Raw genomic sequence first — 72,089 nt, 5'->3', positions numbered from 1 at the left:
TAAAATGAATATATGTATGTGTATAATTATAATACATGCATACATATACAATGGAATTTACAAAACGAATTTATATTGAACATATATAGGATATTGCCAAATTAAAGGATAAAATAAAAAATAAAACCAACAAAATGAAATGTTATACATTTGTACACAATATGCATATAATATTTTTGTAAGAATGTGAAAAATCCTTATATATGAGTTCATACAAAAACAGTACGAGTAGCATAATAGTAGCTAAATTGTACATACATACATGATATTCATATGCATGTATGTACAGTAACTACTTTATAATTTAATGTACGTAAGTATGTACTAAAGAAAAAAAAAAAACAAGAAAAATCCTTTTATACGGAATTCGTTTTAATTTTATGTATGTGTATGTATTTAGGTCAAACTCATATATTTTTTGTAGTTAAGGATATTGTTTCGGTTTATTTTCGTTGTTACCTTTTTTATACAAATTTTTTTCTTCTTTCTCCTTGTTTGTTTTTTATTACACTTTAAATTGTATAGTACTTGTTTTTTTATTTTATTTTTTTTTTTCATATACTATTTTTTAATTTTAATTTCACTTTAAGAACAAGATTTTAAGGTTTTTATTTCTAACATACTACTCGTATATGGTATTATAATTTCAGAAGAAAAAAAAGAATTAAAAAATAAACGTTTTATTTTAGAATTTCAAAGCTATAAACAAAATTTTTAATGTTGAATACTTTTTTTCAATTGCTATAACAAAAAAAGAATCCTTAAATTTTTATGCACTATAAGTTTTTGACCCTTCAGACAAGGTCTTTTTCATTTAAGTTTCAAGAAAATGAGTAAAACTTAAAATTAATGTTCGCTTTTTGATTGTATACCAAAAGGAAAAAATTGTTAAATTAAAATATACCAATTAGTAAAATTTGTTTTTATATTTTGTTTTAAATTTAATTTTCAGTTTAAATTTTCAAATCAAATTTGAACGCACAGGCGTACACACTTTCGATATATTGACGCATGTATACATAAAGGTCAGGTTTGAAAATAATCAATATGCTTCAACTGAGCAAATATTATAAATTATGATGTCAATATTGGATGCAAATCTATAATCAGATGTTACAAATAAATTTTCTTCAAAAATTTATTATAATGGCAGCAAAAATAACGAAGCTCTATCACTTAAACTAATAAAATAATAATATTGCATTAAGTGATACGTGAATAAAGCTATTAATTTGAATATACGATAATTAATTTGTCAAATTAAGAAAAGAAATTATTTTAAAATTGTTTCACATTTTCATAATAGCTATTAGCTAAATACTCTTTAATAATATTGTTTCAAGATTATTGCTAACTAATTTAGCATTTATTATCATTATTATTGTATTAAGTGGAATGACAGATATTTTAATTGTAATAATAGTTCCAACTATTTTTATGACAGCAGCTTTTTACTCATAAATGCACGCGAAGTGTTAAAATACGATTTATACCCGTTCGAACTTATCTGTCTGTTCGTCCGTCTGTACCAAAGATAACTCAAAAAATAATTGAGATAAATTTTCCAAATTTTTACAAATAATTTATTGCAGTAAATGTCACAACCCTATTCTGATATTCTGGTAGCAGCCATACAATTTCAAAATTTATTTGATCACATCTCAGAAATTATAAAAAGGAATATGATTGTATGGGCTTACATTGTAATTAACAAGAAAGCAATGGCACTAGACACCAAAAGCAAGAGGTTATATAAAACTGTATATCAATTATGTAAAACATTTAAAATTATTGATTCTTACGAGTATTACAGAGTTGACACGATGAATTATGTCCCTTCTCGTTTTTTTTTCTGCACTAAGATCAATAGACGCAATTTAATTTTGAAATAAGAATAATTAAATAATTTAAAGTAATTCTAGATTGTGAACTTTTCAAAAAGACTTAAAATAAAATGTAAAATATAGGAAATTTCCTAACTTTTTATGTAATACGAAACTACGAGTATAGACAATATACATACGTTATATGTAAATATTATAATTTTAAGGAATTAAATAAATTTTACAGTATCTATACGTTCATAGTAAATGTATAGCAATGTCCTAATTCTTTAATTTTATTCATTTTATACACACAATATGTTTAATATTACAATATACCCTATATATACAATCTAAAATATTTAAATTAAAAAATTAAAGCCAATGTGTTGTATAGCGTGCAAGAAAATCTTCTTTTAAAATAAATGTTTATTTTATTTAATTTTTTTTTTATATTTTTTTTTTTGTCAACTAAGCGATTTCACTGCACATATAACTGTATTTATGGTGCAATAAACAAAACATGTATATATAAATGAACAGAGATAAATAAATTAACCTTTTTGTATCGTTTCCTTACAATGATCCAGTTTTCTCCTGTTGCCTGCACTACCACAAACTCTAATATTTTTTAAAAAATAATTTTTGTGTTTTTTTTTATTTGAATGCAGAAAAACGTTTGTTCTTTGTGTTTATTTTTTTTTTTTCTTGTTTTATTTTCCAAAAAGAAAAATGAAACAAGATCTTTCTTCTTTCATTCTTGTTTTTTCCATTTTCTTTTTTTTATTTTGATATTTTTATTCGTTTTGTGGTTTCGTAACAAATATTCAAAACAAGAGGAGTAAAAAATAAAAGTGAGAAAATTTTATAAAATTTGACTTGGAAAAATTTTCGAAAAACTTTTTTCCTTCTTCTGTGAAATTTAACAATTTAAGCAGTTAACATTTTATTTTCCTCCACATACAAAGAAAAAAGGATTTTTTTTTAATAAATTTATTTTTGATTCAACACAAACACATCTATTTCGAATTCAGGTCGGATGGCAAACAAAAAATACGAAAACAGAAACAGAAAGTTTTCATTTTTATAGAAATTTTCAAATTCTTGTTTTAAAAAGTGGACAAATATTTTAATGGTATTATGTATATATGTATATAGAATATTTTCTAAAAGACAACTATCATGGATAAAACAACAATTGAATATAGAATAATAGAACTTCAAAAATAAATATATACACATAAGAATAGCTAAGATAGATAAAAAATCATAACTTTAAGCCTAAAGGATTTCTTGGTTATCCTTTATAACAAAAAAATCTACTAAAATAAACATTTAAAGGAGTACTATACAAAAAAAAAATCATTTCAAAGTATTCATACTATAAACGTAGTACACAATAATATGAAACATTATGATTAAATCCAACAAATAAAAAATAAGAAAAAAAAAAACATAAAAAGAGAAAGCAACTATAGAAGTTTTATCCCATCTGCTTTTTTTCTATATGAAATAAAGGAAATAAGTTTGGAATCCTTTTAAGTTCAAAATATTGTGACAATAAATTGTAGTTATACTGCTGCTTGTATTTAAATCTTGTTTTAAAAAAGGAAAAACTGTTGAAATAATGTTGAAAAAGAAAAATTTCATTTACTTAATATTTTTTTTTTCTAATAAACTAAAGTAGATTTAAATTACGAGAAGTATTCAAGTAAGAATATATTTTCCATCAGATTTTAAAGTAATAAGATTTTCGATTAAAATTCAATCACTTCTGAGGATTGAATGGAAATTTTAAATAAATTTTCATGATTTTTTTCTATGATTTTAAAGAAAATGTTGAAAAGAAATGTTTTTAGTAAATTAAAATCAAAGATTGGATTTGAATACAAACAACAAAAATTAGCTCTTTCATCATATTGATTTGGATTTGGTATGACAATGCACCGCGACTAAAACAAATTCATTTTCCCACCTCCCATATAACTATTAATTTAGAAAAAAATGAAGCATATTTTTAATTTTAATATTAAATAACTCAGAACTGATTGCAATATTATGAATCAGAAACAATCTTTTAATTTCTTCACATAATTCACTTGCGTTTTCAACAAAATTCCACTTAAACGGTTTCACTATGTATTATGATATCCTTATGATAACTTTAAAAAACCTTTAAATTCACAAAAAATTTTCAAAAAAAATCTCTTTAATATGATTTTAAAATCCAATATGTATGCAATGAATGCAAGTCTACGATTGCATACGTTCCTTTTTTTCTTATTTATACTGATATTTTAAATTTTAAAGCTGTTTAAATTTATAGAACACGACTCCAGAGTGTTATTCCAAAATTAAACAAAAAAAGTAAAAAAAAAAAAAGTGTGGAATTATAATGTGTATGTTTGTCTAGATAGAACAAATTTCTATAATATTTTTTCTTTATACAATTTCGATGTTGTTGGTAAATCATAAAGAATATTTTTAAATTGACGAGAACGAGAGAAGTTCATTTAAAGTTTATAAAATCTTTACAAACACAAAAAAATTCTAATCACTAAAAATATTTTTTCTTCCTTGGATTTTGTAGTTGGTATTTTTTTTCTGTTTGTGCGAAAAAAAGCAGGAAATGAATTCGTTTTTTATTTTTTTTTTTCACATTTTGTAATATTTAAAAAAGTGGAGACAAAATGTTCTTTAGTTTCTTCTATCTTTTCTCTTCTTTTTTCGTATTTACAAAGTAAAATATAACAGTATCGTTTCCGTAATTTTCTATCTAAAAATATTAGAGATACGTTCGTATATTTCGCAAAGGCAAAATAATTTGTGATGTGGTCAGCGTACAAACGATGGCATTGCTAGAAAAATATTTAACTAATTTATAGCTTAAAATGTTTTAAAAACATTTCTGAAAAAAAAACAATTAATTGCATCCCGTTTTCACTAGAAAACTAAAAAGGTATTCCGTTTCATGAATTAAAGTTTAACATTGCAATTAATATATTTAATTTTAGTAATTATAAAATAAATTATGAGATTTCAACAAAATTGGAGTAAATTATAAATGGGGACGCTTAATTTCTGGGAATCGAATTTCCTTAAATTCAAAATCAAATATTGACAAATTAAACTAAGTTCTGAATATATAATTTTAAACAAACCTCCATTTAAAAATAATGCAATTGGGTTTTTGAAATTAAATATGTGTACCTTAATAATTATTTTATTAATTATAGAAACTTAGATAATTCAAATTCAGATGAAAATTAGTTCAGCTCGCCCAAAATTGAATTTTTCCAAATCTTTCTAAAAAAACAGAATAGCATTTTTAATTTCTCTCATATGAAATTGATTCCTTTTGAAAGCTTGAATTACAAAAGTTGATAGAAAAACAGGACCCCCCCTTTTTCCATAAGATTCGAACGATCATACAATATTGTTGGAATATTTAATAAAATGCAAGCGCCTGCACATGAAAGTTTTCTGTGATAAGAAATTTATTTTTAACTTTAATAGTAAGTTTAGTATTGGTTTGATATATGTGTGCATGTGTTTGTGTATAAAAATTAAATTTTGTATTAGAGTCACTATTTCTTAATCTTTTCTTAATAAGATCGTCTAATACTGATAAAAAAAAAAAGTTTGAAAAAGATTTAAGAACATGTTATCCTCTTAACATAAAATCTCCTTTATACTTCCTTTTATAATCTCTCTTATATTAATTTAATCCTTCCAAAAACAAACAGAAAAAATTATAAAAACTACGCACCTCTGAATGTTTTGAATAAAGTTTTTTTTTTAAGTGAGGGAAATATTTTGCTGCCCTTTAAAAGTAAAAAAAAATTTTTTAAATTTTACATTTTCTCAGAAGGTTTGGAATATAAATTCTGGCAAGACCCACACACGGTTTGAATTTTTTTAAATTTTACTTACATGTATAAGAGAAAACTATTTGATTCTTTAAAGAGAATATTATCCTTACCTGAAAATAGACAAAAAAAATATATATTTTATTAAAATGAATGCACTACTTTATGAAATTAAATTATTTAATTTACTGTTAAAAATTTATTTATGCTCAAACACTCTGATTCTTATAAAAATTAAATAAAAGCTCCTATAAATACTAACTGACATGAATTTGTTTCTTAATAGTTCGGGGTATTTTGAAAAGGCTGTTATTTGTTTTGCCGTCGCTGATTCAAAAATCTAATTTTTGAAAAAAAAAGGCTCCACTTTTACTGTAATTCTTGTAAATGTGATTAAAAGAATTCCCCATAAAATAAAAAAAACTGCAGCTTTTTAACATAAATTTCAAATATTTATGATTTTTACCATTCCATAATTTGACAATTGGATCTTAAATATTATTAGCTCTAGTAAATAATTCTTGAGCTATGACACCTTCACATGCCTTTATTTTACTTACAAGCATATAAATTTAAATTCCCTCACCGGAGCTCTATTGCCGCCGCGAATTATTTTAATCATATTAATTTTACCGTTATCAATTTATAGTCAATCTGATTAAATTAACTATTTTTATTCACATATTATATCAATAGCAGAATGTGTAATAAATTTCTAAACCCAAACCAAAAAATTCACATACATACCTTTTAAATTATCTGGTTTATTAATGTTATGAATTCACGTATATCAATTTTTTGATTTAACAAACATCACACATTTTTCAACAAGATTAAAATATTTATTTCAAAAATTTACTATTTTATATTCCATTAAATATACGCAATTTTTTTTGGCATACCTTCAAAAATAAATGTAATAATGACCTGATATGACCGAATACCTTTTAAACCTTTTATAATTCCATATGCCTTCGACACATTTTTTTCCAATTTTTTCAAAATATTTCAATTTCTTTGAATTATTTTTGATTTTCTTCATTTCTTATTTTTATGAACTCAAAGACATATGATACCAACAGAATTTATCAAAAATTATTCAAAAATCATAAAAACTAAAAATATCCTTTTTTTTACTATTTGAATACTTAATATTCAAAACATAAATATTTTCTTTCGAAAAAAGAAAACAAACACAAAAAGAAAAACAGAATAATAACAAAAACATAACAATAATATTGACAGAGAAGGAATAAAAAAAATAAAAGAGAAATAAAATAAAAATAAAATACAAGTCAAGGATTCCAATATTTTTTTTATGAATATCAAATAAAAAATATGTTACATATTTGTTATACACACACATACATACATCAAGGACATTATACAAGATATGAATGAAAATTTTTTAAATATTAATTTGGGATCATATAACTAAAAAGAAAAAAAAATGAACACAATATATCAATAACAGACATACTTACAGACAAGTTACATAACGTGTAAAAAATCTAAATTTAATTTAATGCTGTAACTTAATAGCGTTTATTTTTTTGTGTTAGAAAATTTACATATTATTCTACTTGAAAATTTAAAACACAGTGATACAAAAATATTCGTAGAGCACTACAAAGTTTGAAGCTTTCATGTTTATAAGCAAATTTCTTCTTTTTATATTTTAATGCCCACTAGGATTCTTATACTACACAAAGCAAAACTGATAGCGATAAATTAATTCGGAAGAAAATATGAATAGGCTTTTCAGAACCTATTTAATTGGGTAACATGTTACTAGGCAGGTATAATTTTAGGGTAACATGTTACATGCAGGTCTTATTTTTCACGACAAAAGCCTTATTGTTTTAAATGTAACTTTCCTTTTTTTAAAAATAAAAATTTTGTTATTAGAACTTGAATAGAGTGCTGTCAAATTTTCATATTCTAGATAAAATTTAATTTGCATTTAGTATTTAATATGTAATTTTAAATGGAATTAATGATATTAAGTATCCGCCCCAAAAAGTACGCAATTTTTTTCCTTTTTCTTTTAGATTGAAATTAATAAGTAATATGAAAAAAAAATTTTAAAACATACATTAATTAATGAGGTTCTTATCACTCATATTAAGCAACAATATTATTATGAATTACCAAAGCAAATTAGATCGAATTTTCAGGGGATCGAAAGTATTTTTAGATTGACTAAAGTCACGACTTTTGTAAACAATACATTCAAAAGACTTTATTTCAAATAATCAAAAAATAAATAGCTATACAATAAAATACAACAGAACGTATTTTTGCGGATCACTGTCCCTTGTAATTTATTTTAAAATAATTTTTGAACTATGTAAACCTTTTTCTTTTTAACCTACTTATATGAATTAAATTTTTACATAATATTTTTACTAAAAACATAAAAATATAAATAATAAGGAGCTGAACGCAAAAAAATTTACGAACTACAATAGAATTAAATTTGATATATTACATAAAAGTAAAAAAAAAGAATAAAAATCTTCTGAAATATAAACAATATGTTCAAAACAGATATGAGAAGAAATTCATGTAATTTATCACGAGATATAGAAACTTTCAGGGAATCAAAATGAAATATAGAAAATTATATTTTATTTCAGTTGAAAAATAATACTTAAATATTATAATATTATGAAATCTCGCGCGTAACGCGTATAAATCGTGACTAACATAAATTCTATATTGACATAAAACATCATTATAGATTATATATAAATATTATTATTTTGAAGTATTTTCATATTTTTCAACTTAATGCCCTTTTATTATGTAAAAACATAAGAATTATTGATAAGAATGCGCCACGATACCGCAAATTTTTACACTGTCAAAAAAAAAAAAAGAATAAAATATCATTTAAATTTCGTTATGAATCACCAAACAGTTTAACCCCATTATTCAATTCTAATATTTTATTAATACACTATATGGATATATTGTACATTATACATATATAGAAGATTAATATGAAAAAATAAATTCGATTATAAGTAAGAAATCAATGATTACCAAGTTAATGGCAATAAAAAAAAACAATATAACGTAAAACATTAACATTTAAGATTAACATAATTTCATAATTAATATTCGCAAAATGTTGTTTTCGGTAATATTAATTTCGGCTTGTGTATATAATAAATATCGTAGATTAACCTAGAATACATAGACTTGCACAACAATGTTTTATGATACCAAACGTGAAATATTTTATTACCTCTATGGTTTCAAAAATAAATTATAAAAAAATGAACATCAGAAAAATTTTATAGAATTAATTGAACAAGCTTACATATCTTCAAAGAAATGGTTTTCCGAAAATTGAAATTTTGCTAATTTTGAGAAGAAATTGCTTTAGAATGATAGAGGAGGGGCATGGGTAATTATTTTTCATTAAAATTTTTTTGAAATTTTCTTAAATTTCATACTATTGTACAAATTTACAGCGCGAGAGAAAAATTATGTTAAAAATTAGAAAATGAAAAAGGGTTTAAAATAACAAAAAAATTAACGTCCATTTTTTTCGTCTCAATATTATGGAGAAACTCAATGTTTTCTTGCACTATTTTGTGAAACTTTAGAGGTATTTCGATACAAGAAATAAACTTGTATTTTTAGCACTTTTCCAAAAAAATTTTTGAAAAACGTGCTTATTAGTTTCACTCTGTCCGTCCGTCCGTCCGTCCGTCCGTCCGTCTGTCCGTGTGTCTGTTTACAAAACTTCTACACCTTTGAAGATAGAAAGCTGAAATTTAATACGTACATAGATCTTCACTAGAAACTTATTTCCGTAGAACAAAATTTTTACCTATCTCCCCCCCTCTAGAAGTTATACCCCCCCAAAACCCTAAAAATGGCCTTTTTTAAATATTTGTTGCAATTAAACCATAAGCATTTTTGAAATTTTGCAAACGCAGAAAGGCAGTGGCTCACTTCCCCTTGCGCGGTATACTATATTTCAACTTAAGAAAAACAAAATGGCCGCTCAAATTTACCGTTATTTAAAGTCCTTTTTTTCCAAATTTTGATGTCGTTTTTCTTCTAGACCCCAGACTGTAGAAGCTTGAAATTTTAGGAACTTTTAGATATTAATAAATAGTTCATTTTGTTAGAAGAAAATTTTTTTCCATCTCCACCCCCTCTCAAGTTATCACCTCTTGAAATTCGTAAAATTTGAATTTTTGACACCTTATATTTCCGAAACCGCAAGCTTTTCCAATATTTAGAAATAGTTTTGTATATGAATGAAAATAATTTTAATAGTGTGATAGCTATACATAGACTGTATTTAAAAGCAGAATTTTCACTTGTTGAAGGGAAAAGTGCTACAATACAAACCATTGGTTTGACCCAACTTTATTATAGATTGTAAAGAGGGCTGTTATATATGGCAAAGCATTACATGGAAATTTTCCTCTAAACCCAAGGTTTCTCGCTAAAATTTATTTCCATACGAAATAGCGGTTTTTTATCATGAAAGGTATGAAGAAATTTTGTGAACAGATGGACTGATTTTGGCAAAAATTAAGATAAACAACCAAATATACTCGCGTCTTTACTAAAGTTAATTTTTGATTTTTTTAATAATTTTAAATAGACAAATGACTTTAAACAATTGTATTTAAGTAGTATCCAAAACTACTCAAATATTACTCAAACCCTCTGTCGAAAAACCCTAATATTTCTTACAAATCTCAAGTCAAAAATTTTAATATTTTTTTCACTTACTCAAATTTTCTCGCAAATCGTATGCGTATTGAATTTACACTTTTAAAATTTACATTTCGTGTTTAAAAGTTAACGAAATCACTCCAATATTACTTTTTTTTTAAAGAATTTTTAAATTTGTTTAAAAAATAGAACGGAACGGATTATTATACCTATAATTATTTGTAAATATATATACATACATGTATTCCATATTACTCTTAATTAACTAATGATTTTCATACATATAAAAACAAATTAAAGTTAAGGTAATTGAACCTTTTGTTCTTTGCTCTAAATATTTTTTTTTCAATATTCTATAAACATTTCAATTCAAAAACACATAAAAAGAAAATTTTTCATATACATATAATATACTTATTCACACATGTATGTATGTATGTATACCTATTTCATGTTACAATAGTATTTTTCATTTTATTTTTGATTCATTTAACACTTAATTTCCTATACTATTCAAATCACGAATTAAATAAAAATTCAACTCCCTGCCTATATATTAAAGTCATTATTATTATTATATGTGCTAATAAATGAGAAATTAAATCTTATATAAAATACTTCATCGATTATACTTTATATATTTACCCCACCTTTGAATACATAATATTATTTTAATTTTTGATACAATTGAATTATTTCACCTCCACAAAATATTGAAAAAAAAAAAACAAAGTTGTAATATTAAATAATTTGTTACAACAGAACAAAAATAACAGTGGTTATAACAGTGATTCTCAACAAAAATATTCATAATTAAAATTAATAAAATGATTCATGAAACAATTTCATACTGACTGAACTTTAATGGCCACACTGGAATTTAAAACTATTAAAGAACTCTTTCCATTTATTTAGTGAAACTCATTTATTAAATGAAACTCTTACCAACTTCAGAAACGAAAATCAAATTTTCTGTCTAACAGTTTGCATTAATCTAAATGATCAACTATAGAATTAGATTTTGTTCCCATGAAAAAAATCTTGAATATTTTCTAAGCATTATTTTATTTCAATTCTTGTTGATGCAAAAAAACATTTTCAAAATTTATTTTAAATAGTCAAATCAAGGAACTTACTAATTTTTTTTCAGTATGCATATCATTCAGTATTTTTTTCAGTATATTCAGTATAAGAATATGGCTCAAACTCTTGAAACGATTTAAAAAGTAGTTGTTCAATGTGACCGAAATGAATAATGTTGGAAAACTAATGAAAAAAAACGGGTTAAAACGACACAATTGAATTGAGTTTGACATCGTTATGGCATTTCCGATCACCCCTATAAACTTTATCATTGAATTGTTCTCTGTTTTAAATAGGTTAACAGCATTAAAACTTGCACAGTATTGTTAGAGTCGGAAACACTGTTAATATAATCGTTTTGTAAAAGTGCGATGATTTTGCTAGCAAAAAACTTCACTATGTCATCATCATAAAGTATAATAATCACAATATTAAAAAGTTTTTAATTTCTTATTGTCATGATTTTCTTTCTATTCTTTTTAGCACTTTTCCAAAAAAAATTTTGAAAAAAGTGCTTATTAGTTTCACTCTGTCCGTCCGTCCGTCCGTCCGTCCGTCCGTCCGTCCGTCTGTCCGTCCGTCCGTCCGTCCGTCCGTCCGTCCGTCCGTCCGTCCGTGTGTCTGTTTACAAAACTTCTACACCTTTGAAGATAGAAAGCTGAAATTTAATACGTACATAGATCTTCACTAGAAACTTATTTCCGTAGAACAAAATTTTTACCTATCTCTCCCCCTCTAGAAGTTATACCCCCCCAAAACCCTAGAAATGGCCTTTTTTAAATATTTGTTGCAATGAAACCATAAGCATTTTTGAAATTTTGCAAACGCGGAAAGGCAGTGGCTTGCTTCCCCTTGCGCGGTATACTATAGTTCAACTTAAGAAAAACAAAATGGCCGTTCAAATTTACCGTTATTTAAAGTCCTTTTTTTCCAAATTTTTGATGTCGTTTTTCTTCTAGACCCCAGACTGTAGAAGCTTGAAATTTTAGGAGCTTTTAGATATTAATAAATAGTTCATTTTGTTAGAAGAAAATTTTTTTCCATCTCCACCCCCTCTCAAGTTATCACCTCTTGAAATTCGTAAAATTTGAATTTTTGACACCTTATATTTCCGAAACCGCAAGCTTTTCCAAATTTTTATAAACGCAAAAAGCTAACGGTAAATTCCATGAAATTAAAAAATATAATTACTTTTCTTAACTCACACAATTAACCCTTAAAATCGAGCATTATGTTAACCCCTTTTTATATTAATTTTTGCTTTATTTCAAAGACTGCATATATGCGTCATCCTAAATATATGCAATCCTAGAAATAGTTTTGTATATGAATGAAAATAATTTAAATAGTGTGATAGCTACACATAGACTGTATTTAAAAGCAGAATTTTCACTTGTTGAAGGGAAAAGTGCTACAAATATACAAACCATTGGTTTGACCCAACTTTATTTCTTTCTGTTTTCCGATTATTGATTCAAATCGTTACTATTTTTAGATTTTTTTTTTGTTTTATGTTAAAATCATAGTAAATGTCATTATTAAGTAATCAATAGAGACATTATTATTCTGTTGGATTTATTAAAAAATTAGTAAAAAAAAGTCAGACAAATAAGAGTATATGAAGGCAATATACAATGTATAACAAAAAATCTATTCCCTATACTTGTATTGAGTATAACTTTTGATAATTTTGCTTTTTTTTTTTTACAGAAGTTTTATGACCTTATTAAGTTAACAATAAATAATAATAAAAACAAAAATTAAAATATACCATTTATGTATAACAGAAAATACGTATAACAAAATCTATATAGTAACAAAATAGACAAAAAAACTTTGTATATCTATATAAAAATTCCTATGGGGTTCTTAAAATTTTCCGTCTCATTTTCCGCGTCACTTATTGTATTATGACAACATAATAGGTGTAAAGTATTAATAAATTGATGTTATTCGATATTAAAGTCTGCTATTTAAGTAAATATAATGTATATATATACAAAATATAATATTTTTATATAGTATACAAAATTATTTATGTAAACATCATAATTTATGATTGTTTCAGGCAATAAAAATAATATACACATGAATATACCTACTTCAAAATCTCTGCATTATTCTGCATTAAGAGCTATATTAAAATGTATTGTTATACCCATAATATATACATATATGGTATATAATTTATTTTTTGAAGAGAACCAGTATGTTGTTCTAATGGTGTATAACAAACTATTCATATGACTGAAATGAATGATATAACATTAAATTATTTTTTTAAAGAATTTGAAAAATTGAAGTTTTTGATTAAAAAATTTAAATTTTATTAAATATTTTTTTTGTTTTATTAAAGATGCAAAATTTCATGAGTTTACAGAGTGAATATAAAACGAGTGATTATTTACTACCCCATAATATATGCAATTTTCAATTGATTTGTAACTATATTTTTTGAAACATTTGTTCTACTTTATTTCAGGAATGAAATTAGCTCAGGTTGAATTCAAACAAATTAGTTTGAGATTATAGCAATTTTAGTTTAAAATTATGTTAAAATTGAATTATACTAAATTATTCGATTGCATTTTTGTATATACATAAATTTAATAAATTTCACTCTGTTTATTTCAAATTGAATATGACCAAATTAATATTCTATCATTCAAAAATACTTTAATATCCTTATTGGATAGTCATAATTTAAAATATTTATACATAATAAACTAATCAATAAATTCGTTAAAAATAAAATATGAAAAATTGTACCATATAATACCACAAATACCTATATGTATAACATATTATATATATGTATACATTAATACCAGCTATAATTATTATGATCTCACCAGTTTGATTTTTATAATGCTTAAACATAATTTATAATCGCACACTTTATAATAAGTCTATAATATTTATTAGCAATTTATTGTACGTACATTTTATATATACAACTATACATTTGAATTAAAATTAATTTATTTTCAAAATATAATTTATGTACATATAAAAAAAAAGAATGGCATCAAATGTGCATAACCTATTACGGATATGTAAATTTTTGTTTTTAAATGGAACATTCAAAAAATGAAAAAAAAAGGATGACAAAAAGAAAAAAAACAAAATAAAATTATAATATAGGTGAGTGAATCTTTTTAATGATTTTTATAAAACCATGGATTAATACATATCATAATATATATATATATATATGTATATACTTATATACATATAGATATATGAGTAGTACATGCATGGTATCATAAACTTATAAAATAACTAAGTTTTTCTGCTGTTTGTTATTTCTTTTTTAATACTTTTTATGTCAATTCACACTTAAACCTCTTTTACTGCAGTTACATAAAATAAAAGTGTATAAAAAAAACGCAAATGAAGCAACCGCCAAGAACTCCGACATAAATTTAATTTAACATATACTAAAAAATTTATAATTCGGAAAATATAATAAAATAAATTTTAACTTTAGTATATCACAACTTTAGGATACTCATACTAGGCATTACAAAGTGGCGGAACAAGAAAAATATTCTATAAATTGATTTGTACGAGTATACACCAGAAGCAAAAGTGAACATTTAACATGGCATAATCTCACGGGAACAGACAGAGAGATGGTACAATTTTATGAAGAAAATCGTTCCGAAGGGTAAGCGCGCAAATTAATTGATCCCCAAATCGTAGTCCCCACAATTCTTTAATTAGTATTTAATCCCCAAAATTCTAGTTGAAAATTTTTGGTTTCGACAAAACTATTATAATTTAATTGACCAATTTAAAAAAATTAATTCCCAATGAAAAGCTGAAAAATAGCTTTTTTCTCTCATATAATTAAAGATCAAATCAAAGACCAAATCTTATAGAGAAAATTAACTGGAGTTTGAAATTCGGAATCAATTTATTTTTTAATTCTTCTAATAGTCTTGTAAATTTCTTAACCAAAATCTATTTAACAGGATCTTTATTAAAACCCTCTTAATATGGTTATTAATTTAATTTTTCATAATTCACTCATTTTTCTGGTCAATATTTAATTTTCATTCAATTTTATCATGATTTTGTAATGTTTTCAATAAAATAGAGTTTATAACAGTTCCGCTTCCGAATTAAATGAAGGCAATAAAATTGTTAATATTTTAAAGTTTATAATGTAAAATATTTTATCTAATAACACTAAAAAAAAAATTCCATAGTCTTTTACACATGCAAACCGTATAACAAATCTTATTATACCTCATCACTTTAAATATTTTATATATACACTATTGTATAATGGATATAAACCGGGAAGAAAAAAAAGCGATGTGAATGAATGAATAGAAAAAAGGATATAACACTTATGTCACTTTTCAATAGTGCATATATAAACCTTTTTTTCTCTTTTTATTTTTTTATTCTTCAAAAAATATAGAAGAACTTAGGTACCGGTTACTTTAAAATATTATTATATAACTAAGTATATATATATATTATCAAATATTGTATATATATATATATATATATTTATGTAAAATATATTATAAAATCATGTCCCTGCAGAAATGAGCAATTGCAATAGCGTTCTATTTAATGTTTTTACACGAAATCATTATGATATTCTGACAACCATATGAAATTCATGTTTCTTTTCCACTTTTTAATATTTTGCTTCCCTTATGAGCAGATCAAACTAGTTAGGTTAAACATATTTCAGTTATTTTTTTTTTTTTTGGAAAAATTAGGTCACCAAAAAATGGCAATTATTTTCTCATTTTTTTTTTTCAAATTATGAATTATGAACACTACACGTATGTATGTATATGATTACATGATGAATATTTCAAACAAAAAAGTGATATTTTAAGGATATTATAAATTATTCAAAAAAAAAGGCTAACAAGCTCATTCTTTGTACTGCAGCACAAAAAAAAAAGAAAGGGAAACATATTAATAAATAAATTAAAACTTTAGCTAATTAAATTAATTACCAACTTTTATTTAGGTTTATTAAAAGACCATTTTGCAATTATGTCAAATATTTTTAGGTTATTATATAGAAAAGGAAATCTGTTTAATTTAAAGTTAACTAACCTTAAATAATATAGTAATATAGAAAATTTTTGCAAGTATGACAATAAAATAGGCGCGAAATGATTAATAAATGTCACAAGGATAGCAGAGTAAATCTTGAATAGGTCGGAACTGAACTGCTATTTTGTTAATTAATTTTCACAGCACCTACATCTAGAAAACTAACATGCTTCTGTTGAGTATACCAAAAGTAAGATTAGTTAATGACACACTCATCCGTTTGAGCTAATATAATAATTGTTATTGCTTAGAATTGATTTTATAATTTTTCCACCTAATACGCTTATTCTAATGTTATACTTATAATATGCATTTTATTTTCTTAAACACCACTTCCAATAGTTTTGTTCAGGATATTCAACTTCATTACAAATTTTACATCACATTTCATTATTTTAAATTAAGCTAATTACTAAAATTCTACTAATTTAAATTTAATGATTTTCACTAGAACAAACTTTAACAAGCTTTATATTTGTCTGTCTGTGTGTGTGTTATTAAAATATGTAGTTCATTTATTCATAACCATTATGATATAAAATAATATTCTACTCAAAGAACCAGCCAGACTATAAGAGACATTTTTAAAAATATCGAAGAATATAAAGAGAATGGAGAAAAGAGAAGAAGGTGACAATTGACTCATCTCATTTCTCTTTTTTTCTATACCATAATTTTTTTTTGTTGCATCTATTTATTATGGATTTTTCAGTAGACTTTATTGTTCTTATTTAGGTTGGTATGTATGTATATATACATCTACATCGAATAGAATGATTTTATTATTCCAATAAATCTTATTACAAAATAATATACCTATATATATAAAAGGATAATATATAACTATATTCCCATGTATGTATGTATGTATATACGAAAGGATATTTTAATATGATAACAAAAATCACTTTATATTTTTTGAATTATTATTCAAAATATGGAAAAAAAAGTGAAGTGTAAAATTTTTATTGAATATTTTATTTAATTAAATCAATTAATATTTTTAGAAATATTTCACTATCACTTGACACACTGTTTAAAACGTATAACAAATTAAATCAATAATTGAATTGAACTATTAAGAGTGAACAAAAAAATTTTATCATTTTATTTAGTTAGAGGAAATTGAAAAATATTTTGTTAATCTTCTTAATCATTGGCTGTTTGGAATATTTTACATTCACATTCGTAACTAAAACAACATATAAAATTTAAGTATTTTAATATTATGGTATAGTCGTACTAGTTATTTTTTATTATTTCACGAATTTTTATTGTTTTATGAACTCTAAATGTTATTAACAATTACGTTTCCAAGTGAGAACTTCATAGTTCGAACAACATATAACAGTATATTATACGCATATTACATTCCCCGCAATAGTTATTGTTGCTAAAAAAATATAGCTAGAGTGCTATATAGCCTAAAAGGAAAGAAAAACAACGTAAACATATTAATAGACCGCTATATGAATATGTTAAAAAAATTTATGTCTTTTAAATAACAATCTTCTTCTGCTGCCTATCCAATTTGTGGATGTTAGCGTTCAAATTATTCTGGTGACTACGTTTTAATACACATTTCTATATCAGCTGCTGTGTGTATTATAGGTCTCCGATATTTGTAAATTTCCTGTCCATTGCTTTACATGACAATTGTTTACGTCCCTATCCTCTTTTGCCTTCAGTTTTACCTTGGACAATTCGGTGAAGTAACTCGTATTTGCTTGCATGCATGACGTGACCAAAGTATGACGTTGGCGTTTTTTGATATTTTATTCTTTTAAGTAATTCTCTGCTTATATTAATTCTCCCAACAACTTCTTCATTGTAATGTGGATCGAGCCATGAAATTTTTTGCATTTTTCTATAGGCCAACATTTCAAATGTCTCGAGCTTATTAATGTCCTTAACTTTTAATGTCCAACATATTTTTAATATAAACAACAACATATTTCTCAAAATAATGGAATATATAGGTACTATATTTTTCTAAACATTCAAAAATTTATTATCTAAAGCTGATTGTTACATTTAATAACATGTTGAAACTCATATCTTTCTAAAAACTACCATTTTTTCGAATATACCGGGACGGTACATACAGCTCTGAAATCCCACAAATGCAAGATTTTTCAAAGAAAATTATCTATAAGTTTAAAATAATAATAAAAACAATATTGTTTCAGAAATCAACAAATTAATTTAATTAATATTAAATGATTCGCATAAATGTAAGTTTCCTATTTGTTATATGATCTGCATTATCATTATAACATATATTATATGCAATTATATATGAAGATCTGCATTTAAGTTCTACTTTAATCTTATTAGTTTTATTGCAAATTCTCTAATAAAAATAACAAAATATTTCTTCATTCTACTCAATTAAGTAAAATTTAAAATTTACAAAAAAAAATTTTTTTTTTAATAAAAATATAATGAGTACGTATAACACTTCTTTCTATTTGACACAAAAACGATAAAAAGGGCAAAAATAATAGGCGAGTAATAAAAAGCAAAAAAATAAAATTTTGTTAAATTTTTAAAAACAATTTTGTTGACCTGAATGAATAGAAGACAAAAAATATTTTGTATACATACGAATATATACAATTATATTATGGTATATAACAGTTTTGTTTTTATTTTTTCATGTCAATTGAAAATTCAAGACACACAATAATTGTCCGAATAAAAAATTTTTAAATAAAAATAAATTTTACAATATTCATGCATGTCCTTAAGTTCTACATGTACATTATTATATACAAATATGTATAAAATACTACTACAATATTGTACTTTAAATTTTTAATACACTTCCATCCATATATATATATAAGCACATAATGCATGTATGTAGTTTGTGTCATAAAACATTTATGAACGTAAAGTACAATTTACTACTTAGAATAATATAATAGAATATATTGAGTTCAAAGTATACTTGAATGATGTCTTCTTCCAAAAAACTAAAAATAAAAAACAAAGAAAAGGATAATAAAATTTTTATATTTCATTGTTGTTTCTTTTTGTTTTTCTTTTTTTTTTAATGCAATAAAGAATTTAACGCTTCAATTCACTGCCAATTGTTTCTGTCCTCATTTCTTACAAAATAAAACAAAATATCCTCTTCTTTCATCTTCATCGCTTTTAACGAAAAAAAAAAAGAAACAAAATTAAAGAAAAAAATCTTGACTTCTTTCCTCCTTTTAGTTAAATAAAGCAAAATATTCTAAATTCATACACATATACTTGATACACATGCATACAAATTCATATATAATATGCACAAAGTATACCAAAAATGAATGCATACATGTGCATATTTCATATATACCTATAAACTTACATATGTACTTGATATATATGAATAATATTAGAGTTAGAAATGATAATGTCCTAAATAATGACAAGTTGCTACTTTGTATTTGCACACATACAAGAATTAAATCAAACCATATACACATGTGTACATGTGTGTATACCTCTATCCTTTAATATACAAAAATGTGATTTATTTTTGGAAAATTCTTAATAGGATATAAAAATTTTCTGTTTTTTTTTTGTTTTTCTTTTATTATTTGTAAAATAAATGTGTACACAATATATATATGAAAATTTTATTATTTTTCTCTTATTTTTTTTTTCTGAAATCTTATTTTTATTAAATTTTATTATTATTATATTATATACGTACATACATATATAACATCATCATCATTATCAACCCAGGAAAGAGGCAACAATATCAAAAAATAAACAAACCAAATAAAATAAACAACAAAAATTAAAAAATTTTCTCATGATTTTCAAGAAAATGTACGAAAAGCATACATAGAATACCAAACAAAACAAAAACAACAATAACATAAAATGCAAGAATAAAAACTTTATTTAAGGTTTCCTGTCAATGAATGATAGTGTGTGTTTTTTGTTAATAAATTCTGACCTACTTGTAAATCAACTGTGTATAAATAAAATTGAAAAATGAGTACAACATAACAATGCACATACAAGAATTATGAAACGAGAAAAAAAAATTAAAAATAACTACAAAATTTTCTCATAAATTGCTCTACATTTTTGAAAAAAAAAAATTTCTTCCTATAGGCTCGCGTTCGCATTTTCCTGCCCGTTCAACTTTATATTATAATAAAGGGGAAGAACGAGTAAAGGAGACAAAACATACTAAAAAAAAAGTGTTCTATATTTGTTTTGTTTCTTTCCTTTCTTTTTATATGCTCTTTATTTAATTTCTATACGCACACATTCTTAAAGAAATTTCCTCTATAGATTATTTTATGCGCTTAAAGGCATTATACATGTGATAAAAAAAAATTATTTGACTGTGGTATAAAAGGCATGTTAAAAATATGAAAAATTCCATTTTTATAACCTTAAGTGAAGAAAAAACAAAAAGTAATATTTTAAATTTTAATCTCATTTATCCCATTTTTTTGTGCAATTTAATTTAATTTATTGTAATTTATTACCTTTTATGCAATTTTAATAACAATAACCATGTAAGGAAATTTTTGCAATCATATGTGATCTAAGAGAATCCTTAAGTCAATAATATAGCTATAGTAAAATCAAAACAATTAAAAACTTTATGAAAAATATTTTAAAAAATTAATCGAGAATTAAATCCAAAATTCTTGTACGTTTATCCTCTTGTAAATAATAAAATCTTTGAGGGATTATTATTTAATACCAGGGTTGAATTGGAATTAAGGGAATCTATGAGACCAAGGTCATACTTATAATAGCGGTATATAGATAATAGAAGGTTATTATAATAGCAGCACAGAATTCGAGGCATCACGAAATTTATTACACTAAAAGAGATTTTGTTCTTATTCATGTTTAACTGTGTAATATAAATTATACATGTGTTACATAATATAATATTAATTTTAAATTTTATTTTTAAGTTATTTACAACTCTCAACAAGTACAATAAATCAAACTTCATAATAATTTATAGATTCAAATCATTTATTCAATTAATAATTAATTTGACGGAATTAGGTCATACAATAAATTAATAAATTTTTTTATATATCATTACAAATTTTTAAAATTATAAAAATATTATAGCCAGTGTGTCAGTGTCATGTTTTAAAAATTTTTCAAGTTATCCAAATATTATTTTAACAACTTCATTTGTGAATACAAAAAATGTTGTAGTATCTGTTTAAAATTGCATTAAATAGTATTCAGACACAGTTCTTTAAATTTCTATATATAAAATTCTTTAAATTATATAACATTCGATTAAGAAGAAAATTTTTATATTTGAAAAGCAATTTTCCAAAAATTTTATATTTCATTTTTATAATACACCCGTTTGTGCACCTTCATTTTGTAGTATGTACGAGTATCTACATAAAAAATTTTATATCTTATACAATAATTGCAAAGGTTATACGATTGCTTTGTTAGCACTTAAAATTTCTTGTATAAACAGAAAATTATAGCTTACAATTTAACTTTGATAATAAAATTGCATTTACTATATCTTTAAATATTTTGCCCTTAATTTTATTACGATTATAAAAATTAGAACACTAGCTGTCTACAATGATATTATTATATACAAATAAATATTCGTTTTCAGACACCATCACTTCAAATAATACAGAATTCAATACCTCATCATTATACTAAAACTACATTAGGCATTATTTGACTTTAAAGGTTGATTCCAATTGAAATGGAGGCACATATTGAAAAGAGAAAAATTTAAAATCACAATTTTGCTGTATAGATACTTCACAAAATACGGATTTTAATTTCATATTTGCAATTACAAACAATTCAATATTTTTGTTATAAACGAAAACAAAAAGTCTGAAATTATTGTACAACCGTTACAATTTCAGTTTTGAAAAACTAAAATTTTGAAATAAACACGTTTCGTTTACTGTATATAATTAAATGTTTGCTTCCAAAATATGCCTGAAATAATCGTCAAGAATTCTTTTAGTTTATAACACCGCATAACGTATGTACGTATGTATGTTTATAAACAATCAGTGTAAATCCAAGATTTTACAAAATTCTTAATTTCAAATACGGTAGATTAAAATAAAACTAACGATTTGCAAATACAGGAATTTTTTCTTTAAAAATTGTTAATCCCCAGCTCCAATTCACATCTTTAAAAATCTTTAAAACTTAATTAAATTTCAATAAAATTTTGAAAAATTTTAATTTTTTATAATTTCAATCTGAATTTTTTCATCAAAAAATCTAATAATTTTAAATTTTAATCAAAGAATATTATTTTAAGTGCTATATAAACTATTTTTAAATAACTAATAAAAAAGTAATTAGAAACATTAATTTGCAAACAGGTAAATTGCTCCTATACAGGTAAATTTTTTTATAAAGCAAAACTAAAAAGTTTAATCACTTTTTATAAATTTTGATTTCAATCAGGTTTTGCATTGAATTTCAAACAGATTGATTTTATAGCCTTAAAATATGCCATCTTCAGAAAGATTTTGAGATAACTTTAGTTGCTATAAATAAATACATACAATATTGCATTACCGTACATACAAATATGTACATATATATATAAATATTTTGTATATAGATATATGTATAATTATAATCTTTTCCAGATTAAAACAATTTCATCCTTATAACAACACTTTATTTTCAATAATATCTGTTCTATATTCCCTTTTAAATTCTAAAAATATATTGAAAAACTCTAACTCTAAATATAGGAAGTATAAAGGAAAAATTAAATTAAAATCAAGCAATTTATACTCAATTTCGAAACAAAAAAAAAGTATAGAAATTGCTGCAATCAAGATTTGAATTTTATTAGAATTCAATCAAGAGAAATATAATAACGTTCTATTTGTATATACAAGTGTGTAATGCATATAAAATACAATATGAAATGAAATTTAAATTCGTGTATGTTTGTATGTATGTATGCAAAAGTTGAACATCAATGACGTATTCCAATTTTCAATATTCTATGAATGACCCACATATACTTTAAAATTAACATCATTATCATGATCAGTGTAACAATTATTATCATTATCAATGACAAAGACGAAAATGTAATTCTGTATGATTTCAATATTGCAGATATATTATATTTTTTTATGTGCAAATGATTATTCTAATGTAATACAAGATTTTTCAATATAAACCGATGTTGTTGTAATGGCCGCAGAATAGCAATAAAACAAGAAATCATACAAATTTTAAAAAAAATAATTTGTTCCCCACAAAACAAGTAAGTAGCTCTAATTCTTTCAAGAATTTCTTAGTGCAATGATTTCGCTTTATTTTTTTATCTTGTATAGAACATTTAGTTAACATCAAACATGCAACACATTTATTTGGAAAAGTTGTATATTCCATGTCAGTTTAAAGGTTCAGACAAACATGCAATTTTTAGTTTTGCAATTACTACTTGATTGTAACATCGTTCCGTATACACCTAAGCAACTAAACCATTGCGTTAATGAAAATCGATTAAATGAACTAAAAATTACAAACTGTTTGATTGCTTAATTGCATGCGATCATACAGTTGGATATACCTATGGAACGCGTTCGAATATAACTATAGAACGAAAATAAGCAACCAAACAGCTGCAAAACTATGAATTGCATGTCTGTCTGAGCCCTAAATGGAAATTTTAAAAGTTAGTTAGCAAAAACCAAAGTCAATTAAAAGTTCTAATATAACTCGAGATTTAAATTAATTAGGATGAAATTTTGCTCCTCAAACAATATTGTCAAATATGATGAGTCGTAATTAATGAAATAAACACCTTCTTCAAAATATGGACCTAAACTTTTATGTGAATAAAACATGGTATTGAAAACCCTTTTTCCAAATTTCATTTATTATGTTAACATAATATACATATATAACTATAAGCAATGCAATGTATGCGCATATACAAATTTCTCAAAAGTATTCCACATGTATGTGCTAAAATAGTGCAGGCGATGCGAACAAAAATTCAAAGCATACTTAAAAGGGAACGTGATTAGAATATGTATGCAACTGAAAATAAACAGAATGCACTATACATATACATACATACATATATGCACTACGAAATAATAAGAAATTAGCACAGGCACATTGAGAATTTTTGAAAAGTTTTACTTTAGTTAAAAAAAAAATTTTATTGCAAAAACTTGGTTACATGGTGTATCCTTTTATTTTTCTTTGTGATATTACAAATTTTTTCCGCTTTCTTTTTTTTTTGCCCTGCGCCACCCCTCTCCATATTATGACATGAAACGTAAACTGTGTGCATAATGTCATGAAATCTTTCTTTATTCTATTATTTTTGTATTTTTTTTTTCTAATATTATTTTCGAAATCTTATTTGTGAAAATGAATATCTTATGAGAATAGAATGAACACGTAATCTATGGTGAAAAACAGAAGTAAGACAAATCACTGAAATGTTGATTCAAATTCGTAAAATAAGAAAAAATTGAAGGGAACAACTTTAAAACTCTCAATATTTAAATAAAATAAAAATTTTCAAATTTATTCTGTTATATAATCGTAACTCAGCAAAAATCAGGTGAATATTTAATGATTATTTTATAACAAAAGATTTTATTTTTATATATTTTATTATGTCTTTAAGATACATAGATCATGTGAGCTGAAGTTAAGTCCAGTTGGAATATCGAACACATATTGAGTCACGTAATAAATTTCTTTTATATAATAAAACAAAAAAAAAATATTCTTCATTATTGCAATTTGTCAATTACTTTTGATTGAACTTTGTTTCTTGAATTCTAAATAAGAATAAGATTTGATTTTCCAGTTGACATTATAAAAGATAATTAAGATTTTGGTATTTTATGTCCCCTCCCCCACAAGTTTCTTACTTAGAGTACTTCGAGGCCAATATTTTTAATGAATTCGAGAAACTTTTCTAGGTTAAATATTCTATAACGATATAAAGTGCAACGGGGTCTCCTCTTCTTCCCAGAAGAACTTGCAAAACTTGTCAGTCGTTAAGCCAAATTTACTTAGGTGTTTCTTAAGCTTGCAGTCTTTCGTCAGGAAATCTGTGAGAATTCATGAAATATGATTCCTCGGTATTTATTATGTTAAAATCCTATTCAAGCTAGAGCTTGAAATCATTCTAGTCAAAAAAAAAATTTTACTAAAAAAATGCTTCTATTGAAGACCCTATTTGCAAAGCGCTTACTGAAAAATTGCAATTCTGGTAACAATGATTTTGGTGAATTTTTGCAATTACAACACAATTTTTTCTCTATTAAACACAAATATTTTATGAATATTTTAAACTAAAAAATAAATTTTAAATAAGCAAAATTCAACTGGAGTTTACAGTTATTTCCAAACTTATTTTTCAATGAAATTAATCACAAACAAAAAAAAAAAAACAAAATATCTTTTTTTCATATACTTACCATTTATAACAAAAAATTTTTAGACAAGTTAATTCTTTTTCTTGACAACATTTCTCTTTGTCCACCTCAAAAAATTATAAATGAAGAGAAATAATATCAAAGAAATAAACTACAAAAACACACAAATAAAGGATAAAATTCCATTTTCTATATAATTTATAAAAGAGTAAAAAAAAAAAGAGAAAAAGAAAAAATATCCTTCTGCGTATTTTCTATTGTTCAATGACAATGACATTTATAACTGAATCCACAATAGACGGAAGGAAATAAAAATACAAAAGAAGTTAATTATATAAATATCAAAATATTACAATGGTCAGATATACACAGAGTGTACCAGATTTATAAATGGGATTATTAATAGTGGAGATGTCCGTATTTAGTTTCAGTAATATCATTATTATAATTATAATCCAATTTTCATTTCAGAACACCAAATATTTCTGATTCTTACCTTATAAGAAGTTTAGGACTAATAGCACATGCGAAGAAATAGAAAAGTGACTTAAACATTTCAAAAGAAATATGAATCGAATAATGTTAGCAAATGTTTTCAAGCCCTGTAATTACAAAAGAAAAATATGAATACGCCTATAAATATGAGTAGGATCTAATTTCTCTTGTAATTACAGGGTCTGGAACCTAATAGAAATAATATATTTTTAACAAAAAATTTTTTTTCGGAAATATTAAAAAATAAGAAATACAAGAAATTTGTACTGTTTTAGCAATTTTTTTTCTCTCATATACCAATAAAGAGTATAGCTAATAATGATAATGTCGTTCTTGACGTGAATTTGTTATACTACTAATAGCACAAATTTATTTTTCTACCAACGCAAAACTAACAAAAAAAAAAATTAAATTTTAACATTGTTAACCTTATAAAAGATTTAATTGAATTTGTTTCCCTTTGTTCGAAATTTTCATTTTATGATCATATGAACATTATTTATAACTTTTTTATATATTACTTGTATTTTCAAAAATACACACACTGACAGACAATAATACACAAATAAATTAATTTTTTTTTTTCAAATCTCATTCTCAGTAATCATTTCTTCTATTCTTTTTTCGAAATGTTCGATAAAACAATTAATTAAAAGAAATTAAATGCAGAAGGGTTGGAAATTAAAAATTTCCAACTCCACGTGAATTATAGGAGGTCCTTGATAAATAAAAACAAAAGCATTTTACTTAAAAAAATAAAATAAAAATGGAAGAAAAATCAAAAGTAATCGGAAGCCTTATTTGATTCTCATCTCTTTCTCCTTCAACAATTTAATAATTGTCCGAATTATTTTAATTTTTTTTTTATTATGTATATGCGTATATATATATATCGGTTCCTTAAATTCATAATATTATAATTAGGTCATTTAAAACAGAGAAATGCTCAAAAAGATTAAAGAAAATTTATGCTTCTTTTAAAACAAACTTTTAAAATTAACAAAAAAAATTTAAAGAAAGAAAAAGGTTAAGGAAAAAAAAGGATAACACTTTGATGTTTTCTTTTTTCTTTCTTTTAAAATTTCACAAAACATAGCGGTACGTAGTTGTTTTCCTCTTATCATTTAATATTTAAAAAATTTTCTTGGATTTCTATAATTTTTCTAAAAAAAATTTTTTCATTATAAAAATTCTTAAAATAGAAAATTTTTCCTTTACATTTTTTTTAATTAAAATTGAAATAGAGAGTTTGTGTGTATGAGTGGCGTTATAATGTTATTAAAATTTCTTAGAATTTTTAAATAATTTTCTTTTTAAAAATAACCATAAATGTCGAAAACAAAAAAATATAAAAATTAATTGAAAAGAAAGCATTGCGAACCATGAGCTGATCTGCAATTTGCAATTTATGGCAACTCCCTAATTATTAATTCTAAAAGGTTATACATATAACATACAATAATCTGGAAAAACAAAACCTGCAATTATACCTACAATTCGACAAGGATAAATAAAAAATAATTTTACTAATAATTGGTTGCTCTAAGAAAATTTATAAAAATTGAAATATTTTTATGCATAAAATAATTGCTTGATTTTCATACAAATTAAATTATTTAATTAAATAATTCGTATACAAGAATATAAAAATGCAATTTTTAAAAATATAATATGACTCCATACTTGAAAAATCTTCAAAATATTTGATGAATTCAAATTGCAAAATTTTAGTTAAAAAATTCTAATATCAAACTTGGTTTGTATCACGTAGTCATTTTGCTTATCCCTTTTATAATACCTACATTATTTTATGATAAGATTTCAAAATATTTATTCGTCTACATAAAATTATGTTTAAAATTCATTGACCCATCCAATATTTGTTTGCATGTTACCGATTATGTTGTCATAATACTGAATATTACTTTACCATTTCTGAAAATTTGTATGCCCAACCGTAGCTTTCTTACATGAGTAAGCTTTTGATTAAATTTCAATTTCAATTACTAATTACTTAATCTATGCTATTTCTACTCTTGAATAATTGCCTCTTGCTCAATTAATCACAAATAATGCTCTTCTTTTCCTCTTAAAAGATGACGGTACCGCAAAATAACTGATTGCTGTAAGTGCATAATGCTTAATCTTAACTTTCACTTAATATAATCAATAAATAACACAATATTAACATATAAAATATATTATTCATAAACACATATCGTATAATAACCATGACCAACTATATATATGAATTTTTTGAAATTTTTTAATAAAAAATATTTATAGAAGAATTTCTGTAATTCATGCAATATACAAATATTAAATTTTTTTGTTTCAAAAGTGTATTTTGCAAAATAAAAACATCTGTTCAAAAGAACGTAAACAAAATTTAAAATTTTATTTTATATTATTTAAATTGTAAAACAATCAAAATATTTTTATACATACATATATTTAAGAAGCCCTTGTTCTTAGACACATTAAACTCGAATTAAATTTACATGATAAAACATTAAAAATTCTGCTTTAGAAGTTTAAAGGTTCATGAACTTTATAAGCATATTTCATATGTATGAATTAATTTTGTTCACGTACTCAAACATTATTAATTAAATAAATTAAAGCTCTTGAAAGTTCATTTAAAATGTAATCACATACCATACAATAATAAAAAATTTCTCACCACAATAAATTTCATCTGATTCTGGTTATCTTCAGGTGGTACAATTTTAGAATAAATTAAGAATATAGTATAAGAAATTATCAAAAACTTATGAATGTTTGGAGCGTTTCAATCTTTTGCTAAATTAATTTCGAATAAAAATTTTCTTCAGTATTACAAAATTTACAAATGAAAATGGTAAGGAATATTTTACGTATTCTTAATACATTAATGACATCTCAAGTTAATCTTAATTTCTTCTCAAGCAATAATAAAAAATATATAAGAATAATAAAATTTCTTGTTGTCAAGCATGGACAATTATTTTAATTCTTATTCTTACAGAAGAATAACATAAAATACTCGTGGAAGAGTATACACAATGGTCAAGAAATTTTACTATTTTATTATTTAACCGCATATATCCTTCATAATGCTCCAGTAACTTTTAAGTACAAGAAAAAAATAACTATTCATTTTAAAATGATTATAAAAACAAAACTTTTAAAAAAGCTCTACGTAATTTAATTTTTTTAAAATTTCCTTAGATACGATATTGTTACGATCAACTTTCTTTAAGGATTTCAGGAAAAAAAAACAAAAGCACGCAAAAATTAAATGTAAGAGAAAAAAATTATTCTGGTGTAATCAGAAATTTTTTTTTAATAAATTTAATGTATCAACAACATTTTTCTTATTTTCTTTTTCATCTTCATAAAATAATTTTTTTTTATTTTCTTATATTATTTTCAAAAATATGGAAAACTATTCAGATTTTTTCATAAATAAATTTTATAAATTAAAAAATATAAAAAATCAAAAATCAAGCCCTGGTACACATCACTACAGTTTAGCTTTACGGAATCCCGTAAACAAATTTAAATTTTCATATAAAGTCCTTATTGACACCTAAAATTTTCTATCATCGAATATTGGGCGTTATAATGGTTTACAAATTAAACTTTGCTCAAGAACAACTTATTATATATAAATATTTTATAGTTGAGCGAAATTGTAATTTATTGCCTCTTGTTAAGGATTCAAGAAATTCTAAGTATCCTGCCATATGAATATAATATTTTGTTGTTAATCTAATAATACTTATAGTCCTTAATATTTTATTGTATGGTTGCGTATAATTTAAAGGTACTTATAATATGCAAATTCTTAGAATAATTAAATAATATAATTAAAATATCTTCACTTTCAAAATGAACTTACGATATCAAATTTATTATACAAACTAAAATAATTTTTAAGATTATTAAACGCTATTAATTGGGAAATCTTAAAATTTCTTTATTATTTCCTTATTAATTGGTTTATCAAGGAAAAAGAGGGAAAAATTTTTTATAATATTAAAGTTTTTAAAAAAATGCTGTGCATTAAAGAATTATTTCCTCTTCTATTGAAATTATGAAGTAAAATAAGAAATTATAATGTGAAAACAGAACCTTGTCAGGTGGCGTACGCTGTGCTACGCGCTGTAAAAAGGCTAAATTTCAAAACACCTGCTCTGCTACTGCTTAGCACTTTTGAAAAGAAGTACAGAAACCTGGAAGTTATCTTGAAAAACTAAGAAATTATAATTATTCTCTATTGTAGAGCCAGTGAGATATGGACCGATATGAAAAATCGGTATTTTGCTAACTTTTATTAAAAGTAATTAAACTGTAACGACTAACGTCTATATTATATAGAAATCGAAAGAAATTATAATTATATCATACACAATATACTCACTTTTACAAGTACATGTATAACATTTAATTCGAATTCAGTAATTCAATTCAGTTACCTAGCAACTTTAGAATATTATCACCTAATTATATAAATCTGTTAAAAAACCACTTGTAATTTATCAATAAACTAAAACAAAGTAATTTATTAAACCAAAAATTTGTCAAATTTCCAAAACTATTAAATGATAAACTTCTTTTATAACTTATTTGAAAACTTTTTTTCAAACTGATGACTTCAAAAATCAAAAAGAAAATAACAAGAATGACTACGTTCTTGTATAATACGTTCAAAGTTTTCTCATTTTATAATCAAATAAAGAAAAAAAAATTTTTTTGGGTTCTTATATTGCACTCCTTCCTAAATTTAGTGTAAAATACACGAAAACTTTATATATTACTTGAAAAATTTTCATTTAACTAAAATAATCAGATTGCTCTTTTATATATCTATAATATATAAAAATTTTATAACGTCTTGACCCTACCGTTGATATATGAATGATATATATACGAAGCATTATACCTTTTACCAGTCAACTCCTACTTATTTTGACACTTTATTTAAAGTTACGACAGTAAAAATAGACTCAGTTAACTAACAGCAAATAAATATCTTCTGCTCCCTCTAAGAAACTCTTGCACTACTCAACTTTTATTCTTGCTCTATATAAATCTTTGAATAATTCTTGGCTGCCGCACAAAAGTAAAAAGGTACCAATATTTTAAAAGAGGCGCGCTATAGCTGAATATAATTATTGTTGTTATTTTGTACCTATAAAAAGTTATTTTTGTCAAAAGTTTCTTCAAAGAAATGAAAAAATAAAAAAAAACAACAAAAATTTTCTTCATCATCTACAATTTTACAAACACAAGAAGAAAAGTTTTACATTTTTAAAAATAAAGGAAAAAAGAAACTAACATTCAAAAAGGAAACTTTTTATATTTTAGCAGAAAAAGCAAAAAAAAAACGACGTTTTTTGTTCTTTGTTAATTTTATTTGCAACGTTCTTTTATTAGCTTTAGAACTTTATTATACACATGTAATACACAAATGCGCACATCACACTTTAATAACTTCTTATCCTTCAAGAAATCTAAATATAACCACTATTCAATTGAAAAAATCAGTTTACATTTAATATTTTCTATCTACTTAAATTCATAAAATTTACGCTAAATTTGACAAAAGAACTAAAAAAAAATCTAATGTGATTACCACATAACCGACCACAAGATTATGAAAATGTTCTTTATTTCCTTCTTTTAAATTTTAAGGACCCTAGTAAGTTTTTGGTTAGCATATTTTGAAAAATGTTAATTTGATTCTTAGTAGAGTTTCGCATTATGCTATCCTTGAATTCCTTGAAAAGTTCGTCAAATACTTGAGGTACCAAACAAAGCCCAAATTTTAAATGTCAAGATATTCCGTCAATTAGATCCTTAGATATGGTACTCGTAAAATCATGTAAAATATTGTAAAATCGGCCCCTAGTGATAGCTCATTTTTCGAGCCTTGTTGTTCGAATATAGATTTTCTATAAAATTGGTTGGTTATTTTTCTTTATATGGCCAAAAATGTACACTTAGTCCGTAGTAAAAGACCAGTTGTTGACTCTTGATTTGTTCAAAAAATGATGTGGTTTCTTGACCTGTTAAGTGCAACTTATACTCGTACATAACATTTCAAGTTAATTGGTCTTCTTAAAAATAATCATAAGTGTAAAATTGGCCCGGCAAACAAGTTCAATTCCCGAAGTTTAACATATCCCAAAAGTTGATTCAATCGTCCCACTCTCAAATCAGAAAACAGATTCATTAAAATCAGAAAACAGACAAATTGCAGAAAACAGACAGACCACAAGACAAAGAGATATCTCTCTAAAAATATTTCATTTACGATTCCCTAGCACGGAGAAACGCATTTCCGCCGAAAACTTCACATGCGGTACCTATTTTATTTTATGCAATGCGGTAATTCCTTGAATTTATTATCATAGTAATAATAGAATTAATCTTAGTATATGAATCATTGGCAAAAATTGAATAAAAGTGGCCTCGTTGTATTAGTTGAAATGCAAACTCAAGTAAACCAAAAAAAATACAAAACACAAAAAGCTACCCTAAATTTGAAAAATATGAGAAATTCAATTGCAAGAATAATCCATTGTTCTTAAGACTAGTCTTAAAAAAAGTGCCACCTAATTATTTTTGAATTTACAAAATGTAAAATTTCTTTCAAATATTAAAAAAAATCGTTCTTAATCCCTTCGTAAAACAAGTCTTCTACACAATATTCGATGCCTTTATGACTTTCTTTCAACAAGGAAAATTGATTTTTATATTTCAAATCGAATTACAAGTTAATTTAAAAAATTTATGGAATTTTTATTTAAAAAAAAATTTCTTCAATTTAAATTTTTTATTTCTTTAAATTCATTCTTATAGAAATTCTAATTCAAATTTGTAATTAATTTATGATTTCAATTTCAATTTCATATTTCGTAAATTTTTTTTCCCCAAATTATAAAATTATCATTTTTTTTCGTTTGTACGTGTGTTTTTGCTTTTGTTTGATTTAAAAATCAACCCAGTTATTCGGAACTGAATTTGAATTTATAAACTTTTTATGTTTGCGTAAAAATTTCTAATTTTTATATTATTCTTTCAATTTTCTCAAAAAAAAAATTTCGTTAAAGATTGAAAACAAATTGAGTGAAAAAAAATCGTACCGAATATTAAAAGATATTGAAAAAAGGAATGAAAGTAGAAGAAATGGAGAGGGGCAAGGATAAAAACAAATCAAGAATCACATAAGTTTTAAAACACTTTTCTAATTTTATTTGTATGTTTCACATTTGTTATCTTTTATTTTGTTTTTTCTTTAAATTTAAAAGTTGGCAATATTCCTAATTCAGAATTTTTGTTCAAATACCGTCTTTAGGTCAAATAATTTAAAAATAAAGTTTCTTCTCTTAACTTTTCAAAATGATTAAAAAGAACGATGAAAAAAAAAGTTTGTTTTTAGCATTTTTGCAAAAAAAAAATTTAAAAAGATGAAAATTATTGCACTATGTCTGTTGGTGGGTCCGTCCGTTTACCCTTACAGATAGAAAACCCAAATTTTATACATGAATTGGTCTTTACTAGAAACTTATTTCCTCTGAGTCCTAAAAATGAAAAGTAGTAGTGAGGGTAGACCCTAGCATAACTTTAGTGACTTTTCAAAAAGCAATACCGTTTTTGATACCGTTTCTCTTCTAGAAGAAAAGGTGTAATAATTCATAAATTAAACAACTTTTAAGTATTAACGAACAACTCATTTTGGTGGAAGAATTTTTTTTTCCCAAATTGATCTCCTTTCAAGTTATTAATTACCCCCCAAAATTTGTAAAATTTGAATTTTCGGCATTTTATATATCTGATACAACAAGCTCTTCAAAATTTCTATAAATGCTGAACGCTGACACTAAATATCATCCTATCAAAAAATATAATTATTTTTCTCAATTCACTTGCGTAACCGTCAATTCAATCATTCAATCATATTAATTTCTTTCCCTTTTTTTTCTCATCCTAAATGTATGCAATTTTAAAAATTTTTCAATATATGAATTAAATTAACTTAAATAACGTTAAAGCTACATTGTTTTTAACTAGAATGTTAATAGCTAAATAGTATTTTCATTTCTTGAAGGGAAAAGTGCCTCCTTACAAACCATAGGTTTGACAAATTTTTTTTTTTTTTCGTTGCCCAAAATGTCGAAAAACATTAAGAACTCAAATTCATTTCGTAATACCAATTGTTAGAAACTTTAAAATTTTCACTTAATTTTAAAGTTTTTGAAAAACTTTTAGTAAATGATAACACTATATTTAAGTTAACAAAACCAATAATTTTCAAATACGATTATAGAATAAAAATAGAATAGAAATTACCAAAGTCAATTCTAGTGAAATTTAGTGTGACAAATTCTATTGAATATGTTAAAGTCAAATTTTGTTTAATTTTAAAAACTAATTTTTTGTTCGCTTTTTCAACCCCGACTGAAGGATCTATTTCAGATGAAATTTAATTTAATAAAATTATGTTGACCTCAGGAGTATCTATATCTAAAGTAATTTGTCCTCTTCTTTTTCAATATTTAAATATTGTTAACAAACTGAGAATAAAACTTTTGATTGAAATTGTTATAATTATTTTGGCAGACGAACTTAAAACAACATTTTTGAAAATTATTTTACACAACAATTAGATTCTTAGACACAAAATACATTAATGTGAATAACGTATTTCGCACACACATATCTACAAATATAATTGTTACACACTATTTCAATAAAAAAAAAAAATTTAAAAATTATTTTCAAGACAATCAATTTTGTATAGCCGCAAGAGTGGGTCGTCGGGTGGTTTTATTTTCTTTTTGTTGAAAAAAAGTCCTACTTTTTTTGTTTTAGTTTGTGGCTAAGACAATACATTAGATAATTGTGTTTAACAATGATGTCCTGAAATGACTCATTAAATTAAAAGGATATTGATGTCTATAAAAAAAAGGTTGCAGCTCTTAATATTCTCAACACAAAAACAAATGCAATTAATTTTTTATGTAAAACGAAATAATTATAATATCAAAACCTATAATATGTGATTGATCTGAAAATAACTTTATAAAAATAATCCCACATAAATAAGCTTACGTATATTAACCATACAATTCAGAATTTTTATACAATACTTTGGAGATTTATTAATTGTTCAAATACATATATGTATCATACTGGATAGTACTACATATTATTTTAATGAAATATTAGGCATATGAGCTACAAGAGACTTCTTTTAAAAAAAAATTATTTTTAATATTTAACTCTAAAAATAATATTCTAACAAGTTCTATAGACCAATTTTCATAAAGGAAAATTAGCAAATTTTGCAAACTATGAGTTCGACCATGTTTCGGTTTTCACTTTATATTTTTTGAAATATGTATAACATTTTATTACAACATTTTCCTTTTTCTGTTATATTCAATAAAATAAATTAAACTTTGACACCCTGATAAAACTGACATAAAATTTTACACCTATCTAAGATTAAAGTATTTTTCTATATGAACTTATAATTACAGATTTTTAGAGTGCAATCAACAGAAAACATTGTATAAGTGGATAAGAATCTATAAAGACAATTCTTTTTTTTGTAACTTAAATAAATTAAAATCTTTTATATCTATTAATTCTGCAATAAATTGACGAATAAAAATCGATAAAATTACACATTTACAAGCATGACTTTATTTATATCTTTTTATCCTTTAGCTCAATAATTTCCTATAATATTGAGTTTGATGAATTTTTAACAAAAATTAATTATACGTTAAGCTCATCGTCTTATTTTTAATATGTGTTTTCTCATAAGGTGTAGGTATACAAATTATAACTCTTATACAATCTGCTATGAGAAAGAGAGGAAAGAGGGATATTCTTATTTTTTAATTGATAGTTTCACATAATATTAATTGCATGTTATACATAATTATAAGATATTCATCTCTTAAAAAACATTAATAAAGATTTGTAATAGGAGAAATACTTTATAGTTATTGAAAGGTGAATAAAATTTCCAAAGACTCCCATTTTAGTGAATTCTTCTATTAAAAATAAGAAATGTTAAGGATAAATTGCCAACTAAATATTAAAATATTGCTCTGGAAACACAAATTAATTTCAATATTCGCATAACAAAAGAATAAATTTCATGATTTTCATTATTCAAAGTTGAAAAATTAAATTTCTATATTTAAAATTTCTTTATCCTTTCTCCAAAATTTAAAAACAACAAAGTAAAAATTTGAAAAAATTTCATGTTAAAAATAAAGTTTACTACTTACACATATATGAATTACATATATCGCACATTTGCGAGGACAATGCCATAAGTCAAAACGCAGAGTCGCAAACTTGGCTTTATTACTATTATATTTAATTATATATAAAGCCGTTCTGTATAATACAGAAAATTTGTTCATATAAAGTGTAGAATAGTTCTATACCAACGTTTTTTTCCCTTCGATAGTAATTTTACACTCGATTATAAATACTTTAAATTCGAAAAGTCGAAGTTATATTTTTGAGTTGTGTCGTTATTCTTTCCAATGTGCTATTATATGAATCAAAATATGCAAGAGCCAAATATAATTAAAATTTAAATAAAAATTTGTAAAACTTAAAATAATAATAATTTTATAAAAGAATGATACAATGGTGTTCATTCCTCTTATTATTTCAGTAGAGCATGTAAAATATTTTTGAACAATTATATAATTACACATATTGTATATAAGTTTATATAAAAGAAAAAAATGTTTGATGTATTACTAAAAATAAAGTTTGAAGATTGTTTATAACAAAAAAATTAAAAACTTTTTCTCAAAAAGCAAAATATAAAAATTTTTATTTTTATTTTTTAACTTTCCAACCTTAATACCCTACTGTTATATTTTTAGAGTTAAAAGAACAAAAGTTAAAGGAAAATAATATTTATACAAACAATTCCAACCTACTAACGAAATATAAATGCAAGTTATAAATAAAAAAATTTTTAAATATTTTAAAAATATAATTACTATACATGAATAACAAAAATATATCCTTTATAAATTAATAAATGCATAAGTTAAAAGTTAAAAGTGTATAACATTAAAATAGTTATTCTTTATAATGAAACTTATTCAATTATTTTTCTCTCACCGACCCTTTCATAATTTTCTCGAATTTGCTGTTATAAATAAATACTCGTATATATACTCGTCCATTAAATATATAAAGATTTACATACATATGCATAAATAGTTAATGAACCTAGGACAATTCACAATAATATATTATATACACTTACATTATATCGTATATTTCAATATATTTATAAATTTTGGGAATTATTTTACCTTCTAAATAATTTGCACGCCATTATACACTGCACAAGATTTTTCCAGAAGAGGAAATGATATAAACAGGATACAGGATATACTTGATAAAATCTTGTATAAAATACAGAAGTAATATAAATAACGAAAAAATTAATTATTTCTAAAATTAATAATTCTCTCAAATGGAGTGCAGATCTTACATGAACAAAAAATAATGAAGCAGTTTAATAATATCATCTTCCTATTCAGATTATTGAGCTTCAAGATGATTGATGATAAAAAAATGTAAATTTTCCTCAATTTTTCTTAAACATAGAGAAATGCAACACATAGAGCTTGTAATACAGGACTTTGTAAGCTCATTTTATACCACAATTAAATACTTAGTAAAAATTTTTCAGAATTTTTACAATTTTAGACATAGCGTCATAGTTCTCGTGATTTAAGATTAAATAGCAAAATGTCCTGTTCATTTATCATGTTCCATTTTATTTTGGGAAAATTATTCATATTCTTCCCTATTTTTGAAGAGACAAGAGAAAATTTTTAGAAGAGAAAAAGGAAATTTTCAAATTTTTATTAAATTGGTGAAAGAAGGAATTTTTATTTTTTGAAAACAAAAATTCGAAGTATTTTTAGTTTTCTTTTTTTACATATTTTTTTAATATTTTAATTATTATAAATGACAAAAAGAATATGTTCATTGTAAAGAGACTACTATATAGATAGGATAACTTTTTAATTAGCACAATACGTAATTTGATTTTCTTTATCCTTTTTTCCATATACATTTTATTTTAATTATATTTTTCTTCTGTATTTGAAATAAATTTGAAAAAAAAAATTTCTTTTGTTCTAAAATTGTAATATAATAAATAAATATGCTCCTTAAAAATAAATGGGATTATATAGAGATAACTAATGAATTGGGATAAATTTAAATGAGAGAACCGAATTAGGATAAATTAAAAATATAGGACTTGTCAAAAAATAATTTTTTAATCATATTCATACATATATGCGTATGATTTAATAAGAGAACAACTATCATACTTTTGTGTTAAAAAAAAAATGTTGTATAAAAATTCGGGATATTATTCTATTTATGAAAATCAGGGCACAACTTATGTATATATATAATAGCGAAGAGAAAATTGTTCTAAATGATAAAATACGTAGTATAATAATTTTAAATATTAACAATTTTAAATAATTTAAAAATTTAAACTCAAAAACTTAAAAGATAATAAAATTACCAAATTGTTTTTATAAATTTTGACGAGTTCTTAAAACTCATGATAGATAACCTATAAAAATATAACTCGTAAAAGCGGCTAACACTTGACTCAATAAAGATTCTTTACAACAATATATGAAACAACTCGGTAAGGTTCATCAATTATATTTTCGAAAATTATTTCAAAAAATTTTTTCAATTTTATTCAAATTTTCCTGATAGCTTTTGGCACGAGAAAAGGCGGACACTCCACATTTCTTTATGCGAGTTACGAACCTGGCTAATGTAAATGACAGAAATTTAAATCGGTCTATAAAGGACTCAAACTGGTTCGCGTGAGGTTGTCTGCATATTTGGGACATGGAGATCCAGGGTTATTACAACGGGCCTATCTGATCAAGATGTAATTTCTGATAGCCTCATCGACTTACCTATCTAAGCGCAACATAATTGTTTTGAATATAAATATCAAATCAATTTTTTCTGTATTTGTTACGATATAATTAAAATACCATTTATTTGAACCTATCTCAAATAATTTTATCATGTCACTGACAGAAGTTTTTTTTCTTAATTACCTGACATGTGTTTATAAACAATTTTATACACATAAAATGATGTATTCAATTGATTGACAAAACTTAATGAAAATTTCAAATATAAGCTGCTTAGGTCACGCATATTTTGAAAATATCAAGGCCTTAAAAATTAATTTATAAAATATCTTATTTCAAGCCTTTGAACCATATAATATAACAATATATTTATATATGCTATTATATTTTATGCAAGATCATCATATAATTAATCTTTAAAACTATTTTCCATATAATAACAAAATACAATAATATAGTGTTATACGCAAATAAATATAATAGCTTTCGTACATATATATATATATATATATATAAATTTACATATAAAAGCACATAATGCTGTACATTAGGTCTACATTAATCCAAATAATATTATACTCATCATTATCCTTTATATAAGATTTCTTTAACTAATTATAATATAATCCTTTTTTACTGGGAAACAAAAAGAAAATTAGTTACAATAAAGTAAGTGTATAAAATAGAAACATCTTCCACACAATATTACAAAAAATAATTCTATTGATATATTTTATTGTAAAATAAGCTTAAAACTTTAAGAATTCCTTTTCACATCCTTAATTATTTTGTATATAATGTATATTTTATGCTCTCCAAACATATGAACAAACAGCCCTTATATATCGATATTAAATCCAGCAGGAAAATAATATAATTAAAAAGAAAATCAGCAAAAATTATTATCATTGTTTATAAGTATTATATTTCGTATTTCCGACTAAAAATATTTGCATATCCGATTCTTCTTCCAAATAGTTAAGGAAGAAAACTTAAAGAAACTCACATTAACAATATTAAATGTTAAATGGTTATTATTGAATAATATGAAAGAGGGTTTTAAATTCTTAGCAAAATATTTTGATTTAACCAATAACTTTAATAAAAATTGATTTAATTGAAAATAATCGAAATAATCTGGCCAAAGAATTCAAAAAATTCAAAAAATTTTTATTTTTTATTGTTGACCGACAATTTTACTAAAAATTTATCTCATTTCACCGGCTATTATTTCGTAATTGGATGTGAAAGTAAAACAATCATTTTCACAATTTTTACCACAATTTGATTCATAATCATTCGGACAATCAGATAAAGCATCCCCGTGTAATTCTCTGAAAAATTGTTCCATACGTTCCGTTATCGTTTTTTTTAAATTTTTTAAATTATTAAACAGCATGTGATATACTAACCAACAATTGCACTGTATGGTCGCCAACTGAGAAAACTACAACGATGCGAAAAAAAAGCCCATGACGAGTTTACTCGTAGCCGATCAACAACATTGGGCCATAAAAACAAGAGATAACTTATCGCCGGTCAACAATGTGTTAAAAGATTCTGGATTCTTCAAATTATAGCAGTTGATTTTTTTATAATTTGAAATAATCTAATTACGAACCAGAACCTGTACCAATATACTTATTAAAAAAACCTACAAATTTCGATATTTAAAAACCAACTATTTCAGGATAGTTTATCTGAAAGCATAAACTATTTGAATAAACTTTTCCTCTTAATAAAAATAATAATAAACTTTAATTATAGGATATGTGGGCAATATTTTCTTAACTGTGTTAGTATTATTTGATTTACATATATATTTTTAGTTTTCTTTTTCTCACATCCTTTAATTACTATTTTTCACTTTATTTGTGTTAACAATATTTTAAGGGTTGAAATTTTTCCTTTTTTTTTTGTGTAATCACAAAAGAATTATCCGCAAATTTAGCCTTTTTCTTTTATTCGGAAAATATTTTTTACTTCATTTACCACTTTTTGTCTTTTTACACTTTTTAAATTCAACTTTGATTTTTCTATATTTTTTTTTGTAATCTTTTTCTTATATTTTAGCGTTAAAAATATAAAAATGAACGAAAAAAAATCCTTATGGCGTCGAAACATTTTGAAAATGTCCCAAAACTTTTTTTTCTCCGGAGAAAAGGAAAAATTAACAGCGGGTCATATTTAGGTTTTAAGGGTTTTTTTTCAATGTTATTATTTTCGTACGCTAATTTTACGTAACCATTTATATTGTATATACATATATATATGTAGATATATATTAAATTCTACAAAAATATCGTAACCATTCTATTGGAGTTTCTTGTTTATTACGTCCTTATTTCCTTTTAAATATCTTATTCTTGTCACTACTTTCCAATATGTGAAATAAATTATTGTAGATAAAATTTACACGGCCTTAATCATGTTATAATTTATTATTTTTAATTTCTTTTTTACAGAAAGTCTTTTGTTTACTCTAGTTTTTCGTTAAAATTACAAAAATTAAAATAGGATAACACAATTTGGACTAGTTTGAATATTCTATCTAAAAAAAAAAAATTTGTAAGAAATTGAAGAAAAGAAATGTAGCAAATTATTGAATATAGTAAAAATCTTTAAAATTTACAACAGATGCAAATTCTAACTGCAATTTCCAGGATTTTTAATTAATTACATGAAATTAATATAATGCACGCAAAATAATTCTTCTTCAAAACTTATTTTATTTGTAAGACACTCTGTGTTTATTCATGAAAATCCCTATATATCCTATATTCTATATAAGTATATCAAAAATGAATAAAATTTTTAAAGATTTAATTATTACGAGTTTTGTTTTTTTTTTAGAATTTCATATTATTTCATTTTCCTTTTATATAATATTTTTCTTTCTACCTTTAGTACATTAAAAAGTCTATCACATGTAGTATTTAATATGTATCGCATTCTTGTTCATAAAATGAACCGGAAATACTTAAGCGTTCATTTATACATTTATGAAAAAAAAAAATAATAAAATATACAAAATATAAAAAGCAATAGCGAAAAATATAAAAAATAAAAATGTGTACACCATACACACTCTAATATGCACACTTACATAAAATTTTGTGATATAAAATAAACGTATTTCCTGCAGACATTTTAACTGTTAAAAATGCTGTTATAAGTCACATTACTACACATTTATATGGGAACAAAATGTAATTATATCGTATAAGAATTTTTACCGCTATTACATAAATTTTATTTTTTCGTTTAAGGTTCTCTTTTACTTCTTTGTTTTTTTAACAAAGTTTTTTTTTCCTTTTATATTACCAGCAATTTGACCTCAACTGCACCGGACAGAATTACCTTGAGTGCAAAATTCACTCGACTTACAATTATCCCGAAAAAATAAAAGCAAAAAGAAAAGATAAAATAGAAAAACAAATCAAGTATTACGGCGCCTAAAATAACAAGGAAAACAATAAAAATACAATATGAATAGAAAGTATACAAATTATATGTTTATATGTATATATAAATATATACGTACATAAATTTTTTTGTAACGCAAAATAAAAAAGGAAATTTATTTGTCAAGAAATTATTAGAATTTCAGCATTAAATATAATTAGTGTGCGCTTAAAATAAAGGTGATTAGAATCTAAAATTTTCATATTTTACAAAATATTTTTTTGCTCAATTACCATCACAAATATATTTAAGTAGGAGATTGTCAACAACCATACAATTTCGATTTCATAAAATAATTACATTTTTATATAGTAAAAATAACTTAAATAGTACATACATAGCTACTCAAATAAATTACTGCATTTACTTAAAAATTCCTATTACAAAAATAACAGAATTCATCAAGACTCCAAAAAATAGGCAATTTTTTTTCAACTCAATTTTTTTAAAATAAACTAAAAGTACTAAGGAGGTTTTAAAAAATTCCCATATTATTTTAAATAAATAAATGGTATTTTTATTAAAAGTTCAGTTCAACATTACCTGAAGGACATATGCTAATACGTATATGATGAAGAAAAGATGTGAAAAAACAAATTAATAAATACAATACATAATGGTTAATCGGAAACGATAATTAAATTTAATACTTGAAGCAAAACAGTTATAGCATCTTGTGAATAAAGAAACCAGGAATTAATATTAAGTTGAGATTAAGGCATATGTTCCGCAGTATATAGGTTGCAGAAGCAATTATAGAAGTAGAAGTAGATAATGGCTATTCTCTTTTTAATAATCAAAAGTATATGACCAATGAAAATGGTATTGCTATATACAATTATTATTAGTAGCTATAAACAGGAGATAAAAATTTTAAATTTCTATCAAAACTTCCTGTTAAGAAAAAACACGAACTCAGAAAACTAGTAAAAATAAAATACTTTTTTCCTCCTCATAATATTCAAAATCCAAATCAAATGGGTTTATACGCAAATGCAGTATTTTTTTAATAAATTGGTGTAAAATTTTTTATAGAAATAACCAAATGAAATACAGGAACTGATCACAAATCTTCTTTTTTCAAATAACGTTATTTGAATCTAATAAATTTATTTATATATGAAAATATTCTAATTGCATATTTAATTTATATTCAATTCTTTTCAATTAATTCATTCATATTTTGTGATTAAATGCACCGTAGATTTGTGAATTTAATAATTAATAAGTTTTAATTGAATATTTTTTTATGCTCCATTTATATTTCAAAAAAAAATCTATATTTTACTTTCTTACATTTTATATTTTTAATTACATAATATAATTTGCTTGAAATAATAATTTGTTTAGTAATAAAAATATTTTTATAAAAATTGCATATTTTTGTAAAAAAACTGAACAACTTATATACATTTCGTGGTTATTAAAATAGATAAAGACTATAATATTATTAATATTTCTTTATTTTATATAGAAGAAGAGGTTTTTAATAAAAACAAATAATAATATGAAATTACAAATCGTAAATTGGAAATATCCTTGCAGTAATCAACTGTTCATTATAACAAATGACAAGTGACTATATTCATGAAATTCAATGTAGGGATATGTGATATGTGTACTGCTTCATTAATATCATTAAGAAACATATTATAATTGTGCAATATTATACTCGTATGTGTATGTATGTTGACAAAAATGTATAAAAATGTTTATTATAATATGTCCTAATATACTTGTCTGAAAATCCTTAAATATTTTCCATATATTTCTTAAAACTACACGAATATTCTTATACATATATAATTTCTTCCCCTATATTTCATAGTCTGCATACATTCTTCATTTTGTTTGAAACAAAAAAGAATTTGAATATCTATATAATTACGTTATAGTACGTTGAATATTTTTATTTTGTCTACAATTCGCACTTTTCAATATTTAAAATGCTTTTACTATACAATTCGTGAACACTACATTTGTCTATATGGGCAGACATTTTCATAATTATTTTTTTCATTATCATTTTTTAGGTCTAAGCAATGCTCCTTGGGTAGTTGAAAATGAAAATGAATCAATCCCATTTTGAGGAATTCTACGTAATTAACAAAAAAAATCTTAGAAATTTTTGAAAAAATTTAATTTGATGAAACTTATTAAAGTATAAAAATAAAATATTAGGTACTAAATTTGAAGTAATACGAGAAAAAATCAAATTTTAGCTTTACTTTTAACAATTCAAATTTGTTTCTTAAGAAACCCATAATAAAATAGTTCTTGCAACATGTTTGTTTTAAACGCAATTAGAAATCAGTATTATTATGGAACACCACACGTGAGGAACCCCAAAATTATTCCATTTTTTTTTCCAAAAATTGTAATTGTTTAGTTTTGATATTCACCTACAATTCATTTTTATTTTGGCGCCCATACTTATTATTATATACATATATAGAACGTTTTCATATTTATCATGTACGCATATTATGTATCCGTTATAATTCTAAGTATAGTAAAATATAAATATACAATGTAATATTTGTGAATTTACCTAAACTACAATATTAAAAACCGCATTGTAACTACTCAACATACGTAGTTCCTGTTAATACACTTAATTCCGTTATAATATGCCGTTATATAGTATATATGCATATATTTATAAACTGTATAATAATTGTGTGGTATTTATGTATGTTTTGTATTTAAATAATATCTTTAAACAAGTATTATACATATAAATAAATTTGATACTCTATATATACAATGTTATTGTTATTATGTTTTTCTTTTTTTTTTTTAATTCTTTACATTTTTTCCTATTATTTACTGTCTTTTTTATACTAGTGTTTGTTGTTATTCTTTTTCCGATTTTCTTTTTTTTTCTTTTCTTATTTTACAGTTAGTTGTTGTTAATTGTTTCTGTCGCTATTTACATACATTTATATACAAATATAATATATTGTTTCAAAAAAATTTTCATTATTACTTAAATACACTTATATACTCGTATGTATAACATTTTTATTGTATGTATAACGTATAGTTGAAATAATTTAAGGTAATTATAATAGAAATTTAGTTTTCACTGACTTTATTATAAAATTCAAATATCCAAAAAAATAAAGTGAGTTTAAGCTATTATTTAAAAATATGTTTATAATGTCGAAACAAAAAAAAATTCTTTTGCAATTTCTAATATAAAAGACAACATTTTGCTGAAATACTCAAATACAGTAAATGTTAAAAATTTGGTAATTAATTCAAAAGAAAAATAAAGGATTTTGATAATATAACTTTCAACTATGAAGAGAGCGAGTCGGCGAAGCACTTGCTATGCGAGTGTGAGTCTGCGGCCAGGCTAAGGCTTAAATGCTTCAGGCGAGGCTTTGTGATACCTTCTTACGACTCCACGTAGACATAATACTGAGATTAATAACTTGTAAAATATCTCTATTGAGTCTACTTCCATATTATTCCAACATAATTTTAGTTCAATAAATGGTTCGTTCGCCTTGGCTTTTCATACCCTAACCTAATTTAAATTGTTTAATAACTAAATTGTTCAAACTAAATAATATATAAATTAATTTATAAATTATTTAGTTTGAATTTGAACTACTTTTAGTAAATTTATTCCAAAATTTCTCTAAACACCTCAGTTTCTGATCAACCTATATAAATTATAAATAATGTTATTATTTATAATTTTCTAAAATTCAATAACTCGTCTCATTTCTTAATTAATTCAATATGTTAAATATTAAAATAAAATTTATGCGACATGTTCTAATTTCAATAATAAAAGTTCAAATATATAAAAATACTAACACTATATGTACGTTATCATCAAAGCGCTTTACTATAAAGTATAAATATTTTCATCAACAAATTGCATTTAGCTAGATGATATATTTTCTTTGGAGATTTCATATTTGCCTAGGAGATTTCTTTGTCACACACATTTTTCAAATACTTATAATTTTTCAAAGAAGTTGATTCTTGAATTTATTATTTTAAAAAAGAAAATATTTACAAGAAAAATATACGCATAATTTATTAAATTCAAGAATAAACTAAGATATATTAAATATTTTATAGTATAACATTAAAGAATTCATCTTTTATTCGAAAATATAGGAAAAAGTTCATGGATTTTTTTGTATTTTTCCTCATAATTATTTTCTTATTAATAAAAAAACTAACAGTTTTTAAGTTGGCTAGTTCATTTGAGAAATTTTTTAAGAATATTTGCTGTATATCCTCTATGACGTAATATTTTCAAAAACGAAATTAAGAAATGAAAGCTTGAATATTTTACCCAAATATTTAAATAATTTCAAATTATCCAAACATCTTAGTCACCTGATTTAAAACAAAAAAAAAACTTAAATATCACAAAAGAAATTTCCATTTTCCACAACATCCCATTAACCTTTTAGAAATAAAAATTAAAATGTTATAAAAGCAAGAACCATATTGCATGGTTAATAAATATGCAATGGGGAAGATTAAGTTTTTCTTTTCTATGTAAATCAAAATTATGATTATTTAGGTACTTAATATGTATTTATTACAGAAAAGAAAAACAAAATAAACTATCATTACATTTTACTCGCTTTATACATTGCTTATATACCTAGTAGCTCTAATATACCCAGATTAATATAAGTCGAACACGTAACATCAATTTTTACATATTAAACATCACTTAAAAATTCAGCAGGGCAAATATTGTTTTCGTTTTTTTTGGTGAGAAAAATTTAATAGAGCATTCAAGAAATTTTAAATTGCAAAAGTTATTCACACATGAATTTTTTATGCACTACTAGATTTACGAGTATGCATTTTGACTATTGTTAGTTGGGCCAACCACCCTTATATGCTTATTTAATTTCTTGTTTTGTTTTTACCTTATTCTGTTTTTTTTTTTTTAAATATTCTTCATTATTTTGTAGACAAGGATAAGAAATTGGGAGTCCTTTCATTTTGTTTGTTTGTTCAGAAACATGATGAAAAGGATGAAATATGAAATTATTGTATTTTGTTTATGTTTTTTGCTTTTTGGATTTATTTTTTATACTTATTATAAATATGTATGATGTATATGCATGGTTGAATGATGAAAGGCTATTTTTTGAGTGAAATGAAAAAAAAAATTAAAAATAATACAAGAATTTAATATAACAATGTAAAGGAGAAGAAGAAGAAACTTGAACGGCGGTATAAATTAAAATAATGTTGGGAATTTTTTTTTTTTAATATATGTATATGGGTATATGAGACGATGAAGAACAAGAAAAAGGAATAAGGAAAAGAAAAATAACAAAAGGATAATAATGATATGCAAGAACGAACGAAAATTATATAAGAAAAATAAGACCAACTAGAAAAAAAAAATAAAGGATTTCTTGAAATTCATGCATACGAATAACCCACTTTCTTTTTCTTTTCACCAAAAAAAAACAAAATAACAATAACAGAATAGCAACAATTCCGACAATATGGTTGGTTCAATACCCTGATGAACATTAGACCAAAAGGCATTTTTTTTTTTTTTTGTTATAATTTTTGCTTTTTAAAATATTTTTAATGGTTTTTTATTTAAAACTTTAATAAAAATATTGTTAAAAAGTTGAAGTACATTATCATATATATATAGTTATACAGCTACTATAAACTAATTATATGCTAATTGCATTCTATTATTAAAACCTTGTTAATTATAGAATTTTACCTAGGAACATTTCAATTTTATTTAAATTACAGGGGAAATTTATTAGGTAAAATAACTAAATTTTCATATTATAATTGCAAGTACACAACAAGTATTTCCTCAATTTGTTCTAAAATGCAAAAAAAATGATAATTATATAAAGGGCTTTTTTTAAATATTACATTTTCATTCCATATACTTAAATTTTGGTACATTTTTATGAAAATATTGATATTAAAAAATTTTCATTTTTAAAGGACATGAAACTCTTTTTCGATCAACCTTTCTGTTAAAAAAGATATTGAAATAATATAAAGTAGGTGTACCAAAATCGAAAATTCCGAGATTATTATTTACGATATACAATTTCACAACGTAAAATTCTGACCCTCTTCTTCCTATTTGTGCTTTTTATGTAGGAAAAATTGTAAAATGAATTATATAGCTAAAATAGATATAGATGCAAGTAATATAATTTGAATTTTAGGATATTTTAATTTCAATATTTCAAATGTCAATTGTATAGTCATTTCTCTGTCATTTTACCATCAGCATTATAATAGAATCGTAGTATAAATCAAAATTATATTTAAATTAATATTTTTACTGAATCATATGAACATAGGTATCATAATACTTACATACTTCCGCATAAGCACATACACCTTTGTAAGTAATATTACAAATATTATATACACACACACAAATATATATTTATTGATAAAATATATCCTTTATTTTCACATTTATAACAATAAAAAAGCGAAATTGTTCAAAAAATAAAAAAGGATGACAGTTTTTCAGTATAAAATGAAATTCTATTGTGTACGAAAAAATTTCGAAAAAAAAACAAAATAGGAAAGAAAAAATTTTTAAATTAAAATTCTGAATATTTGGGTCAAATGATTTTTAATCATACCAAATAAAAAAAAAAGTATAGTAATATCCACATACAATAAATGTCAAAGTATGACACTTTAATTGCCAAAATATTCAAAAAATAGGAAAAAATAATTTCTTGTTTTTTTTGTTACTATAGATGGTTAAAGTTATTATTTAAAACTTTAAATTGATATTTTAATTTTATTTGTGGAAAAGAAAATTTGCAGCATAACAAAAGTTTTTTTGTTTTAAAAAAATATCTGTAGTTTTTGTTTTTAAAAATGCAGAATTGAAATATTATTAAATTTTCAATGTTTAAAGAAAATATCTGCATAATTTATTTCCATTGTCTATACTGTTGTTCTAATTCTAAAACAAAATGGGTGCGAAAGATGTGTATTCTGATTCCTGTTTATTAATATTGAAGCTTATAAAATTTTAAAAACAACTAAGAAATTAAAATCAACTCTATTGATCGAGAGATCTTTAAGCTAGAAAGAAGAATCTACAACTTGATTTCAATAATATGAGCCCTCGGGATGTTGTATTCTAAATCTTGTGTAATTTCTTCAAGTTCCTTGATTAAAAATGGGCAATATAGATTTAGTGTGTGTGAAATTAATTATATAATAGATCAAACAGATCGCATTGATATTAAGAATTGAAGTCTTTAAAAATTAATTTACAATATTTAGAATTATAATATTAAAAGGGTGTTATCGGGACCCTATTAATAATATGATGAATAAATTTATTAAATATGCACTATTAAAATGTACAATTTAACTATTTAATTTTCAATATTTTTTTCTAATTAAAAATTTAATTAAGCCAAGTACATGCCTTAGGTGAACATCGTCATATTCCTATACATATACATATAAAAACAAAAACCCTTATAATATGAAAATATTTAAGATTTCACACTCCTATAACTATTTATTTACTAGATTTTCTTTACTTTTCCTAAAACAATTTATTTAAATTATTAAATCAAACACTTTTCAATATTTAAATTATAGAAGACTGCCCAAAGGAACAATTTTACATTAATCCAATAATTTTATAAATTACTTTGTATAAAATAGATAAATACTTTATCATACAGTTTACAAATTATAGATTTAGCCATTAAATGGAAGTGATAAGGATATTTTTAACTCTAGAAATTCTTATTTCTTTTTTCAAAATAAACAAAAAAAAAAATTGTAGAAAAAAAGAGTTTTCATATTGCAAAACTTACACTGTATATAGAAAAATTTATGTAAATGAAAAGTTTATATCTTAAAGCGGCATTTCATTTTTAAGTTAATCTTATAACAACACCAAGGAGACATTTTATTATTAAAAAGGGCAAAAATAACAAAAAAAAAAAAACAAACCAAAAATTATAAAATAAAATATTATAAAGTTTAAGATGCAAGTAAAAAGTGCAGTTAAAAGTCATTGCAGTTATATTTTTGGTTTTCTATATTATAAAAAATTTGTTTCTATAAAAATATTTTATACTTCCTGAAATTTATAAAAAGGGAAGAAAACAGGAATTTTTCTTGACTTCTGATGACATTTTTGATTTACATTTAATATTTGGACAAAATAGTATTTCATTGTTGTTTAGAAAGTATTTTAGGGTCTTTTGACAAATGTTCTTCACTAATTATTGTTGAGGTATATCGCTTACAGTTGCAATTAAACGAAAATAACAAACAAATTTGTACAGACGGAATTGAATAAAGCCAACAACATAGTACAAAATTGAAATTAAGAATGTGTTTTAAGATTTCCAAATAGTGCGATCCAGTAATTAAATGCCAATAGTATAATTTTCATCAAAAATTGAGTGCAATATTAGTGCTATCTTTATTATTAATTAACTATACGAGTCACTTAAGCGGATCAAAGTAAGTAAAATAGTTGAATTCCTAACACAATTTTTCGACAATGTTAATAAAAATGCTTTAACAATGAATTTTCTAATAAAATTACCCAAAGTAAAAACATAAATTTTACATAGTCATGTCTTGTTAGTAGTTTTTAAAGGCAAACTCGACAAATTATTAACTTGATTTAGAATTTCAGAAAGAACTCGAATTAATTTTAAAAACTATGCTTTCATGTTTTTTAATTTTCATTCCAAAAAAATATCATTTTTCCCTAATTTTATTAGCATTAAGAATCAAGAAAATTACGAAAAGATGTTTATACTCATTTGGTTTTTATGTATATATGTATTTGTTTTGGCTATGTATGAATATTTTCTTTATTACTCTGCTGGTGGTTATAGGAAGGAAAAGGATTTGTGACTTGTTTTTTTTTTTTTCATTTTTTTTTGTATTTTATGAATTGGCTATGAAAAATTTTCGCGTAATTTATTTACAACAAGAAGATCTACCCATCTATCCTTAAATTTTTTTGCTGCTCCAGCTGTTAGTTAAAAAAAAAATGAAAATTTAATAAATTTTTGTTTTCTTTTTTAATTTTTTGCATTTTTCTATCCTTATAGCTTTCCATAAATTTCTGTGCAAATGATTCTAAATGTGAAAATCCATGGATTCCTTCTTTATGAGAAAAAGATGCGATGAATTCAAATAATCCTTGTTCTTTTTTTCTTTTTTTGATATTTTTATGTATGAGAACGCATAGTTTATGTTGAATAATTTAACTAGAAATTTTTTTTTTTTAATTTTTTTTTGGCTCCATTTAAATATACATAAAATGTTATCCTTCAGTATCGTACTGTCAAGATGGACTTGTTTTTCTTTTAATTTTTTATTATTTTTTTTTTTTTTAAAAAGAATAGGAAAAAATTTGAATTTTTTTTTTTTTGACAGTTAAATTCACAACTGGTGGTATCGCACAATCTTTACTTCGAACTATTTAACAACTTTACAGAGTACTTGAAGTTTTTTATGAAAGTTTATTTTAGTTTTAAAGAGAAAAGTATAGTTATATAGTACATTGATAGGATCAGTTTATTTAAAGAAGACCATAGTTACAAGAGCTATTAAATGAACTTAAATGAAATAAAGAATGAAAAGAAAAAAACGGAAAAAAATAGGGTCAATGGAAATTCTTTTAATAAAGTTTTCTAAAAGGATATGTTATAAATTAAGCAATAAAAAGTTAATTAAACAAAATTTGAAGAGACTTAAGATTAGATCCCTGAAAGTAATTTTGAATAAGAATAGATTTTCTTTAATAATATAGAACAATTTAACAACTACAAACTCTATCTTTTCCAAAATATTCGAAACATTCCGCAAATTGTGTTAATTTGCTTATGTTTTTATAATAATTGAATTTTAAATTATGTGCGAAATATTTTAAATTTAATTCGTATCGATTTTCAATAAAATTAAAGTTTATTCTGAAATTTTATAAGTTCTGAAAATAAAACGTATACTTATTTAGTATGGAAAATTATTCAGTTACAATTCACAACTAATGACAAATCGTTAAGCGGCATATCCTTTGTCTTCTTGTTGATTTCATCGAGTAAATTTTTCCATAGAAAAGTGCTTACTAACTTATTTATTAAGTGATGAGAAACTTACCTGAAAATAAAAGAAAAGAAAATTTTACATAAATAATTGAATAATTTGAATAGGCATCTTATTGTAGTTGTATATAGGTTTTGATTATTACAAATATCTGCGTCAAATTATGAATTTGCGCTATGCATTGTTGCAAATTCTAAAAACAAAATTTCAAAATGACATGAGTAAATTTGTGTAAAAGAAATCCAATATGTACATATTCTTTCTTCCAAATTTTAGCGGTAAACTGTCACCTGTCAACTGTCACTTGTCAACTGTCACCTGTCACATGTCACCTGTCATCTGTCAGCTGTCAACTGTCAACTCTCACCTGTCAACTGTCACCTGTCAATGATCAATTGCCAACTGTCACCTGTCATCTGTCATCTATTACCTGTCAACTGTCACCTGTCAATGTTCAATTGTCAACGAGCGAAATATCAATTCAAACTAAGTCAAATTTGAAGTCATTAATAATAAATTTAAAAATTTAATGGATAATCTTTAACTATTTACATATTTCACACCTACATATGTTACAAAAGTTCGCACTTTATACATAATTCAACAAACACACAAAATAAGTCATCATTTCTATACTTTTGTGATATCTTTATAATATAATACGATTTAAATAATTCTATTTATTTAGAATTAATAAGTTTTTTTTAAAATATTTTTAAACCTATTCATTATCAGTGACATAATTACAAGCTTTAATTGAATATTTGATTTTCAAATTAACACTTTTTTATTCAATTTCATTTTGCTAATTGTGTATTTAAAGAAAAAAATTTTAAATACGATGATCACTTAATTCTGTAGTTAATTTAAACTTAAACATTTTAATAATATTAAAAATTAGATAGCTTATGCGAAAATATTAAAAATGTTTGCAATAGAGAATATGTTATAAGTACGTTATATACAACACATTAATCGAATGGCGCAAATTAAATACATTTTTAGAAAGTGATAAAAATTTTCGTATTTATGCCATACACGTTTATATTTATTTATTTTAATTAAAACGTATTTTGAATAAATTTTTTTTTTGAAATGTCAATTAACTTTTTACATCGCTTAACATGAAAAGATTTAATAATACGAGTATAAAAGATCGATGTTTTAAAATTATAGTATCATAAAAATAAAAAGTTGTAGTACAACAAATCACATAAATGGTACTACCAATTAGTTATTGCTATGAGAGCTGAATTACAACTAGAACAGAATAAAATTGAACCGCTAAATACAACACATACTAATGGGGCTTCACAAATAGAGATAAAATATATTATATAATATTCTTTTTATATCAGGAATATGGGAAGCTCTAATAGCCAGCTTTTCACGTTAAAATTTTAACTTAACACATTGTTGACCGGGTGTTTTTTATAAGAACTAACTCGTGAATCCGGCGATTTTTGGGAAAAATTGAAAATTCTCAACACTTTTTGACCGGGTGGAGGGGAACGTCACACTGATTACAAGTGAACCTAGTTTCACTGCGTAATCCTTTGGAGGAGCAGATTTTGCACCTCCTGTAGGCCCTTTTTTTTACTCCTTTCGCAATTATTTTGTCTAGGATATGTTCATTTATTTTACCGCTTAGTCGGCAAGGAGGATCTTGTTGAGAGGTTTTTTTAGTAGCAGAGGAGGATGAATCAGTTGCTGACTACATTCAGCAGAATGGTCATTTACCCATTCTCTAACATTCCATAATCTGAGAACTTTTCAATAATACATTTACAGTTTCAATTGTAAATGTAACGAATACAAATGGTAAACAGTAACCACAATTTGAACGTACAATCCTTCGCCAATTACATTAGCTTATCGAAAAACGTCGTGTGACGTTGCCGGTCAATTACGTTTCGTTATCGAAAGACGTCATATGACGTTCCCGGTCAACAATGTGTTAATAAATTAGATGACGCAATAGTTAATCCTATATAATTATTTTATTACATAATGCTATTTTAATATTTATATTTCTCCTAAATGTATGCAACAATATAATATATTATGATATTATTAATTATTAAAAGAACAACGAAAAAATTAATATAACATATTTTAACAAATAGTGGATTTTGATTCCTTTTGGCTGTTTGAGACTGATATGCAACATTATAAACCAATCTTTTAACCCCAGTGTACGTCTCGAAATAAACATTTTATATGATCGATGTATCAACAAATCCAAAACATGGTTAAGGATAAAATTAAAGTGTAGGTGCTGCATTTATCCATTCTGTTGAAAATAATTTTTATATATTTAGAAATTTGCTTCTAATGTATGCATAGGTCCAAAATAATGCATATATGACGATAATAAATCAATACTGTTTTTTTTAAATCAATATAAAAGAAATACAATAGTTGTCTGACCTTATTGTTATGCTTAAAAAATTTAATGAACTTGCAACATTGTTTTCTTTTATTTTTCCTAAATAACTTTTTTGTTGCAACACATAATTATTAAAACTGAATTGGTAATAAATTTTATTTTAATAGACATTTTTTCTGTAACAAAGCATTATCGAGAAAAAACAAAATGATGGTGTAGTAAAATATTTACTACCTACAATAAATTGCAATAGTTATTTTATTTGTAATAAATTAAATACACCCCACATATTATTTATGTTGTTAAAAATGTAAGGTTATTCTATTTAGTTACAATGTAACTATAATAATATATAAAATGTAAGAAATTCTTTGTTCTAAAAATAATATTTATAGTTGATTTTCTATTGTAAATGAAAATAATACAATGCAAGTATAATATGTCATATTTTCTTTAGCCTCCCAAAGGACATCCGTTTTTCATTAAAAAAACTTATAATAATAATATGAAATTCTAATCAATAATTAATTATATTCTGCTCGAATGCAATAAATAACTATAGACAGCAAAGTTTATAAAATGCGTATGATGTGTATTTACAGTAGTCTCCCAAACCCTCGTTAGATTTCATTATCAAAAATAATGTATATTTAATAATAAGTTCTCAATTCCCTTTAAATGGTTATTTAAAATGGTTTAATAGTCGTTAAGGAATAATTTTAGTTCTAAGTAATGCCGAAATGTTTCTAAAATGTTTTTAATTTATAGATAGCTCATTATAAAATCCGAAATTAAATTAATTTCTTATAGTTGACATTTGTAATCCGCTGACTTATTCCTCTACAGGAGATGTCATGTCATCTAATAAAACATAGCAAAATTTTCAACGTCAAATTATTTCCAATTGTTTTTAATATTTTAGATAAAAAGAAGAACAAATAAAATACGCGTGGCAAAGGCTATCACTGAGTTTGAAATCCTAAAAAAAAAACAACCCCACTATAGTAACTTTTTATAAAAAATTACTTTCATCCTCTTACTTTAAATCGTCTTTTAAATCCTCTTACTTTTTATTTCTTCATACAGAATATGCTGTCCGGGTTATTTCATTGTTTTCATTTCCTTCCTTATATTTCATTTCTTCATTAATTCTTGCGTAATCCCTTCTTCTTTTTATTGCATCCACATCCGACCAAATACTTTTCCTTCTTTTAAATCTATTGTATTTTTTTTTTTGTTGTTAGAAATGACCAATAAGATATGTAAACGCTATGATGAAAATGATAGGATTTGTGGGGAGCACACGTTCTTAATACATACATTGTGAGAATTAAGGTGGTTTTGCTGGTGTTTATAAGGAAATTCATAAATTTTTTTTTAGTAAATGAAAATGGTTTGATGTAAAATAATAAAAATTTACAATGAAAGATTTTAATTTGAAAAATATTTTAAAAAATTCTTGCTAAAATGTAAAACTAATATTAAAGCAATTCATTTATTGAATTGTCTAGATTACATTCTGCTTGAATTAATTTAGAGTATTGTATGTAAATTCAAATTAAAAGCAAAACTCATAATATATGGTAGTATAGCATCAAAAATACTGTATATTTCTTGCTAGAAAGAAATTTACTACTTAACGCGGTATTTGAGAAAATATTTTCCTTACATGGATAAAAATCGGTATACGTGGTATTTGAGAAATACGCGATATTTTCCTGACATGGATAATATTAATTATTAGAAAATACAAATATTTGCCAATTTAACGATTTAACATTCTACTAAATTAAACATTAGACCTGTACTGCACCCAGTTCACCAATTCACACATAATTCCATATCATCCTGACTAAAATTAATTTAAATATCAGACAAAGGCATATATAATGATTTTCAGATTTAGTTTTATATTCATATAAACACGTATACTTAACGCATTTACATGAACGCGTTAATTTTAAATATTTTAGTAATAATAAAAAAAAACATTAAAGTTTTTTTAATTTTTCCGTAAGAATGCCGAAATGTGAATAATAATTTTCTTCCGCACAAAACTAAAATAGAATACAAAAAAATTTTTAAATTATAAATTTTTATTTTTGAGTTTTGCAAAACAAAAAAGAAAAAAGAAAAAAAGGATAATAAAATTTACAGTTATGAACTTTTGTGTAATACAAAAAAAAAGCACATCAAAAATATTATAACACTGTCTATATAGAATTTACGCATTAATTTAACGCTGACAAAAGAAAATATTTTACAATAAAATATTAAAAAATGAAAAAAAAAAATGCAAAAAACAAACACAAATAAAACATTATAAAGACACAAGGATACAACGATGTTGTTGTAAGTCGTAAATTTTCAATTTTGTTCTCTCGTTCTTATTTTTTTTTTTATTTTTTTTATTATTATATTTTATGTTTTCTCTTTGTAATTTTAAAATTAAAAAAATAATATGAACGTACTTGTAAACACACAATATCCTTTTTAATAATAATATTACTCTTTGTATGTATTCATGTATATAAATAAAATATAAAAGTAATCTACCTCAGATGATTGAATCTATAAAATACGAGAAAATAATAAAAAAAAAAATACAAAGAAACCAAACTATTTTTGGGGATCTTTTGTCTGATTTTTTTCTGTTTTTTTGTTTTTTTTAATAATATGATGTTAAAATTATGGTTGAATTTTAAATATTCAACCTTATCTCATCAGCAATAATGTAAAAAAAAAGTGTATTATATAGATTACAATAATGGTTTATATAGACCTGAAAAGGTCAAAGAACTTTCATGATCTTTAATTTTTTCCATATTTTTTTTTTCAAATTTCTTTTGTTTACTTAGGAATACAATGAACTTATGACCTGGATTTTAAATATAATTATTATTAAAACCGAGAAATACAAAAAAAAATTTTTTGAATGTCCTTTAATGTAAAACAAGAAAATTAAAAAAAATAAAATAATTTTCAAAATTTATTGCTCTTATATAATACAAAATTAAAAAATATATACGCTACATACATATAATATGTGTTATTACAAAAATATACCAGTGGCATAATACAAATAATATAAAATAATATAGTAAATATGTATGTATCAGACGTTATATCAATATAATAATATGTGTAGCTATATAAAAATTTTGATAGACTTTGTTTTGATGTCCCAGAATGGAATCTTAATTTATAACATCCAAAACAATGTTTGTGTTAAAAAACAAAACATAAAGTTAAAATTAGTAACGAAATAATGTTATTTTCCCGCTAAGATATGCTAATATCGTAATTTGTGTTCATTTTTTTAATGTCGTAAAAATTATATTGATGAAAAGCATTGGTTGCATTACTTCAGAATTTGCGAATTCTCATTACATGAAAACGACTTTCGTTAAGAAGGGCAGAATGAAATTCATAAATAGATTTATCGATCGTTAACTAAATTAAAAAATCTAATCTGAAATGTAGCGAATGTTTGTTGTCATCGCCATTGATTGAAAAAATTCTGCGTTTCATTGAGAATATATTAATTTAAATTTAAGTAGATTTTAAAGAAAATGCTCTTATATAATACATGTTTTCCTATAAATTTAAAATATTTTATTTATTTTTTATTTTATTACACTGTTACTAAATGCTAAGCATAAAAACTTTCAACAACATTTGATTTTTAAAGCATTTCTAAGCGACCAATTTCATGCGTTCAAAACTAGACTGAAAATTTTAATTTTCTCATGGAGTTGAAAACATTTATTATTATAACCTTAATATTAAAAATAAAATAAAGAACGGCAATAAATGAATAAACAAATTAATAATTTTTAGAATTTTTGTTTCCACAACAGAATATGTAAATGTTATATATTCTAATTTAATTAATATAATGCCAAAATAATTCAATGTGTACGTGAAACAATTTCGCGAATAAAAATTTCGACTGTAAAAATTTATTTCGATTACCAGGTTTCTTGTACATTATAAACACTTCAGGTTTTAAAAAAAAATTACTAGTAAAACTATTGACGATCTTACAAAGATAATTTTTGACCCTCTCGAGTCGGTTTTCATGTTTGTATCCGGAGAATAAAGGATACATTTTAAAACTGCTTCCATATTTTTTTCTGACTAGCCGTTTGACATTATGAAAATTCTTTTCCTTTTTTTATTTTCTCTTTTATTTTTTCAAATAATATTTTCATGGTTCATTAAGAGAACAATAAAAAAAAAAAATTTAATTTTTTTATAATTTTATTTTTTTTTTTATTTTTGGACACAATGTCTCTTGTTAAAAAAAAAAAAAAAAAAGTAAGAATACATGGAGACACAGTATCTAGTGTGCCATCATTTATAACCAAATACACACATGCATGCATACTCATATGAATGTAGATATGGACACATGTGAGTTATAGACGATATATGGAATAATAAAATTTATACAATTTAATAACTTTAATTAAAAAAAGAAAAACAAGTAAGCACATACATACGTTTTATTTATCTTTTAAAAAAATAAATTGTTAAAATTTTATGCTGAATATAAATTTTTTTTTGGAAAATTTCATATTTACTTTTCATAATATTTTTTTTTTAAAAATGTTTTTTTTTTTGGGAAAAATACTTTTATGTGTAGAAGTTATTGTATTGCTCCTTGTAATTCAAATATGATACAAGCATACAAATTGCAAATAAATAAATATCTAGGAATATTTAGAAGAGCGTAAATATGGTATTGAATTGGTCAATACAATAGAAAATTAAATACATAAATCTGTACGTACAGATATGCTTAAGTGTGTTTTTAAAAATGAAAAGCATAAAATAATTTATAGATGCAATACAGTTATGAATAAATATTGTTATTTTGAGTAATTGTAAATTTTATATTAAAGTTAAAGTATAATTTATTGAAAAAAGAAATGAATAGATTCATACATACATGCATACATACATATGTATACGTATTTTCGCCGTTATTACAAATTTGATTGTGGTTAGAATTATTTAATGTTTAAAAAAAAACTACATAAATAACAACAATTTTATTTGAAATACACTACAGTGAACATTTAGATTTTCATAACATATGTCAAAGTCTACAAACACTGATCTCGATTGTATTCTCGAATATAATGCTGAAATATGTATACATCGCCGTCCCAATGCTAATTTATAAAATATTTTCTAAGCATGAAGGAAATATTTTTTGCTGCTCATAGACTCATATATATACTTATACATTTTCCATTAAAATTTTGAAATATTTTTTTCAAATTTGTGTTATCGTTTTTATTTTATACGATAAGTTGCAGGGTAGTGAGATTTTAACGGCCCTTTGCAATTAAATTTTTTCATTTAAAATTTTCACCTCTATCGCCTCTCTAGTTATAGCCCCTCCAAATCCGTAAAATTTGAATTTTCGATACCTTATATTTCGGAAAATGCAAGCTTTTCCAAATTTCTATAAATGCAGAAAGGTAAGTACAAGAAATGACAAGTCATTAAAAAATATAATTAATTATCTTAACTCACGCAAGTAAGTCTTGAATTCGACCAGTATGCCAACGCTTCTTTCAATATGTTGTGTATTTTGTTTTTTGCTTCATCCTAAATATATGCAAATTTTTCAGATATTTTGGTATATGAATGAAATTAATTAAATATGTAATAAATTGTTTTTAAGAATTATATTTTGACTTGTTCAAGAGAAAAGTGCACAAACTGTGGGTGTGCCCCAACTTTATTTAATTTTAATATAAATACTAGTACCAAAAAAATATTATAAAACTGATTTTTGCAATGCATATTCACATATAGAAGAAAAGTTTTTAGAAAAAAATGTTAACACACGGTACACGCGTTATATTTTATTTATCTTAGACTCACATTTCAGTCCCTAATTTTGGCTTAAAAAACGCTGTAGAAAATTCTTTTCCTGTTAATTATAAATCTTCATTAATAAAAAAACATTAATGTTCTAGTTAACTCGCCTCAATTTTATATAGTTTTGATAAAACTACAATTTTGCACTTGTTATTTGCACACTTCGAAATTTTCTAACAGTAACCCTGCGAATAGGACCTGTTATGATTCTCATCCCCACCTACACTAGCACTACATCTACTTAATAACTTCTATTTCATGGTTTCTTTAAATAAGTACACCTTTCAAAAAACTATGTATATACAAAAATGGAGCTACAACATCGAGTATATGCATATAAATTCTATTTGGCTGTTGGTTTATTCTTAATTATATGAAATTTTACTTGAATTTTAATTCCAAAGATATGATATTTTAGCTAAATCCTATGAAACTATGATATTTTAAATTTCAAAAACCTTTTTCATTATCTAACCCGCTTAACTCAAATACTTTATTTTATAAAATAACATATGTGTGCAGATATGTATTAAAATAATCGTTATATCTAACTTATAAAATTTATTATTCGTGGTTTCATATACATACAAATGCATATAAATATTACCTATAGGTATGTATATTTCGAACTTAAAATGTACTAAATATTATAAACAAAAATTATCACTTTTAAATTCAAAATATTTTCAATTTATATAAAATGTGGTTAATTGTTAGGCAATAATGACCTAGAAATTAGTTTCTGGTTTATTATTTAAAAACGTATATATATGTACATACATACACACAATTGTTATTCTATGTATAATAAGCTGCTAAATACCAAACAGTTTTGACATACGCACATAAAACTGCACATATATACATACAGAATATCGTAACAATATTCTATTACTCAATCAAAATTAGGACAATATACATACTTTGTTTATACAAATTAATAATATTCTAAAATAAAAGAAAAAAGTCAAATAAATAACAAAACAAAATCATTCACACTCACATTACACATATGATTTCTGTATTTATTTTAACCGTATTACACGTGAGTAAGAAAAAGATCAATGAACTTTTAAAATTAAACTGTTTTTTTATTTCACCTCTTTTTATCTATAGACATTGCTCTCTTTCTAATTTATTCAATTTTTTCTTAAAAATTTTAAAATCAATTTGTCTGTTTTTCTTTCTTGTTATTCATTCCCGCTTCACCTCACATTCGTTCTCTTTTTACCTGGTTATACAGGTTTTTATTTTGTGTTATTCAAAATATGTTGTTAATACGATTATTGTCCCCCATCTGTCAAATTTATCAATTTCTATTCAAATATCACATGCTATATACCTACATACGAACATATCTTGATATAAAATTCTAAAATAATATAACGATATACGATACCACCACAAAAAATTATTCGAAATGTTGGGAATCATGTAGAAATAAGAAAAAAATAAACTTTAAGTCTTTTGTTTTCAAACAGATCACGTATAAGTATAACGTATAACAGAAAAGATAACATTGTATTGCGCAATATAAATGTATTTAACGTAATCACTGCATTAAAATATAAAAAAACACCTTTGCTATAATATATATATAAAAATATTGTAATTTATTATATTGTGTATAATTTACCTGTGGGTAACACAATTACAAATGAATATTTACTACACTGAAAGGAACACATATACATCCATATAAACGATTAAGAAAAAAAGGTTTATTTTATTAATGGGTTGGTGTAGTTCGTATTATTCCAATTGGAATATTGGAATTTTAATTGTAAACTTTAACAACACATTGTTTAAATTAATCAATACAGAATTAAAAAGCTGTTACTATATGTTTAGAAACTATGAATAATAGAAATTATTTTAAGGTAATGTAAAGGTAAACTACATAACAGTACACCACACAAACATTTCTATATGTATGTTATAATTTAACAGATATCGAATAAGTACAAATTTATTTTCTCCAGCATCTTTAACTTTCACCATTCAATTAATCAGAAATGGATTTGGTCCGAATGCAAAATTTATTCCGTCCTTCACCTTCTCAATCCGTCATTAGCTTAAAAACATAGGCGTTAATAAAAATGTATAACAGAAAAAAAATAAATATATAATGTTATCAACTTTACAGTAACAGTTGCAAATATTTATTGTTAACACTTAACATATAAAACAGACAACTTGGAAAATCATAGTGATTATTTATAAATATTTTGCGAATACAATGTTTACAAGATAATATGGTAAAGAGTTTTGAATGTATGTGTTTGGATTAATGGACAATAAGATCTTTGATTTAAATTTTTCGCAAAGTTTTAATGCAAAATTCGCAAAATGTTGATTGTAATTTAATTCGTAGCATGCACGTACACTGCGTACTTATATTCAATTAGTACAAACAGTATACCTACAATTTAAGTATTCTACAACAGTTTTTCGAATTATGAACTGTGTAGTGAAAGTTTCTTGTAATTTTGAACTATTGACGAAAATTTAAGTATTTATGAACTATTTATTAATATAAACGGTATTTTTCTTAATATTTATTTGATAAACTCTAATATATTCGTTTTTGAAGTGATGTTGTATTTCAAAAATGTTGTTCATTAGCAAAACATTTTGTATACTACAATTAATCTCTTATAACAAGACTATTAGTCATTCGGTAGCAAATATTTTGCGCTTTTAAACCCCTTATAAAAATTCAAAACACGAACACAATTGTGACATGTAGTTACATTGTTAACGCCCTTATATATAATGTAAATAATACAAATTGATTAGCATTTTTCATTTATAATTTGTATATTTTCCGAGAAACACACCTGGTATAAAAAAAACCTATATTATAAATGTAGTATAGGCAATATTTGAATTAATATTATAATTGCTTTTTGAATTTTGGCTTAAAAATTAAATCTTTTGATAAGACATCTTTTGATTTTGATATGCATCTTAAGAAGCTTTCAATTCAACTTTTAGTAATAAAACGGCACCATTGCTATTTAACTTGACATTGTTATTTAACTCTCTCAGTTTTTAGTTAACTCTTCATATAACTCCTGAATTTGGAGTCTAAACTAGGAACATAAATTTATAGATACGAAAATCTCTAATATTCCTTGATGACAAGATACTTTTATTAATATATAAATACGAAGTCATTTACAATATTTTTCTGTAGTGAAATTAAAACTGTAGTATGAGAAATAGAAATTCAATGTAAACAAAAAGTTTCGAAAAGAATCAAATGATTTTCAAAGATATTTTTGCCATTTGAATTTGCCACAAATATTACATTCCCTTTTAATATTCTTTTAAGTATTCAATTTGAATAAACACTGTTTGTTTATTTGTTAAAGTGAATCATGTTACTTAAATTGTTTAAAATTTTGTTAATTCAAAACACAAAATATCGTCTTCACTCTTTAAAAATTATTCGATCGGATTCATTGTATGGATGTATATTGTGCCTACAGACATATTTTATAATTACGTAAATTGTTTGTATTTTCTGACAGTTTTAATTTTTATAAATATAGTATTTATGAGTGATGTATGTGTGTATATATACGCAATCACATACCACTACATATATGTATTTGGAATACCTGGTATGTGAAATCTTTGGATTGATGATCAACGTTTCATTACAATAAAAATGAGCAAAAAATAAAGTAAAAGAATAAAGGTAACAGAATAGGTAACTCACTATACACAATAACAAAAACTCCAATTGGAAAATTGACAACACCGCGAAATTTTTTTTTAGAAACTTTTTATTGAAATGCATGCCATGCCATGATGACTTTAAGTTTTTATATTTCCATGCTTTATTTATTTATGTACATACGTATACTTATAATTTTTTTGTAAATTGTATTTTGTAGTATTTCAGTATTACATGGGACTGCCGACGGCGATGTGAGCAAAAAAAAATGCTGTCGTAAAAAAACTAATATAAAATACTTAAAAAACTAGGCACATATATCTAGGTAGGTATAATTATTATTAAATTGAAATTACAATACTAACATACTATAAAATTATAAAGCAAAACACATACATACATTGTTATAAAAACCGGTCCGGTACTGCATGTTATTTTGTATGCAAAGTTATGGTTTGTTAAACTTTTATAAGAGTTAATAGAAAACTTGAACAATTTGAGCTCATTTATAAATCCAATATGGATTGAAACTCAATAGGTGTATGAATTTTTTTTTTTATAAATTAATTTTTTAATATTATTATTGGAACATGAAATTAGATATGAATTTTTCTTTTTTTTGTTAAAGCAAAGCTATGACTTTATGAAATTCTATGTTTATGTATGGGCACGTACATTAATGCGAGTTTATGAAAAAATATACAATGAAATTATATTGTTACTTGGGTAGACATAAGCACACATCCAAATGCACATATACTTAGTACCTAAATATGACACAATTTTTTTAGTATAGCTTTTTAACTTCTATTCTGAATTCTATTTATAATTTTTAGAAAATTATAATTATATTTTGTATTCTTGTAGAAAAAATGAAGGTTAGCAGTTAAAAAAACCGGTTTTTTTTTATAATAAATAAAAAATTAATTTAATATCGTAAAGAAGGAAAATACAATTCCACATGTACCCACGTTTATGTTTGTACATACACACAGAATTCACAACTTAAATTGTCGTCACAATAGTACTGCAAAAAAAAAGTATTAAATTACTTATGAGCATTATTTTTTCATATGTGTATGGAAAAAAACCAAAAATAGTAATAAAAAAAATTTCTATGCGAAAAAATTATAAATGGACAATTTAGCTATAATAAGCACATTGTTAGCACCATAATATAAGGATTAAATCTATACCAAGTATATTTGTATATTTTTAAACTAAAAAAATTAAAACTTTTAAAGAAATATTTTCCGAAAGATTTATAATAATTCAACATATTGTTTACGAGCATTGTATACTCGTAAATGATTTATGTAGACGCATGTCAGAAGAATTGACTTAAAACTGAATTGATTTCTAGGAATATTCATTTATGATTTTATGACCTGTTTTATGCCAATAACACTTAAATTGTAAATTTACACTCATAATCAAAAAAAATTATAAATTCTGAGAAAATTAGTATGTGCAAATGCATAATATTTCCGTATTGAATAGTAGTAAAAAGAAGCATTTACAAACTCCTAATAAGATTTCTAAAAAGTGAAACGAAAGTTATTCAAAATGCATAATCATATTATAATTTAAATATCTCTAAAAATCAAGGTATAAATAATTATAGCTATACATTGATTTTAATACAAAACAAGTATAAAAGATCAATTCGTGAGGTTAATGCTACAACTAGATTACTCGCATTTATTGGTTTAAAGATATTGACTTTTAAAGATAAAGCATTTAGAAATAACAAATAATTTATTATGAAGGTTAAGCTTAGACATTGGTGGCAGATGAAAGAGCATTCGATTTTATGACGCCTACTTTAATTATCTAAAAATATAAAATTTTTGAGTTATCTAGTTGTAGTGTTAACCTGACGAATTATAAATTTATTTTATCACTATGAAAATAGGTCTGAGTCAATGGAAATTTCTTCATACAACGGCCGAAACAGATGGATAACATAATTAAAGGAACGAGTTAAAGACAGAAAAATTAAAAACTTTTTCTCTTTGAAAACTGGACTCAAACCAGTTCAACGTACGAAGAAATTTCCATTAAATTAATATTATTAGTGTAATAGCCACAATACTTATTAATTGAACAACCACACGTTGCATTAGTAATTAAGTAATAGGTCTAAGTTTTGAAAAATTTAAGTTAAACAATTTAATACGAATTTTATAACTTATATCTATAACGCTTCCTTTAAACCATTTCAGAAAATTAAATTTATAACTTGTACTACATTTCTTTAAACTTAATTTTAAAGAAAAATAATTATAGCCATTGTTATAATTGCATATAGTTTTGATTTTCAATGAACTTTCATTAAAAATACATTTCACATAATTTAAATCAAAAAATCCCATAATAATTCTTAAGTACAATTAATAAAAATTGACCTTTTGTTTAAAGGTACCGCCTCCCAACGATCTTTACAAATCATTTATGTAAGTAATTTATTTTATTATTTAACATTTATATGATTTCCACTTTGTATAATGAATATTATCTCTAAAATATACTTATGTATATGTATATATAAGCACAAATAAATATTATATTCATATATTACAAAAATGTTTTTACAATAATTATCCTTAATGAAGGATCTCATTCAAATATACATGACTCGATTCCATAATAATATCTATATAAAATTAAAACCAATTCCATTGAAATTATCAACATCAAAATAAATTTACGTTTGTGTGTACATGTATAAATACTTATTTTATATAATATCAAAGAACCTTTTAAAAAAAAATGTTTCATAAAATTTCACATAATATATTATAAAATATAATTTTCCCATAAGATTTAAATGAAATCTCTCACGGGAATAATATGGTAAAAAGGCTGATAAAAATGCCACATCGTCTGTATTTTTTTCTTTCAGTCAAAAACGGATAAAAGCAATTCATTGACAAAAATAAATACCATTGACCCACTTTTAGATAAAAATTGTGTTCTACATATTTTTATAGTCATAACGAAAAAAAAAAATATAATTTTTTTATCTACCAATATGTCGTCACAAAATCCGAAGAAAAAAAAAGAATGAAAATTTATTTTTTAATGTCCTTATACAATATTCTTTGCAGTAACTCTTAAAAAATTGTCAATTCATTGAGATCATAAAAAAAATGATTTCTTTTCTTTTTTATCATAATTCGTATAATTACTACAATCGTTTCGATTATACTTGTGTATAGTTTAACATAATTATGTACAGGTTGTTTCATTAACATGGAAATAGCAAAAAACAAAGTTGGTTTTGAGCGTTTATAGAAAAATTAATAATATAATTTACTAATATACCAAATTCTGTTATAGTTTCCTTAAATTTTAATTATTTATTCATATTTCTGTGGATATTTTCACTATTACTGAAATTATTGCGTCTACAAAATTATAATCGAATTATTAAAGTCAGCATAGAGGACAAAAATATTTCTGATTTCATACATTCAATTTGATTATAATTTAAAATTATACTTTTTATTTAAATTTTTTAATTCATTTAATTAAAAGTTATTGTTATACACTCTGTTTGTACGTACATGCTTTATACAGGGTGATTCAACAACATATATCACCCAATAGAGGGTCGATAATAAGTAGAATTTTTGTTCGAAACATAAGCATTCGAATTTTAGGAAAATTCTTATTTTTCTCATCTTTTATTCTTTTACTTTTTATTGTCCCGACAATTTCTCCTAAATTTATTGTATTTGAATAAAAATCTTAAAGTTTAGTTTTTTAATAAAATAACCGTTCTTACTCTAAATGTTAACTACTTTTTAGTGGGACTATTGTGATCAGAAGTTAATAAAATTTGATAGCTAGGGCACTAGAAATCAATAAAAAATAGTGACAATTTTTTTTTAATTTTTGCATTTTATTTCGACCTCTAAAAACTTGTATTTCCAGAAAAACATATAAAGCCAAATAATCCGCAATCCTTTATATTAAGCTCGCTAATAGCCCTTTCAAAATTTTTTTTAGAATGGAAGTTATAAACAAAAAAACTTGCATGTATTAAAATTTCGCCAAATTTTCTTGAAACTGTTCGAACAAAAATTTTATTCATTTTCAACCCTCTACCCAATGGTATATAGCTCCTAAGTATTTTGTTGAATCACCCTGCATGTTTAGCATACAATATATATAAAAATTTTAAACAAAAGTTAAAGGATGTTATGCAAGCAATACTGTAGTTACATAAAACCAAAAATATATTATTGCAATATTATTGAAAATTCTGTGTCTATGTACACCTAGTCACCTACACTATTTTTTCTTTTGTTTTTTATAAGATATTGAACACAATTTTATAAATAACATGAAAATTTTATTATAAAAGGTCAAAAGATTCTTATAACATTCAATATATAATGGTAATTTATATTGAATTGAAAAGAAATTAATGTCAATTTTTTTTAAGGACTTCCATAAATAACTTAGATATTCTAATACTTAATACTATTTTAGAATTAAGTATACATATATATATATACTCATATAAGTACGTATAAAATGAAAAAATATCATTCCTATTTATAGACAACTTCGACAAATTTTTTTTTTATAAATTTATTAATATTATGGCCATATATCCTTATATAGAATACAGTCTCTTCTTGTTATATATCATGCTCCTTCCTGTATAAAATTTACTATTTAAAATCTTTGTTCTGTCTTTAATTTTTCCTTTTTTTTTTGTTTATGACAATGATATCCTTGAATTTTTTTAATCTGAATTTTTATTTCTTTTTTCATTTCAATATAATTTTGTATATTTTAAAGCTCATTTAAAGGTTAATTATTTCAGTGTTTTTACTATTATTATATATTGGAGATATTGAAGGAGAATTAAAATTGTTCAAAATTATATAGAAGAAGGTTAATTAGAATCTTCAAATAAAATATTAATATATAAATTGGTTTTAGACAGAATTGTTAAAGGGAAAATTAATGACGATAAAGCGAAAGCAAAAATTTTTTTCTCTTCTCAAAGAAGAGAAGGTCAAAATTTCCTTATGAGCATATATTATAGCTCTTTGGGAGATAAAAATATAATTTTATAACACAAAAATATTGTACCTTTTTATCAGATATAATCGACTATTTCTTTTATTTCAGATAGACTAAATAAGCATTTGATACATAAAATTGTATAACAATTAATGCATCATAAAGCCTAGGGTAAAATAAAAATTTTAAATAAAACGTTTCATAGAAAATATCGATTTCACACTACACATGAAATTATGTGATTTAATTGAATTCATATGGAAAATATAAAGAAAAGTAAAATAATTGCGAGAATAAAACTAAATTCTTTTGAAGGGTTAAATCGTAGTGTTACCGTACTCGATTAAGCATTAATGATTTCAAGTGCGGTATTTTTTGTGATTTACCAAATATATTTAAAATTGTAATTTTAATCTATCATCAGAAATCAATGTATGACGATAAATTCGCCATATACTAGCTAGCATTTTGCATAAATTAGCTCTTACTTGAGCTCTTACTATGGTTCTTATATGTTAGTTTAACGTGGTTCTATTGAAGAATTATAAAAATTTTAAATATATGTATCTACAAAAGTCAGAAATATCATGCTAAAATTATATAAATACTAAAGTTAGACTGAAATTTTCTAATGCGATTTAGATCATTTAAATATGAAAACTTTGTGCTATATAATCCAATTAATATACAATGAAACCTACATAACATAAACTCAATTACAATTTGTAAATTTTCTATTACTCGTATTAAAATATTCCTAACATCATAAAAAAATTTGGATTAAATTTCAAAAATCAAATATATACACAATTTTTTGTTCTCAAATTCTAAATAATTTTAACATTTTATTTTTTTGATCTAAAATAGCTCTAGCTACTCAAAACAAGATGTTTTATTTATGAATTATAATTGTCTCCTTTAATCCATTAAACTTTTAATTTATTAAATCTATAATTGAATAGTTTGATAATTGATTTTATAAAATATAACAATTCAATTTCATGCCAAGATTGATTTTGACTTAAAAATCTTTGCTCCACACATATGTACATATGTATATCAAATTTTATTTATTTTAATGAATAAAACAAACATGATAAATGTAGACCAGTTATTATATTAATAAATGAGACCAGCACATAGTTCAATAACTTAATTCACTTAGCCATATACAAATTTGTTATACACTTTTTCGTAAATCATATATACTTTTTATTGATATTTCATATTATTAAGTTTAAGAGTGAAGGTGTTAAACAAATACTACTTGTATAATATAAGAGTGTATATATATACAAAGGTATACATAGAATTTTTATATTTCTTTTTTGAGAAAAACTTCAAAAAACATAAAAATTAACCGGTGAAACTTTTCATAAACGTTATATTTTTTTTATTTATAAATTGACCAATTTTCATAACATAAATACAATATGTATATATATATATATGAGTATGAATACATGTAAGTATATAAATGAAAAAAATATTCATTAAAAGAGAAAAAAAAAAGTGTTAATAAAAATTTCATTTTCATTTTTAAAAAATGTATGACTTTGCTTTTATACCATTTTCGAATTTATTCACGCTCAAATTCACATACATACCCTCCGTGTATATATGTACGTGTATGTTAAATTGCATATATTTACATGAGTATAAATGTATACCATGTATATAAGTACAGTAGAACAGTAAAATTTAATTTGGCGCACGTTAAAAAAAAAAAAATTATTTTATGTTTTAAAAAAAAAAATTCCAATTCACTCTCAATTGAATTTTTCCAAAAGTTGCCGTTTATATTGGTAGTTTGATTGAATGAATCAATAAATAAATTTTTTTTTGCCTTTAGCTTTCCTTTACTTTAAAAAGTTTCTTTTTAGCACTTTTCCAAAAATTTTTTGAAAAAAAGTGCTTATTAGTTTCACTCTGTCCGTCCGTCCGTCCGTCCGTCCGTCCGTCCGTCCGTCCGTCCGTCCGTCCGTCCGTCCGTCCGTCTGTCCGTGTGTCTGTTTACAAAACTTCTACATTCTTAAAGATAGAAAGCTGAAATTTAATA

This window comes from Condylostylus longicornis, unplaced genomic scaffold, assembly GCF_029603195.1.
Source record: "Condylostylus longicornis isolate FDR11 unplaced genomic scaffold, ASM2960319v2 ptg000048l, whole genome shotgun sequence".
Lineage (NCBI taxonomy): Eukaryota > Metazoa > Arthropoda > Insecta > Diptera > Dolichopodidae > Condylostylus > Condylostylus longicornis.
This window is presented reverse-complemented; position numbering follows the sequence as displayed.